Raw genomic sequence first — 60,948 nt, 5'->3', positions numbered from 1 at the left:
CTAACAGGATCGGGTGGTCAAGTTCGTTGACGTGATTGACACATGTTATCGGATCCCATCAGCGTAGATCGAGGCTCATGCTATCGATCACTGGATTGTTAACAGACTGCCGTCATATGGCCGGAATATTGCTGACTACGACGTTTAAACAACGTGCAAAATAAAACAGGTACCGTCAACAATCATAAGTCTCTTCAGAAGAGGGACGGTGGGGTAGTCTAGTGGGTAATGCGTTGGTTAGTCACCCCGAGGTTCCGGGTTCGATTCCACACATGGGTACAACATGTGAAACCCATTTCTGGTATCCGCCGTCGTGATGTTGGTGGATTATTGCTAAAAGTGGCTTAAAAACACACTCACTCACACGCCATTATGTAGATGGAATGTTGATGAGTCCGGTGTTAAACAGCATACAAACAAAGGGAAGCTTATCGGGACGATGTATCCTGTTGTGTAAACGGTCCTTTCACAGATGTCAGAAGCTGCAAATTATATTCCGACTCAACTTCGTGGAAATGTCACCATGTCATTTCTCTTAAACCAGTTCTCTTCCTGGTACACTCTTGCGGGACACCGTGCAACATGTGAGACTGGTTACTCGTTCACATTGAAAACACGTCTCATCGTTTCTGTACAAAACTGTCCACCGCTGGATAATTTCTAATGTAAATTAGTATCAGTGCTGTTAGACTAGTAGATGTTTCGACTTGAGCTGCAGTTAGTTTATTTTTTCCAATAACAGCTGGTAACCTCTCATTTTCAGATCCGCCAAGCTGACCAAGGGAGAGCTTTGTGAACTGAAACAGGATACTGCGGCGACCGACACTGCCATCAGCATGGATAACAAAGAGTCTAAACCTTGGTCGGGTACAGCTAAAGAGAATCCAGAGCCTAATGTACAATCAGCTCCACGTCCAGGGGTAGGTTCCCTGTGATAGTCAGTGAGTTTGGTTTTGCACCGCTTTAAGCAATATTCCAGCAATATCACGGCGGGGGGCTTCAGAAATGGGCTTCACATGTTGTGCCCGTGTGTGGAATCGAACCCGGGTTTTCGGCGTGGCGAGCGAACGCTTTACCCACTACGCTACCGCACCGCCTCTCATGTGATAGACATACGTGGAACTACTCAAATGACTGTCAGACTGTAAATTATTCCGTCCATATTCAGTCGTGGGACGGAGGGCAGCCAGTGGTTAAAGCGTCCGCTCGACAAACAGAGGATATCCGGGTTGTATTCTCACATGTTTACAATATGTGAAGCCCATGTCTCTTGTTCCTCACCAGTGGTATTGCTGGGATATTGCCAAAAAAGCGGCGTAAAACCACACTCACTTAATTATTAGTTATGAGCGTAGCTACAGATTACTACAGATTACTACAGATTACAACAGCTAGGCGGCAGTGAATAATGCATACTAATGTCAAACTATTTATAACTGTAATGTCAAACAACATTAGTTCCCTGAAAGGGGACATCATTGCTTTGTTTGCGTGTTGTTCAGTACCGCGCGCAGAGATATTCAGATAGCAGAAATAACCGAGTCTGTACTTGACGAACCAGTGATTGATACTGTGAACCCACATACCATGCCGTTGATGTGCGATAGCAAACCATAAAGTGATCACTGAGCCTAACCACGCGATCCAATAAGTCGCGTCCTAAGACAAACTCAGGTTGTTCGGGGTCCATCTCATCCTACCGGGTACCCTTTAGCAGAAGTGTATCCGCTGGGGTATTCTGTCCTTTTAAGCAGAGCCTCGTGTGTAAAAGCTGCAGAATATTTAGCATTTTAAGAAACCTGGAATATTGTATACTGACGTGTAAAATAAAGCACACGCCTGGGCCTGTATTTTCGAAACTCTCTTAACGCTAAGATAGTTGCAAGTGCCATACATTAACATTAACATACAGTTATGTTAACGTTAAGAGAGCTTCGAAAATACCGGTGCTGGTATTTAGGGGAAAGTTTCAGAGACGCCACAATCGCTGTATTGTCAAATTCCCGCAAGTATAAACTGTTGACTCAATCGTATGCATTTCATATGTTCAACAGAAACTCACCCCACGACTGCTGCTGGCGATATGTGGCGCCGCTATGGGCTCCCTGCAGTTCGGATATAACACCGGAGTTATCAACGCTCCTGAAGCTGTAGGTAAACCTTCACACATTAAAGGGGTGGTGGGATAGCCTAGTGGTTAAAGTTTTCGCTCGTCACGCCAAAGGCCCTGATTCCTTGTGCCCCGTGATATTGCTGGGATGTCGCTAAAAGCGAGATAACACGATACCTTTCTGTCATATGACTTGCCCTGCACCGTTCTTTGCATTTTGTGCGATATCTAAGTTTCCAGGCCTTTCCAGATGAAACTCACTCTGGTGCATGCCCAAAATATATGTATGACATCTTCCATTTATTCAGAGTGAGTGAGTTTAGTTTTACGCCACACTCAGCAATAATCCAGCAATAATGTGGCGGTCTGTAAATAATCGAATCTGGAGCAGTTAATCCAGTGATCACCAGCGTGAGCATCGATCTAAGCAATTGGAAACCGATGATGTGTGTTCACCAAGTCAGCGAGTGTCACTACACGATCCCGTTAGTCGCCTCTAAGCATGGGTTACTGAAGACCAATATTCTTACTCACTCACTCACATGTGCGGTACGTAGTCCAAGAGGTACCTGACCATGTAATACCTTGTCCGTGAATTACGTTGTCCAAGGGGTACCCGGGCCTTTATTTTGTACCGTCTATGTGACCCTTCTCAGTTAGGGGACATCTGATTGACAAGGTATGATACAAGGTTTGACACTGGAACCACTGTAGTTCGGTCACATTCATGCAAGTAAATGGGATAGATTTGATACTCTTCCTATCTTATTCGTTAGAAACTTGTCCGTGCTCTCATATAGCGAAGTAATTATTTCTCTCGCATATTTTAGTAAGTATTTTGTAGTAATACCATGTTTTTGTTATTTTCAGATGGTAAATTTATAGATAATAATTTTCCTTTATTATCTATAAGATCGTTGGTGAAACGGACCCCATTTACAAACCAATCGTTGTATATAAAATATGCTGATATTTCCAATTTTTATGTTCTCGTCACACCATATATGTTGTGCTAAAACGCCTATTATTTTTTTCTAATTTCCAGAGGGTGAAGGAGTTCATGAACGCTACATCCATAGCACGTGATGGTCATGAGATGGACGTGGACACTCAGACCAACCTGTTCGCGGTCTTAGTTGCAGCCTTTGCTATCGGCGGCGCCGTCGGGGGTCTGTTAGCGGGACTGTGGGCAGATTTCTTTGGCAGGTGGGTGCACTAATGTGTACAGGATTACTCATAAGGGTACGGAATAGAACTGATCTTCAGCAACCCATGCTTGCCATAAAAAGGTGACTATGCTTGTCGTAAGAGGCGACTAACGGGATCCCAGTCGCGGAGATCGATGCTAATGATGTTGATCACTGGATTGTCTGGTCCAGAGACGATTATTTACAGACCGCCGCCATATATCTGGAATATTGCTGAGCGAGGCGTAAAACTAAACTCACTCACATGTACGGTACGTAGTCCAGGAGGTACCTGACTATGCGGTACCTTGTCCATGAAGTGCGTTATCCGAGGAGTACCCGTTCAGTGAAGTACCTTATACCTTTGGATATCGTGTCCATGACTCACCATGTTCATAGGTTACATTGCCAATGCTGTTTCACTGTATTTGGGCATGTTGTCCACACGACGTACTTTCCCTAATATATGCGCTGTAATTGCGGCACCGCATCTATATGGCAACAGGAAGTACCCTCTCCTTGCGATTCTTTATCCATAAAGTTTTACGTGGCTTTTAAGAAGATTCCGATACCACGGCGGAAAATACCACAAATAGGCTTGAAACACAGCAGCCATGTGTGGGATTGAACCCATGCATTTACCTTGACGGACACGCACTCATTTACGCACGTCCACCACACCTATCCCAGGAGATTGATCCTGTGATTCTGATTTGTGACCCCAAATTATGTTCCTCGGTGTATGACGACTTTCAGAAAGAAGGGCTCCTTGATTAACGCCGTGATAGGAATTGGTGCTGCCGCTCTGTTGTACTTCGGCCGAATGGCTGCATCCTACGAGATGATCATTGTCGGGAGGCTGGTCGTGGGACTCAACTGTGGTTTGTATACCTCCATAGCGACATAAGTTTATGGATACAATGACATGAGCACCGCCAATGGGAAATGACATGGACACACCTTCTGTCCACCCATCTAATCTCCAGTCATATCACCATATCACCCACTATCTGTTTGTCTGTCTGTCTGTCCAGTGGCGTATTGCTTCTGTCCAGATGTATCAAGGCTCCAGATACTATCCGCACATACGCGTATGCGCGGATAAAAATACACCAAACGATAGGCAATAATTTAGAAAACGTAGCAGATAAGCACCATAGCAATGGTGCGCGGTTTTAGAATCATTTATAGAAATTCTTGTTTTATTGCTTATTGACCTGTTTGCACAAACGTAGCATCGTTGAGGTGCGTATGTGAAACGACACACGAGATTACTGATAAGTCCATTCAGTACTCTAAATGTGCTCTTAAGTTTTTTCAGTACTCCTGTACTGAAAAAAAAGAAGTACGTACTCCTGATGCTGAAAACCTATCTGGGGCTCTGCTGTCTATTGATCCATTAATGCATCTCACCTCTGTTGACATCATCCGTATGTCAAATCGTGATTAAATATTCAGAAAGTTGACTGAAGCGCTGTATTCTTTACATTTCGGGTAAGTACATGCGGGTACTCGGTTCCATTTTTTCCTACCGTCCAAGCCCCTCTCCAGCGACATCGTCCCTCTGTCCATATCTATGTATTCATCCATCTATCTGCACATATTATGTCCAGTGACATGGTGCTTTTGTCCACATTTTTCGAAACATCCATCCACTCGTCTACCATGTACCATCCACCCATCCATCAATTTGTCCAACATGCACCCCTCCACCCATTCATCCACTCCTCCATCATCCACCCATCCATCGACTCGTTCATCATCCACAACTCCACCCACCCATCCACTCGTTCATCATCCACCCATCCACTCGTTCATCATCCACCCTTCCACTCGTCCATCATCCACCCATCCACCCATCATCCACTCGTCCATCATCCACTCATCCACCCATCCATCCACCCATCCATCACTACCCACCCATCCACCCACTCGTCCATCATCCACCCATCCACCCATCCATCCACTCGTCCATCATCCACCCACACATGCACCCACCCATCCACTCGTCCATCATCCACCCACCATCCACTCGTCCATCATCCACCCACCCATCCACCAACCCATCATCCACCCACCCATCCATCCACTCGTCCATCATCCATCCATCCACCCATCCATCCACTCAATGCCGACAAAGTTATTAATTCATTAACCTGTGCTGTGGTGCCACCGTCCTTTCTCGCGCACATGGCTCTTCCTCTCTTTGCACTCATCCCTCGCAACAAATAGTGAACTGTGTAGATATTTAATGATAGTTTGTTAATCAACTTTACTACTTTTACTAAGTAAATTCACTGCGTAAATTAAACATCACCATTCGGCCCATAATCGAGCACATCCTCAATTCAAAGGTCTCTACACGGCTCTGGCACCCATCTATCTCAGCGAGATCGCCTCCGTCAACATCCGTGGAGCTCTTGGCGTGTTGCATCAGCTGTTTGTCGTTTCCGGTCTACTTATCTCGCAGATTCTCGGCTTTCCCGAGATATTCGGAAATAACCAGTCCTGGCACGTTCTTTTAGGTAAGTATACCACTGAGAGTTAAGAACGTGGAGCTCTTTGTGCATATCCATTAAATATTCAAGTTAACTGATAAATAAAAGTTTTTGAATTGAGTTAAATGTCGGAATTTTGCAGACGAATCAGCTTAATGGGTTTAAGAAGAAATGTCTCAAGATAAAGAAATTTTTTGTCGCTTTTACTAGATTACTATTTATATGCGTGTAACAACATATTTTGCTTCGTACTGCATCGGGACAGTTACTCCTGTGGAAGGAAATTGATATCAGTTAATAACTAAGAATACCCAAGATGTGACCCAAACCCCATATCAAGACAGCGTTCGTAGCACTATACTCACAGAACTTAATTAAGTACCCCTGCACTTTTGTAGTAATAGGTTCCTAACACGTTCTTAAAACTTCGTGTGACCACGATGTGATTTTTGTTTATAATTCTTATGATCCCTTGACTCATGAAAAAGACACAACCAACCGATTTGAAAATGTTGATTTTATGATGATAATTGACCATTTATAAAAACCGACTTATTTTCAAACAAAACAATGGCTGTACTGGCTGTATATGCCCCGAAATATTTAATGTTGAGTTCAAAATGTGAGTAAGTGAGTTACGTTTTACGCCGCACTCAGCAATATTCCAGCTACATGGCGGCAGTTTGTAAATAATCGAGTCTCAACCAGATAATCCAGTGATCAAAAACATGAGCATCGATCTAAATAATTAGAATATGATGACATGTGACAAACCACCAAACCTGACTGCTCGATCCCGTTAGTCGCCTCAAATGACCAACATGGTTTACTGAAGATCAATTCTAATACAGGGGCCCCTTTTACGAAGCAACCTGTACCAAGGTTAACCTTAACTCCCTATCTTTAACACAGCACTAAGGTTACCTTGGTGAATTACGATCGCCGTAGTGTTGAATGAATGAGGCCCTGATCTTCAAGGGTTGACAATATGAAGAAGTTGATATAGAAATATGGTTGTGTCAAGTAAGAAGTAACATAAACTGAATTTGACCAGGTGTGACGGCACTCCCGTGTGTGTTGCAACTGGTCATGATGCCCTTCTGCCCGGAGACACCTCGATATCTGCTCATCACAAAGGGCAAGGAACAGGATGCAAGAAAAGGTCTGTGAAATAATTACACTTCACATCTGGTTGGCTGGCTGGTAGGTTGGTTCCAATATTCCAGCGGTTTGTACAAAGTCGAGTCTGGACCAGACAACCCAGTGATTAACATCATGAGCATTAAACAAACTGAATGCAATTGGGACAGCATCATCCGAGACAGCATGCCTGACACCTGATCTCGTTAGTTGTTTGTTGCAACAAGCATGGTTTGTTAGAGATCAGTTCTCACCCAAATATTCACATCTATTCATTTCCTGCTTTCCTTGCTTACGCGGATGACGTCAACCGCGAGAAGGTTTTGGAAAGCAGTCAAAGACTCAAAAACAGTACACTTTTGCAAACACCCCAGACGCCTAGATGGACGTCAACTACTGCCCAGTTCCCCTTTCGAATTCGACACAGCGACTGTGTCCATCGGAGGGTAGCCTAGTGGTAAACGTGTTCGTTCGTCCCGCATTAGATCCGGGTTCGATTCCCTCACTGGTACAATGTGTTCCCTGGCGTTATGTAGCTGAAATATTGCTAAAACTAAACTCACTCATGTCTCGATCTAGATTACTGTATTCACAAAGGGGCATGCCTATCCGGGTCCCTGCTCCAGTCTGGACCTTTGATGGGTTTAAATTCCTTGAGCCCATATCACAGTCCTCCTTTAAACTCCTCTTATAGTTGAATATCAGGCAGGGCAACAATAAGTACCATCTTTTCACGTAGTTTTGGTGAGTGAGTTTAGTTTTACGCCGCACTCAGCAATATTCCAGCTATATGGCGGCGGTCTGTAAATAATCGACATCATTTTGGTATAATACCAAAATATATCGGTTCACACCCTGTCAACCACGCCGTATTAGTATCACTACTGATTCAGTAAAACGGGTTATGGACAGCGATAAGGAAATACTCAAAATGTGTGCGTGCGTGTGTGCGCGAGCGTGTTCGTGGGGGTGTTTCTCGTTTGCTGAATTGTACTAATTGTAACACGCATCTTAACTGGTGGGTGACTGAGTTTAGTTTGACATCGCACTGATCAATATTCCAGCAATATGTCGGCGGTCTGTAAGTAATGGAGTCTGGACCAGGAAATCCTGTCCTATTGAATGAGCCAACTATACGTGCCCTGTCCACCACACCACTGGGCTGGTGAACTAGCTTAGTGGTTCGTTCGTCACCCCGAAGGCCAGGGTTCGAGTCGCTGCGTGGATACAATATGTGAAGCCCATTTCTGGTGTCTCCGTGGTGATCTTGCAGGAACATTGCTAAAAGCGACGTAAAGCCATATTCACTCACTCAGAACATACCCGTGAAGGTCCCGGAGTAGAATAGGCCTTCGGCAACCCATGCTTGCCATAAAAGGCGACTATGTTTGTCCTAAGAGGCGACTAACGGGATCGGGTGGTCAGGCTTGCTGACTTGGTTGGCATATGTCGTCGGTTCCCAATTGCGCAGATCGATGCTCATGTTGTTGATCACTGGATTGTCTGGTCCAGACTCGATTATTTAGAGACCGCCGCCATATAGCTGTAATATTGCTGAGTGCAGCGTAAAACTTAACTCACTCACTCACTCACTCACTCACAACACCACTGACTTTATGGGAACAGAGCGAAAATACAATGCTAGAATGATTTTTGTTGCTAATATGTAATTGATTTTTGTTCACTTAGTGTTAGAGTCACTTCGGGGCAGTGCGGACGTGGAAGCGGAGATCGCAGAGATGAAGAAGGAGGTCGAGCAGGCCAAGAGTGACACAAAGGTCGGGACTGGTCATCGGAAAGACAAACTGACCAAATGAATAGCATTGAAAGTGATCAGATGTAACACATGTATACTTGGGACTCCTGGATTCGAAACCCCACTCTCAGAGTCAGGCATAGAATCGCCAAAACACAAAGTCTACCGCCTGGCCTGCTCACCCCCAGCGGCTTCCAGAATTGACTCTCAACGCGGCTGGGACTCAGTTTGTAGTGCAATCCCAAACATGAGATATGTTAAACTGAACAAAATCATCCAGTGCGTTCAATCCATAGCAACAAAGTAGAGGTAGCGGCGTTAACCAGTGGTTAAAGCGTTCGCTCGTCACGTCGAAGACTCGGTCTTTTTTCCACATGGGTACAATGTGTGCAGCCCATTTTTGGTATCGCCGACGCCATATTGGTAAACGATTCATGAACTTTTTTACTCACAAGTAACAAACTGAAGTTTTGTTTGTTCCTTAGTGTCACACGCAGCAATAATCCATCTATGTGACTGCGGTCTGTAAATTCTGAAGTTTGGACGAGACAATCCAGTGGTTAATGTTATGAGCATCGACTTACGTGTTTGGGATGGTATCACAATAAAGACAGGTCTCTATGGATTTCAACGGACAGCAAACAAAATGCGCATATATACCCATAAAGGTGATCAAAACGTTCTGATGTACATATGAGAGCCAAATATAATCCTCTTTTAGTAAGAAATCGTATTCACCAGGACCATGTCTCTATTGCAGATAAGCGCCATGATGTTTGTGCAGGAGCGATCTCTGCGCATGCCCCTAATCATTAGTATCGTCATGCACCTCTCGCAGCAACTCTCGGGCATAAATGTGGTAAGTCACGTGTCGCTGGCACTGTGCTCAATAGCACATGCTAGTTCTTGGCTAATAAACACCCAGTCGGGCCAGTAAATCTCTACAATCACTAGCCCGAATAAACAGTAAATGTCCATGGTCATTTTTTAAATATAACACTTTTTTCTAACAAATACAGTTAGTATTGTTAAATATATTAAATATATTAAAAATTAAAAATATTGTTATGTCTAATACAGTTTTAAATCACTCACGATTATGACCTGGTAGAAATGTTTATCATATTAGTAATAGCAGGTTAAAGAAGAAACCCGTGTCTACATTGAAAATCCGGGCTAGTGAATTATTCTGTAGCATGGTAACCATCAGGCATATCTGCAGTCGGTTTTATTAAAAAGCAGACCGATGAATGGCAATGTAACTCAAAAACGAAAAAGCGTAACATACGCAATGAAACGCTGATCATAAAATTATTCAAAACATCATACCAACTCTGTGAGGTCATCGAATTTTTTTTTACCTAATAATAAAACAAGTTGTTTAACAAACTATCACTAAAACATTGAAACAGTTCACTGATTATTACGAGGGAGGCGTGCAGAGAAAGGCACAGCCAGGTGTTCGAGAAACACGTGCACAATTGTCGAGAAGGTTATTTATTCATTAACCTGTGCTGTCTCCATGGTTTCTCGCACACCTGGCTGTCCCTTTCTCTGCATTCCTTCCTCGTAACAAATAGTGAACTGTGTCAACATTTTTAACGACAGTTTGTTAAAGAAACTTTTTTTATTTTATGAGGAAATATTCTCCAAAAGTCTCACAGAGTTGGTATGATGTTCTGATTATGATCAGCGTTTCATTGAGTATGTTATTTTATTGGTTTACCAGCTAGACTGCACGAGTCATATAAATCAATTTGTTTTTGTTTATGGCGTATGGTCTGAGAGGTGTTAAGTTCAAATTGCATGTGGTCAGTGATTGAAGCTGTGTTTTGCATATTGTCTTTAGCAGACAGGCAGGCAGACATATAGGTGTCAGTAAACCAGACATTGAGCTTTCTCTGTGACAGACACTGCTTACCACAATCAACAAGTTTTTTTATATAAGGAGTAAATTATTTGTGTACACAACCATGATTATACTACTGCTCACAACCTCATACTCCAGGCGAGCATACTGTTTCAAGCTCCGCGAATCTATTCACTGAGCATGCGTTATGAACGCAGCGGAGCACAGCTGTTGAAACCAGTTTTTCCCCCAGCGCTGGGGGAAATTTCGTGAATCGTTTAAACTCTGATTTAGCGGGCTTTTTTCATCGATTTTTTTTTTTCAACTTTGTAGGTTGAAATTGCACTTTTGGCGATTTGTTTCGGTAAATGCATACCGAAAGGTATCAGAATCTGCAAAGTTGTGTTTTACGTTGCTTGTGGCCTTTATATAGTTTTACAACTATTTCAGTCATCATCGAGTTTGTTTGAAATTCATTTAACTGTCTTTTCATACAATCATGGGTTGATAAGAACGTTCATGTATACACATGATAAAAAGTATCGCAACGCCTATGGCATTTAACCTCCACACAACCATTGAGAGTCACGTATTGTGTTTATAGTTATTTTGAATCTTCAGACGCAATATACATTAAGTTTTAGGTATACACAAGCTATGACCAAAGACGACCATCACGTCATGAGAAACTGTATAGTATAGGAAACGCTTCTTACATCCTCCAAAATACTTACAAAATTGATTAATTGTATTTTAGCAATAGGACCTCCTAAACTAACGTGTAAACATGTGGTGAGAACACAAAATGTAAATGAACAACGTCATATCGCTGACATTCTGGATACTGTTGTTGTGCCATATTTTGATGACCATCCTCTGAACACAAGTTAAGTGCTGGCGGACGACAATGACAGTTCGCTTCCTGCACCAGGAGTTGGGTGATTTTGTACCTCAGGAATCGGTGACTTCTCTAAGTCGGTCCACCTTGAATCTAGAGCTCTAACCTACAGAGCATGCGCGAGACATAAACAGAATTAGCATATCCTTTTGGGGGGACCCATCCCATGTGTCTACCCAACAGCTCTCTGTTACAGATCTTCTACTATTCCGGAAATCTCTTCAAAGGGGCGGGACTAGATGAATCCACCGCCACTCACGCCACGAGCGGGGTGGGAGCTATCATGGTTGTCATGACATTAGTGACGATTCCACTCATGGACCGAGTTGGTCGACGAACTCTGCATCTGATTGGTCTAGGCGGAATGGCCGTGTCTAGCATATTAATTACAGTGTGCCTCTCGCTTTTGGTGAGTAACATAGAATACACGTTTTCGTTTGTATTGCTCATTTTCGAAAATGAATATATTTTATTTGTCCTTTTGTTTTTCTCATTCATTCATTCACCCATTCATTTGTTCACTCTTTCACTCATTCACTCTTTCACTCATTCATTCATTTTTCACTCTTTCACTCATTCACACTTTCACTCATTCATTCATTTTTCACTCTTTCACTCATTCACTCTTTCACTCATTCATTCATTTACTTATTCATTCACTCTTTTACTTTTTCACTCATGGAACTCTGTGTAGGACAGTAGGTCATATCATGTTCATTTTGTACGTAATTTATTTTCTCTGTTATTGTTTATTTTTACTTCTCGCCCTTACATGCTAACATCATACCCCAAACTGATTCAGATGGACGGGTAAATTTATCTGTGAGTAAACAAATCTGTTTGGAAAGTGTGTAATAAGCAACAGTTAAGAAAGGGATATGCAAAGGAACAACAAGAAGTATTTACCTGGTCTCATTTTTAATATATTTCATCATAGTTATTTATTCTTTGCCTAGAAAACCGAAACCTAGTTAATACATAAAAAGAGGATTTATGATTATTGATCCTGATTATCGATCGCGTGGAAGCGTGATTCACTATCTTCTAATTAGGTTCAAAGTTTCGAAGACGAGAAGACTATATGACTTCTTCTTAAAGAACCTTTAGCCCTTTTAGCCACTGTCTATCAGGATCTAAGGTTACTGACGGTAATTAGGATGTTGGCGGTACATGACCGTTCCTGACTTTAACACCAAATTCGTTCTATCCTCCAATCTTCACTGCTTCATGTCTAGGTACCGTTCACCAGAAAATACGCTCCTTACAGTAACCGGGCACCTGATCGTAAATTTCCTGAGGCAGGACGTTGACCTATATCACAAATTGTAGTTTTATCGGGAGAATAACGAACTGATTGCCTTTGTATTTGATGCTTTGAAATCTTCTGTTTTTAAATGGTGGTAAAATGAAAACATATGTTTTTAAAGCCAAACTCTTTTGGACCGTGCACTTAAAATGGTAATGGATGCAAACTCGATCTCGTCACTATATTGCTGAAACAATGCCGATGTGACATAGAACCCAACTCAACTCAACCCAACCCAACCCAACCCAACCCAACTTTAAACTATGCAGAGATCTGAATGTGTTCGTTTGCAATGGTTCAATAGCTAAAGTAACTACATAGTCACAGATACATGTAAAGATACATTTTTCGATTTTTGTTCTCATTCGAAGTCTGTTTTCAGGTCTCGAAATACATGGCTTTGAATGACTCAGTGTATTCACAAGCCCACCCCTCTTTGTCATTTGTACTTAAGCGTCTTCACAAATCGAAAGAAGATAAAAAAAATATTACCCTAAGAGTTCTGGAGCGTTCATGAAGCAGGAAATGCCCCAGATTGTAAAAGTGCCCCATCAGTTTGAAAGTTTCAATGACGTCACATCTTAAAAGGTTTCAAATAATGAATATGAATTGTCAGCAGCTACTATTCACGTATGAAGATCAACGTCAATGAAACAGTAGAGCTGCATACAGAAGTTGACTTGAACGAGAGTGAATGGGTTTATCAATTATATCTCGCATTTAGTTAACTGGCGGTAGCATGGGGGGTGAGGAAATCAACACCAAACTGGATGAATATGAAAAAAACTTAACCCTTGTTTAATCACGCATGCCGATTTATTAGACAACAATATCAAAAGGTCAAACAAAGATGTGGGAAACACACAAACAATGAACACAAAGTTTATCAAGCTAAATCCGATAAAAACGGGTGAATTAACACACAAGCTCATTCAAGTAACTGAGTGAGTTTATATTTACATGTAAATATTTACTTGTAAACACCTACCATCAAAGAACAGTAATAGTACTAGGTTATCAATAACAGCTCTTAATTCATAACTCCACTTGTTCAGCTTGACCTGATCAAGTGAATACAGTGAATACTGTAACCGTGTCACAACTGGTTGGGTCTGTTATTGTGATGGGTGTACCATTGTCAGCTGATTGTCAACATGCCCGAACAGCCGAGACAAGGCCGCCGTATGACATTTCAGTGTCGAGACATCGTCAGCAATGTCCTAAGTTTCTCTGACCAATTCGCTACAGATGGTTTCCTATTCGGGGTTTTAGACAGCAAACAGCAGCAGTGAATCGAATTATGAAAACAGTTGACTTAACGTTGTAAAGTTAGCAAACCAAACTATATACCTTATTACTATAAAACAAAAATAATTTAAAAATTCTGTAACGAAACCATGTCTGCATGTTTCGAATAATAACATTCACTGCTACCCTATTTAATGAAGTTAGCGCGACCTGCTGTGTGTGCCATTTGACCTCCCGAGTTATGCATATGCAGATTAGCTCAGGTCAAGCTGAACAAGCTGTAGTGCCATATCATAAAAATAAATCACTAGAGACAACAACACATTATTCAACACAGGCTACATATAACCCTCAGCTGAAGATAAATCACCATACCAGGGACAATGGGAGCTTACGGTACTTGCGTGGGCCCTAGATGGATTTACATCAACTCTTCAACAGCTGATGACTGTGAGATTTAGCCACGTTTAAAATGACAAACAATGCTACATTTAAAACATCTGGTAAACTGAAATTTCCTTTGATTGTTTCGGTACTTAACACATCCTCTCCGGAGGGCAATAATCTTACAATACTTTACCCCCTTGAGCAAGCAGCCACTAACAATATCAGTGCTAGTCTACTCATTACAATACATCTATCTTCAAAACATACCAATCAACATCAGGTCATTTAAAATACCACGATAGAAACACTTAGGTACAATAAAAATATTCGTATTAGGGACCGTTCATAATTTCTGGCTGGGGGTGATGATGATTGCTTCTTGGTAAATATGTACATGTGAATGACACACAACCTCATTCCCTAAACTTTATGTAGACAAACCACCACCACCCAACAAAACAAAATGGATGACACCTCCCTAACATCATTATCATCACTCCCACAGACCCTCTTTAAGGCTGGGAACGTAAATACCGATTCAAATGACATGATGAATGTGATTGTTCCGAATGCTGATATATTATTAATTTGGCTAATAAAGACTGACAACAAATGAGTCATCAATGTGGGTCAGCTATATGTTTCCTTTTTAATTTAGTGTTATCTGACTGTGGTGCTTATACATATTTAAACGGCATTATAAGCTTCTCATGTGTGAGAAAAATGTGAGCCGTTAGACTAAAATATTTACGGACCTAAAACTATACTTAGCTGTTTGGGTAAACAATTTACTGGTATTCTCAACCACAGTCTTGATAACTGTCTTAATATAAATCAGAATATAAATCTAGTCCATACTGGATTTAGAGACAACGGCGACAAATTTCGAGACCGAAGAGACGAAATATTAATTTACCTTTCTGTATAAATTTTATGAACCTTGTTAACTTCATATGTGAAGTATTTAAGAGGCTGTCTAAATTTATTGTCACAATAAATTGTACTTTTAAACAAAAATGTGCATTTATTCCATTTGAATAATCATGTATGATTGTAAAACCGTTAAGTTATACACATGATGGTGTGATTTGATATGATAATTTCTCGCATCATACCGAGAATCTATATCATAAAAACGTCCTCGAAATGTCTTGTCCCCATGAGCTTAGCTTCACTTAAGGCACTAACTACATTATTTCAGAATAAGTGTAAACAGATCCTTTAAACAGTACGGAATATATTGCAACTCTAGTTTAGAACAGATGATTGAAGTAAATGGCTATATTTACACTATCGAATCTACACTTTAGACGGGTGGTATATAGTTGGAACACTAACGTGCCTGTCTCAGTTGTAGGTATCGTACAGTCCTGGTTTCGACCTACCTTCATCGACCCAGATTATCTTGATGTGAAGGCGACCCAGTAGTCTTAATGATCACTAGTTGAGGATGGTCGTGATCCCCATGGAAGGGAATGACGTTTGCCTGATGATGTATCCCACTGTGTAGACTGACGTTATCATGCTATTGGGTGTGTTCTCTATTCGTTGAACTGACGTTGTCGGACGTATTCTTTTTGTGGGTGGGACTGACGTCATCATGTTGTCGGATGTGTTCATTGTTGGATGGGTTCACTTTATCTTCGTGTTGGGCGGGTCCTCCGTTGATGCGACTAACGTCATAATGTTGTTGGGTGTGTTTAATGTTGGATGGGCTGACTTTATCACCATGTTGATCGGGGTCCTGCGTGGGTGGGACTGACATCATTACGTTGTTGGGTGTGTTCAATGTTGGATGGGCTGACTTTATCACCTTGTTGGTCGGGGTCCTGCGTGGGTGGGACTGACGTCATTACGTTGTTGGGTGTGTTCAATGTTGGATGGGCTGACTTTATCACCATGTTGATCGGGGGTCCTGCGTGGGTGGGACTGACGTTATTACGTTGTTGGGTGTGTTCAATGTTGGATGGGCTGACTTTATCACCATGTTGATCGGGGTCCTGCGTGGGTGGGACTGACGTCATTACGTTGTTGGGTGTGTTCAATGTTGGATGGGCTGACTTTATCACCATGTTGGTCGGGGGTCCTGCGTGGGTGGGACTGACGTCATTACGTTGTTGGGTGTGTTCAATGTTGGATGGGCTGACTTTATCACCATGTTGGTCGGGGGTCCTGCGTGGGTGGGACTGACGTCATTACGTTGTTGGGTGTGTTCAATGTTGGATGGGCTGACTTTATCACCTTGTTGGTCGGATTCTCCGGATGATGGAGTGACGTCATCACTTTGTGGAAAAATTCCCTACGAGGATGGATGTTTTTACGTTCTAGGGTCTCTTCCCGGTAGGTTTGACTGAACGTCACCTTGATGGGGCATGTCTTTGTTGCTTCTACCGAACGTGTCACGTTGGTATTTGCGTTCACTATTGCTTGCACTGAGGTTATCGGGTTGTTTGGCCTGTGTCTGTTGGCAGAAGTGACACCATTTGTGGATTGTTTTAAGTTCCATCTCCTACAGGACAAGATGGATTTGGTGGTCTCCCACAACGGCGTGTACAGAGACAGATAGAAGCACAATCGGAAAGAGTTGTACACACTGTACAGCATAAATGCGATTCGATTCAGCACTCTGAAAACTTGTTTTGCCTGCTCTGATTTTGCAGAAAAAAGGTAAGGAAGTTGAAAATATGTATATATTACAGCTTGAATCATGACCACTACAAAGGTCAGTCTCATCAATTTCATTTTCCTTCGTGTACCGGATATGTCTCTAAGAGTGTAATCTGGTTGCACTCTTTTTCTGTGATAGTTACGCTTCAACAGAAGCGTAATACTCCCTGTTATTATCAAACCAGTTTCAAGAAGGTACCCCACTGCCCTCCATCTTGTTCCAGCCTTGGGGTTGGGCAATAAAAAGAATATTTCACAGTCTAAATAGTCAAAAAAATCATACGACAGAGGTAAAAATCCCCACACAAAGCATAGTATCCAAATTGTTGCTGCAATGGTTGCACCTCTTTTGTGAGTAACGAGAGTCTTGTAGGATGTTCCCTTGCACACAGACAGATACAAATTGATGTTGATGGCAAAGAGAAAGAAAATGCTTGCTGACAAAGCTGTTTGCGTGAGCAGCTGTGCAGTTTCATGCCAGATGCTGCCTGGCGCCTTCGTCCTGGTATAGACAAGCACCATGGTGGACACATGCTGTATTAAAGATGCTACCTGTTCGTTCGTTAGAAAAAGTCCAGAGAAGCCTCTGAGTGATGGTGTCATCCTGATGATCACAAGGAGAAGGACTGTGTTGACCAAACTCAGTGATGCAGGAACATATATAAATTGAAAAACAGTGCAGCCCTCCATATCTCTAATAGATGACCCAACAAACAGGACCCAGACGTACTGACCATGCAGCAAAGGATATGACCAGTGGTAACAGGAACCCTCTCCGTTGACTTGTGACCGTGTCATGCTAGTTTGCATTGGAACATTCCTCCTAATGATTTCCGACGTGGACACAGGGCTGAAGAAACCGGTTTGATTTTCGCCATTTTGTGACAGCTGCGTGCCTAATAAGGACATGTGAAAGAATACATATGTCATTAGTCCATGTTTCGATAGGGCAGGTCCACTAATCATGTATGTCGGACTTGGAATATGACCTGGTCTGGTATTCATTGTGAGTAATCATGAGTGTATCGAATTCTACAAGTTTCTGGTTACCGGTATTGAACCAGGGTTAGAGGCATGGTCTGAGAACAGAAGACAGCAAAATATGCCGGTTGTCATAACATAATATGTTGGTGGTTGTCATAACATTTTATGTCTCTCTAACTCTTTTTACTTGGTTCATGCTACTTTTGCATAATAACGCTGTGAAAATCTACGTCCAAAGTTGGGTCTGTGGAATAAATTAGAAGTCATTGTCCACTAAGCTCCGTGGTTCTTTACGAACCCCTGAACGCAGTTCTATTGGCAAATAGTAGCAACCCTGCTCGGTAAATAATGCAGAATTTGATTTTACGACACACTCACCTTGGGGATAACTCGGGAATGAATGAATGAATGGATGAATATCGTTATTGCCGATATTTAGATTGGTCCGAAGATCATCAAAACATCATGGTTATATGACTATGTAACAGCATGCTCAACACACACATACACACACATACATATATAGATACATGTGCACACACAGACAATAGGGATATTTCCCCAAATATATACAGGCTATCAACATTCAGGTATTGGTTAGATTATTACCACACGTGATTGAGGATAATAGTAAAATACCGTGTTATTTCATCAGTATCATTGTTTTTGGCCCCAAGAAAGAATGCATGCATATCATGCTCATCTGTTATCTCTATTTTGATACATCTCTACATCAAGATTATCGATCAGAGTTGAGAAGAATACGTCTCTCTCTCTCTGAAACTAGATCTCCACAGTTTAGGATAACATGGCGACAGTAATCATAAGCAAAGGTATTACAGTTTTACATTCTTTTGATAGTGTGTTTCTGGATCCAATCTTTACTACACATTGCAATTCTTTTCTCAGTTCTGGATATATGAATGTCATGCTGTATAACACATGAGGCGAAAAGTGCTGTATGATAGTTTATATTTCCATAGTTCTTCCTCGTGGTTTCTTATTTTGTTTCATCTTTCTTCACTTATTTTTCCGCCGGGAATTATTCTCCTGAACAGATATAGTGAAATACATAGGTTATATTTCTTAGCTGGTGATAGCAGCACTCCACGTAAACTAAGTTCTTGCTTATCAAAGGCTCTATGGCGGCAGTCTGGAAATAACCGAGTCTTGACCAGACAATCCAGTGACCAACAGTATGAGCATCGATCTACGCAGTTTGGATACGATGATTTGTGTTTACGAAGTCAGTGAGTCTGACCGCCCGTTAGTGTCCTCTTACAACAAGCAAGGGTTACTGATGATCAGTTCGGATATAAACACCAGAAATGAGCTTCACACAATGTACCAATGTTGGGAATCGAACCCGGGTCTTCGGCGTGATGAGCCAACGCTTTAACCACTAGGGTACACCACCGCCCTTAATGAAGGAAGCGTATCATGTACGTATCAGCGTGTCGGCGGGTCACGTGACCTTCTGCTCAATGTTCGAATAGTCTCTGAATATGATCTGTTTGATTGGCATTTTAAAAGTTGATGGACTAAAAAGGAAAGCAAGATTCCGTGCTTTGTTGCTTTGAAAACGGTTTAAGAAGCTAACCCGAAACGTCGCATGATATAAATAAAGACGCTGTCATCCATTAAGTGCTATACTTTTCTAGTCTCTGAATACCCGTGAAGATTCGATTTGGAATTGCCCTCAGGTGTCCCCCATGCTTTCCACTGGAGGCGACTAATGGGACTGGGTGGTCAGACTCGCTGACTTGGTCAGTGCATGTCCTTATATCCCATTGGTGTAGATCGTTGGCCATGATGACAGTGGAGTGGTTAAAGCTCTTCACGTCTAAGAACCTGGTTCGATACCTCATATGATTTGTGAAGTCCATTCCTGGTGTCCCCTTCCGTGATATTGGGGGGATATTGTTAAAAGTGAATTTTAAAACGACAATTCACAACTCATGATGTCAGTCATCGGATTGTCAGGTTCAGACACCTTAGTTTACAGAACAACTTTGTTAAACAGATAAACAAGGAAACACAATTCACTGAAATTACCATTTATATTGAGTATAGTGTGTTATAAGCCGCTTCTTTTTTTCAGGACAGGGTTCAGTGGTTCAATGGTACCAGCGTCGCGATGGCCCTCATGTTTGTTGTGTTCTTCGCCTTAGGTCCAGGTGAGCATCTTCCAGTCACTCAAAATCCGGACGGTGGGGTAATTTAGTGGTTTAGTGCGGCTGAGTGCGGCGTAAAACTAAACTCGCTCACCCGATCCCGTTAGTATTAGAGCTGTCTGTTGGCACATAAATTGCATTGCAATGTATTGCGATCCAAGTACCCGTTTTGCGATACCTATTGCGATATATTGGGACCTTTAAAAGAGTCTTGACAGTGGGTGACACTAACGATTCATGCCAGTCATGTTTTCTACATTATAGGGTGAGTGGGTGCGTTTAGTTTTACGCCGCACTCAGCAATATTCCAGCTATATGGCGGCGGTCAGTAAATAATTGAGTCTGGACCAGACAATCCAGTGATCAACAACATGAGCATCGATCTGCGCAACTTGGAACCGATGACATGTGGTCAACCAAGTCAGCGAGTCTGACCACCCGATCCCGTTAGTCGCCTCTTACGACAAGCATAGTCGCCTTTTATGGCAAGCATGGGTTGCTGAAGGCCTGTTCAACCCCGGACCTTCATGTGTCTTCTACATTCTAAGTCCCTAAACATGCATGTTATGACTTTGATAAGAACCGTCTTATATTAGGTTACATGGATTCAATTTTACTTTTTCTACAGTTTATAGTGATAATTAATACACTATACCGTTTTGTCTTTGAATAACGAAGGACAAACGTTTGTTTTGAATGAAAGTACGTGTAGATTTTAATTTAACCCATAACGATAATCACACAAACTTAATATGATCTCTATCTAATATACCTATTCTCAGAATACACAACAGTATTGCATGCGTATTGTTTGAAAAGCGCATCGCGATATAGCGGTAATACAGTGCAGTCCTATTGTCTATTGAGCGTGCCAGTTGTTATTCTGAAAATCCAACTATTATATGAAACGAGGTGTGACGAGACAGAAAATTCACTATACGAAACGATACTTATTGCGATATCTTGGAACCATACGATTCCATTCGATGCATATCACGATATGCTTTCTTTAGTTAAATTCTCTATAATGTATATTTAGACAACAAGTAAGTGTGTAAATATTTTGACATATCCATCAATTTCTTGTGGCAATTAACAACTTTAACGATAAAGTATCACGATGGTCGATAATATGATATATCGTGGCAGCTTTAGTGAAGCACAATCCATACCATGATTAAACCACCCCCTAAAAGGGGTTCAGCATCGATCATCTCCCTGTGATATATCTCGCTACGACATCGCCAACAACGGCCACCTGTAACGTGTACAAACTAGCGACGTGCATGAGATCACTGAACCCTGTGATATGTCATCAAGCTACGGCTTCCTCGAAACCTGCACCACAACTGACTGACGTTCAGAACTTTGCCCATCTGTAATGAGAGACAACTGAGTTGAACAACCACCAACCAAAGTATGTATTTGTTGATTTTTGTTTCTAGGTTCCATACCCTGGTTGATCGTGGCTGAGTTGTTCTCTCAGGGTCCGAGATCATCCGCCATCAGTGTATCCGTCCTTGTCAACTGGGTCGCCAACTTCTGTGTTGGTTATGGCTTTCCCCACATGCAGGTTTGGTGTTTGTTTCTTTTTCCCATTTTCCTAAGTTAGCAATATCCCAGCTACTCGGCAGCGGAATGTTATTAATCGATTCTAGAACAGACAAACCGGTGATCAACAACATGAGCATCGATCTACTCAAGATCGAGAGAGTGAGTTTAGTTTTACGTGGTGCACAAAATATTCCACCTATTTGGTGGTCTGTAAATAATCGAGTCTAGACCAGATTTAGTGATCAACAACATGAGCATCGATCTACACAATTGAGATACGATAACATTTGTCAGCCAAGTCTGCGGGCCTGACCTTCCAATCATGTCAGTGGCCTCGAACCACTAGCATGGGTTACTGAAGACCAATTCTTACTTCACTGTTCGTTTGCTGGTCACACTGAAAGCAAACTCTCTGAGAACAACTCTTTAATTATACCTTTAGCATTTGTTGGCATTTGATAACAACAGTCAGTGGTGAGTCGGGGCGATAAGGTTTGTGGGTGTGTGCGTCATTTGTGAGCGCAAGCTTGAGAGAGTACGCTACTCAGTTGGATTTGACGCGTCTTGTTACAATATTAATATTCCAGCAATATCAGGGCGGTGGGGACCACAAATGGTCTTCACACATTGTACTTATGTGCGGAGTCGAACTCAGGCTGCGGCCTGGCGTGCAAATGCTGTAGCTACTAGGCTACACTTCCCTCCCAGTCCAGTTGAGAGTGGTTGACCACCAGTTCTAATATTGCCAAGCGTGATTTCCTTTGCGATAGCCAGCAGGACAGGTGTGACCCCCAGAACTGGAATTCAGTAGGTGGCTACACCTTCGTCGCAAATTTCTACATAATTCCTGTCTCTTGGTTTCATTTCCAGAAGGGTCTACTGAGCTACTCCTTCCTGCCCTTTACAGTACTGCTGGTGCTGTTCTGGATATTCGTGTTCATGTTCCTGCCAGAAACGAAAGGCAGAACAATCGAAGAAATCTCATCCATATGGCGAAAGGAGGGTGACAAAGAAGATCAGAGGCTCAAAGCAGAGAGCTATTTGGTTTCTTATCAAAAGAATCCCGGCAGCTTGTAAAGAAATGAAAAGCAGACATAGAGAGATTTCATCAAGTTGGAAACAAGGCAAGGAAAACGTTCATAGGAGAGCAGTTTGATTTCATAACCAAAGAACCCGTATGATCAAAAACTTGGAATCTTAAATACGCAAACAAAAAGCAGAAAAATCAGTAGGTTTCATCAAAGTGGAAGCAATCAGAGCTAGAAGAAAACCCTCTCCATTGGAGACCTGTTTGGTTTCATACACAAATACTGATACCACATGATCAAAAACAAGAAGTTTTTATCACGATGTAAACAAACGTCCCCATAGGAGCGTCTTTTGGTATGATTAAAAACATGAATTCTCAAATGGCGCAACAAAAAGCAGTATAATCAGTAGGTTTCATTAAAATGGAATCAGTGTAGAACCAGAGGACAAGCGTCCACAAAGAGAGTCATTTGGTTTCATGCACAAATAATACTGATGCCGTAGGATCAAATCCATTAGCAATAAAGTTTGAAATAAGGAAACGAAAAACAGAAGAATCAGTTAGGCTTTATCAAGATGGAAACAATCAGAGCTCGACGAAAAATTTCTCTATTTCAGAGCATTTTGGTTTCGTTCATAAATTTTTGTTGTATGATCAAAAACAGGACGTCAAAGACAATATGTTTAATATCACGATTCCAAAGAAATGGACGCTCATGTCTTCATTTACGATAAACAGTGATTTTATGAATGTTTCCGTCACCAATGGCATGGATTACGAGAAACGTCACTCAATGTAGAAAATGTTTGCTTAATGGTGACATATTTCTTTTTAAAAAGAAATGACTTTTGTTTCGGTGCAATACCTTCACATATGTAGTTGGATCGCGCTGCCATACAAGATGAACGTTTGTGTCCCTTGCCAGAAGCTTCAACAATATGTGAGATAAGTGAGATAAACCTCTTGTAGCGTTTATATGCAATGGCAAATGGCACGGCTTTCTTCATTATGTAATTAACCCACAAACAACTGAAACCTTTATACAATTTGTTTGTTTGTTTGTTTGACGGTTAACACCGAACTTCATCTTTATTACGGCGGTCTGTTATACTTGAGTGAGATGGTGGGGTAGCCTCGTGGTAAAGCGATCGCTCGTTACGCCAAAGACCCGGGTTCGATTCCCGACATGGGTACAATGCGTGAAGCCCATTTCTGGTATATATATATTCATAAATGGCAGGGGATATTCCATTTTGCGAGCATACCACTAGCCATGCCAATGCATATGAGAAAAAGTAATATGGAGCCATACAAGTGAAACATTTACCAAGTAATGGAATAAATTATCACGTTTTCCCATAATCTTTCTTCATCATCTGTTTCCTCCTTGGCTTCATCATTTGCATTTTATCGATATTGTAACTCCAGTATCCCTTACCCTTTTTAATGGTATACACACACTCACTTGAGTCCAGTGATCAACAGCATGAGTATACACTCAGCTGGGTTACGATTACCTGTATCAACCAGTTTAGCAAGTCTGACCATCCAATCGTGTTACAGCAAGCATGGGTAACTGTAAATGGCGTTCTATCAGTCACAACGATCACGATTCCCAAATTGCCAAGATAGGTCAAAGTAACCCTATATTCACCCAAAGGTTTATTCTGTCATACAGAACTTGAAATATATATCCATGAAAACCCCATGCAAGTTTAGAATATGTGCAAAGTTTAGATTACAGCAGTTTCAAAAACTGAAGATTATCTCTGAGGTCTTTTCCATTATATAGATTATTATTATCACTTAGGATCTGTTTGTTTCTGTAAAATGTGTTATGTCAGTGACTAGATGTTAGTCTGCGACACTTGACATCAATTATGTCGTGTAATAATTTGACGTCCACGCAGCCCCACCAGTGTTGGGAGTAGCTAAGTGGTTAAAGCGTTGGCTCGTCACGCCGAAGTCGGGGTTCGATTCTCCACATAGGTGCAATGCGTTAAGCCCATTTCTGGTGTTCCCTTCCATGATATTACTAGAATATTACTAAATTAAACTCACTTCGTCACTCCACCCGGGCTACCGATTTCCAAAATAAATGTGTATGGTGTGGGAGGGGGTTGTGTTATACTTGGAATTTACATAGAAACGGGTCTTTCTGTACATTTCAGAGATAACATCAGACTGAAAAGTTATTCTGATATATCATACTAACATGTTGTCAGGTAAATATCTTACTGGTATGCTGCCAGGTAAACATCATATTAATATGTTACCAGGTAAATATCATACTAATATGTTGCCAGGAAAATATTATGTAGTATGTTATGCATTACGTATCATTTCTACATGAAAATTCTTTTGATTTTACTTTGTATCTGTTGACTCTGTTGATAAGTGTGATTGAGTTAGTTAGAATGATTTACGGAAAGACTATTGCCTGTATCACTCCTTAAGGTTCATTCTGTTCAAATCATATCACCAGAAAATTTATTAGTCATCTGATAAGAATGAGTTTTAACATGCTGTTGTTTTTTCATAATTGTAACTGAACATTCTGAAAGACATATAGTTGTAAATTCAACAAGAAGACAAAGTCATTAGTATCCCATGCAGCGGCATAATACTCTTCATGAATATGTCTTCTAATTATGATTACAGTGTGTCAGTGTTTTGGTGTGCATATAGCAGAGTGTAAGGAGAGTATTGTAATGTTTTACAGTTCTGATCTGGAAAAGAAAAGAATACTACCACCAAATTCAGTCGAGGTCGAACTTGTTGCCATGGAAACTCAAACTTGTTTTATTTACAAATTCTAAAGTACCAAAAAGAACCACTATACCACTAAGCACATCAATGTGTCAAGAAGGATAGTTGACGGCTCCGGAAAGGGTACAACCATCAATTTTAGTCAAAGGCAAACTTGTCATGGAAACCGCCAAAAATAAAATTCACATACTGGTTTAATCCCAAAAAAGCACATCTAGGGATCATGGTGAAAATGGCGAGCATGTGTACCAAGCTTGATAAAGCTAAAATTTGGGCTATCTGCTCCGGACAAACTGACATCCTCAAGGCCACAGCCTAAGTCATGGACACCGCAAAAAATATAATTCACGAGGTTCTTGAGAACCATTTAGAAGTCGGTGTTCTAATATACGACAAAATGTTATGGATGTCAACGTCTTCTTTATTGTTTTCACGACGTTTCTGGGCTATTCCTTGCCTATGGAATACTGTAAGGGACATTCTTGCGATCTCGCAATGTCCCTTACAGCATTCCATACTTGCCCCTTCGTTAAGTGGATGCCAACTGACAGTTTAACAGGACTATACTAGTAGTGTATATGAAGCCAGAGTGATGATTTTAAGCATGTATATACAATTATAACACAGAAAAGATGAAAAAAGAATTTTTAAAAAATACAAAAGCTAGTATGGTGTTGTTACAATGGATTAAGCAACAGAAGGCAACATTTTGTTGTGTAACATAATGCATGTCTTGATCGGCACATCTAAGGACCATGCTGGACATGTACCAAGACTTTGATGAAGCTAGCATGTATAGTTTGGAAAATCTGCTTCGGACAGGATGACGTCCTCATAGTTACAGCCTAAGTCATGTTTCCTTGGAAACCGGAAAAAAACCAACAAAATTCATATTTGGGTCTAACCCCCAAAAAGCACATCTAGGTATCATACGAATAATTTACGAGATCTGCTTCGGACAAAACATTGCGGACGTCAGGACGCACAGACCGAACTCCTGTCTATATCCCTCATTTTCGATGTTGCGGGGGTAATTAACCGGTTTTAGCCGGTCACGCCTGGAATATATGTTAGAAGGCAATATGAAAGTTGGAGCAGGACACAGACATTGTATGAGCTGTTTCATAGATTACAGTCACAGTTCATTAGAACGACTGGCCATGGTCAAGCTGCCTCTCAAAGATGAACTTGGTTGGTTGCCTTGTTTTTTAACGCCGCATCTGCAATATTCCAGCAATAGGGCGGTGGTCTGTAAGTACTCGAGTCTGACCCCGCATTCCTGTGATCAACAGCATGATCATCGATATACGCAAATGCGATAGGATGACCTGTGTCAACCAAGTAAACGAGTCTGACCTCATGATCCCGGTAGTCGCTTCTTACGACAAGCATGGGTTGTTGAAAACCCAAACAGTGATCAATATCATGCTCATCATTCTACGCAATAAAGGACAGTTTCACAACATGTTAACCCTGACATGGTTTTAAACATATTTTAGTCTTGAGAATCGTATTCGGTACAATTTATACAATTCATAGTATTTCCATATATATTATTTACAACCTTCCTACTAAATGGACACACAAGAACAGAAAGAGGGTAACAGTGGAATAATTCCAATAAATATAAGAATACTTTTGATTGACAAGTGTATGTTTGAACAATTTTAGATATGTATTGATCTATGCGAACAGTCAGACCATCATTGCCATTCATTTGTGGCTCATAATTCATATTCATGTTGGAGACACTGCGTAAACTGTACATAAATATTTTCACTAACATTTTCACAAGAACAACTGCAGTTATCTTTTTACATATAAGGATGATATTAGTATTTCAGGTTTAAAATCAACGTACAGAGGAGCAAACCTATGATTATAACAACATTAAATATAAAAGAATTCAATGACACGCTTTTCCCCACTTCAACTGGATATTCATTCCCATTTTAATTGCTGATTTAAAAATACGAAAATTTGACCTTGTGAAAGAAATCGTAGCCACAAACTGGGTATTATTATGTCTAAAAGCGACGTCCAAAATTGCGTGTCCCAACCATGTTTCAATATCATAACAGCGACTTGTGACTTTTAACGTAACTCTCAAAAGTCTGCTTAAATTTCACGAACGTTTAAGAAGCAGCTGTGCTTTTAACATTTAGTGTGACCAAGTTAAGAAAAAAAGTCAAACTTAATGCCATAATACAATATATCTATACATAATTAGATAGACTATTTTGAATATTTAAGATAGGCCACAGCATTAATCTCAATTTCTGGCTCGTCACTCAATATCTTTGCTGATAAAAGGACAGAATGGATACGAGGGGACACTATTACAATGATAGTATCTGGGAAAGGGACAACTAACAGGACAAATGAGTGAGTGAGAATGGTTTAATGTCCCTTTTCTCAATATTCCAGCAATATCATGGCAGGGGACACCAAAGTTGCATGAAAATGCATGATTTTTTACTGTTAACATAGAGAAAATGGAGAAAGTTAAACAATACATTTTATCAAGCAAGAAATTAGAAACTGTGGAAAAATGCACTAAACTATGGTAATTTAATTTGATCACGGCATTTGAGGTAATATAAGACCAGTTTCTCTTATTATCCAATAGAGCTAAGCAAACGCATTTAACGTGTGAGATGTTAACATCCATTGTAATCGTGAGGATCCGGGTTAGAACTGGTGAAGATCCGGGTTAGAACTGGTGAAGATCCGGGTTAGAACTGGTGAAGATCCGGGTTAGAACTGGTCTTCAGCAACTAATGCTTATCGACAGAGGTCACACACGGCATTGGGTGGTCAAGCTCGCTGACTTGGTTGACACACGTCATCATATCCAAGTGATCCAGTGAGGTTGAACACTGGGTTGTCTGGTTCAGACTTAATAATCTCGCACCTCTGCTAAGTGAGTTGTCCTCCAGGATTCGTCACAAATCAACCAACTAATTAATGTCTGTATATGGGCTGGCATCAAATTAGGTTCTTCTGTGGTAAGTTAAGATCCCTCCGACTGTAGGATGGCCTCAAGATCCGTTGTTTTCTTATCAAGATCTTTCGAAATCTTCTCCATTTCATTGGCCTTTGAACGGATTTGCACAGCAACAGCAGAGGGCCTTCTTTCAATTAATTCCACAGCATTTGAAATCAACTTGTACACGTCTAAAGGTACTAGAAGGGCAGACAGGAACACTCCTACAGTCTTTGTTATCTGCAGTCCATTTAAAACGATGTCGTCCATAACATCGAAAACAGTTAGCAGCAATGCGCGATGTGCTACAGTCCACATAGATGTTAGAACAACCATCTCTTTCTCGTTCATTTCCTTTCGAAGGTTTTTGCAAACATCCTCGAATGTCGATAAAAGTTTTTTGGCTTCTTGGATATTTTTCCTTGTCTTTGCTCCCACAACAAGTGACGTTGCTACTTCACCTACACCCCCTCCAACACCTACAGCAGCACCAATCAGTACAATGGGCATCCCAGCGGGGCCAAGCATGAAGCCTGATATTGACAGAGCTGATCCTATGAGTCCCGTACCTGCACAAATCACTTTCGATAGTCGGGTGTTTTGCTCAAGTTCATCTACATCTGCTGCAATTTCCCTCAGTCTTTTGCACATTTTCTTGGAAAGGTTGTTGCATTCTGTGAATGTGCTGATGAGATTCTGTATGTCACCTCTGCAACATATAGAAAAGCAACAAGGGAAATGTAAACTGTATCTACTTCTGTTACTTCTTATTTGCCTTGGTTCATGTTGTCAAACTAGTTTCTGTCTGTCTGAGATTAGTTTGGGATCATTTTGGAAAATCTTCATGAAAGGTCTACCCATCTGCTGTTTGTTTTGGTTCATGTTATCAAGTCTGTATCGAGGGGGTGTCTGGATATCAGTCTGAATATATAACCATTTCAAAACTGATGCTCTTGAACACGTGAGTATCATATTCACAAAATGCATTTCGTTGCTGTCAATTATATCTTCTGCTTCATGAAGAATTTTACTTTGAAATTAGCAAATCACAGCTTCAGCAGATTTCCTTACAAGTGATATATATTTTGAGTAATCAGTTTATATCTTTTGTGCCAACATCTCATCCTCTGTTCACCGGGATGGTGGGGTAGCATAGTGGTGAACGCATTCGATCGTCACCCCGAAGACCCGGGTTCGATTCCCTACATGAGTACAATGTGTGAACTCGTTTTCTGTTGTCCCCCGCTGTGGTGTTACTTGACTATTGCTGAAAGCGCAGTAAAATCTGAACAAAAGATAGATGTATTGTATGATATATAGCGTCTGCATGTTGCTCTTAATTTGACGTATTCCTTATGACATCCCCAAGAATTCATGTAAACGCTCAGAATATCATTTCCTAAATAGACGGATTAGTAAAAAGAACCTTGTAACTTCTCCAGCACATCATTGATGGCACATGAAAGTAACACTCACCCCGGATGCTCGCTCTTGGCTCAACATACTCCTATGGCGCTGATTAGATTCTCAAACTTTTGGCTTCTTATTTGAAACATGTCAGGAATGCATACTGACTTTGCATGCTTTTCGAGTTCTGTTACTTGTGTAGAGAAAGCCTCCCTCGGGGAGATGTCTGTGAGTGATACAACTTCCGTGAGAAAAATGAAATTGTCTTTTGTGTAAAGTCGAACTGCATCAGTCAGGTCTCGGCCAAGTTGGCAGTGAGAATGTCCACAGAAGGTTTACTTACACCGTGGACGGTTAACACAAATCCGAACCTCCGCGGAACCAAAATGACAGCTTCACAGAAAATTTCAGGCGGAAGACTAGCGTCGTTATGAAGCTTTAACGCAGCTCGCATGGAGTCTTCAACGTATGCAAAACACGGTACTGTCGACCCATCGTCATTTTCTTCACTGAGTTCTGATGCTCGATTAATCAATATTTTTGCAACTTCTGCTTTTCTTCTGCTCAGACTTTTCTTAGGTTCCGTAGGTTTCCCTAAAGCAGCAACAAAACAAAATAAGCAAGCACAAAACTGAAGTTACAAACTGAAACGTATTTATATGAAATGATTATTATATGTGGGACGTTGCAAATAAGCAGTAATCTAGTAATCTGCATGCTTTGACTACATAATATAAGAAATCATACTTTCTCTCCGACAGTTTAGAGTTACTTACAATCGTAGAGCCTTCCTGTATCATCTGAAATTATATCATCAGACAACTTTGACGGTCGTTAATACACACACACACACACACACACACACACACACACACACATATATATATATATATAAATGAAATGTGCCTACACATGATATTGTTTATCAACTAATACATATTCCATGTCACCAATTTTACATATTCATAATGATATATACTCATGCTTTGTCCACTGACATTAATTCATGCAAGAGAGTCACTAAGCACAAGTGAGAACAATAGGTCAGCGATATGTTTGGTTTGGTTGTTGTTCAACGCCGCACTCAGCAATATTCCACCTATATTCCAGCGGCATTTTTCCACAGTTTCTAATAACGAAGTGGAAGCACAGTTTATTGCAGCTGACGGGAGATTGATCCAGGCTTTTATAGTTGACGGAATAAATGAAAAGGCTAAATATTTTAGTCTTGTATCGGGCACAGCATAATTTTCAGCATTAGGTAAGTTACAATGAGAACAATTCATTAAAGACAGACGCGGCGATATTATGTTTAATCGTCTAAAATAAGCTTAATTTACGCTTTTTCTTTCTCTCTGATAACAAGTCCCAACCAGTCTCATTATAAAGAACTCTACTCGGTGTGCATTTGAGTAGACCAGTTACTATACGAGCTGCCTCAAGCTGTAGTCTCTCCAACTTGTTCGAATCTTCAACCAGACATCCATTTTCCATACCTAACATGCATATTCAAAACATTCTTGAAAACGTTTTCCTATTCAATATGTGTTTAAATTTTCTTAAGGCACCAGTCATTTTAGAGTTTTTTCCACAATATTTCCGATATGATAAGACCAACTGCCATTTGAAGAAAAAGTCAATCCCAAATGTGTGTGAAGGTCTACAGTAGCTATACTAACTCCATCAAATTTTGTTTAGTTGACTGTGACTTTCTCGTATATATCTAAAGCTGCATCTATGCTGCTGTCTAATTTGCTCCAAAAATCTATTTTGTTACTCTCTGGTCTGTAAACGGTACATAATATTAATAATTTTTTATGAAGAAATGTTTTTATCCAAACTGATTCATAACTGACTCAAAAAGTCGCTTAAAATATAGCTGTGCGCGACTGTATTATTCGTTTAAAAAAGATTCCAGTAAAATGACGGTATTACCTCTCTTATGTTTTCTGGTCATTCCACCAAACCACTCTTCTGGACAGATTTGTCTAAGTTGGCCATTGCGTACTTTCTATGATACAGGTCCAGTTGGGACATAAAACAATAGTCCATTCATTGGAGCAATGGAGCATTCCAAGATAATTTCACCAAACCTATTGTAAGTCTCAGAGATGCTACAGTTGGATAAATCAGAAGGAATAAACTCCCCACTATAGTTGCAAAACAGTGTCGAGTTGATAAAGAATACCTTCAGTTGCCGAATGACCCGTGTATCCACAAAACCTTGGGGAATGCCTTCAAGCTCGATTTTCTTTGATTTGTGTCGTTCAAATGATTTTTCCTTTTCTCCAACTCCGAGAAAATATGACCCGCCTTCAGGAAGTTTTGCAAACGCTGTCAAGTACTCACGTAGCCCAAGGTCCTTCCAAATGTAAAGTGCCGTTTTTTCGGGATTATTCTTCAGTTCTTCTTCAAGAAATGATGGTGGTTTGAACCGTTTGAATTGTATTTCGCGGCTTTCCTTTGAGAAGCGTGTTCCACGTATCTTTGGACGCTTCCTCCTCGCTTGGGGCTTTGAGATCAAGATCTCTGTCACAACCTCGGCGGGAGCTTCTGGATCCTGTCATCTAGAGCAACGCATGTGTTCAGTTCTTGTGTTACGAACCTGGAGCTACCATTTACACAAAAAAGAACATATTCCCTATACCTCCTGTCTAATTCTCCCAACGACACAGTTTCAAACGCATTGGAATAAAGCTGGCCTCGTTCTAACAAGGAATTCAATTTTTCGGCCACCATTTCATCCAGGTAGCCCAGGTAGACATCGTCCTGTGACAGACCGTCAATGTGAATAAGTATTGAACCTCCATGTGAATTCATCAAGGCTGAAGCATATTTTGCAAGAGTCCCACACATTGCAAGTCGTTTGGCCTTTCTCAGGTTTCTCCCAGACCTGTCTGTGGGAGGATTAATGAAACTTACATCCCATTGTAATTTGAAATAGCATGTGTGAGGGAAACTTCTTCCCTCGATGACAGGCTCTCCGGCATGAATTCTTCGCCGGAGAAGTTCACATTTGTCACATTGCTCATCATCTGTGAGGAAGAAAGGTTATTCCCATATTAGTATGAGTGAGTGAGTGAGTTTAGTTTTACGCCGCACCCAGCAATATTCCAGCTATGTGGCGGCGGTCTGTAAATAATCGAGTCTGGACCAGACAATCCAGTGATCCAACATGAACATCGATCTACACAATTGGGAACCGATGACATGTGTCAACCAAGTCAGCGAACCTGATTACCCGATCCCGTTAGTCGCCTCTTACGACAAGCATAGTCCCTTCTATGGCAAGCATGGGTTGCTGAAGGCCTATTCTACCCCAGGACCTTATATAGTTCATACCGTATCCAACCTTTCCACATCCTCTAGATACTTCAACATATTTTCAAAATATAAAGTTTCTTTGGTTATTTCCTGAGTCACCCGACGGAACATTGTGGTCAATATCGCTCACTTGGTTGGTGCATGCCATCTTGTCCCAACTGCATAGAGGGGCGGTGGGGTAGCCAAGTGGTTAAAGTGTTCGCTCGTCACGCCGAAGACCCGCTTTCGATTCCCCACATGGGTACAATATGTGAAGCCCATTTTCTGGTGTCCCCCGCCGTGATATTGCTGGAATATTTCTAAAAACTGCAACACTGAAAATTACCTTGGTCATTAAATCCACCTTGTGCACTCGACATGTCTGGACAGTGTCCTTCAGCCATCTGAGAACCCATATGAGAAACTGTAAAAATATAGATATGTGGGGAAAGGGGTATCGTCATAAGACTTTACTAAATGTGTTAAGATTCTTTCGGGCCTAGCTGTGAGAAGTGGATAAGAACCTTTTCAAACATATGAAATCAAGTGTACTTGTACATGGATATCCTGGCACCTTTTTTCCTATAGACAGAGGATGCCGTCAAGGACATCGTGTATCACCATGCAGTTTTATCTTATGCACAAAAATTATGGTTATACTTTCTCCGATCGGTAGAATTTTGAAATCACTATTACTTTCAAAATCAAACCATCTATTTCCTCAAATCAGTCACCCCCCAGATGATAAAATAAATAAATTTATTGTTATTTATTATTGAATTATTATTAACAATTTTTTCTTGAAAATCGTGTATATAACTACAGAAAAACACAAAGAAAAGAAAAAAAGACATTAAACTGAAATGATATGTTAAACCTATGTATGTGGTTTAGTTAAATATCTAACAAGGTAACGAGGCAAAGTCTATAAACAATGCAATGCACACGCTTTTCTTATGAATACTAGTAATCAATCCTACTGCAGGGGAATATATTATGAAGAACTACAAGAAATATATCAAGTCAAAACAAATATCTTGTATTTATTAATTAATTTATCATGGTATCAAATCTTCCACAAAGACAAATCATTTTTATTCCAAAACACAACAGTTTTCTCCAGTATAACCATTCACTATATTCAAACGTAGTTTCAACTGAAAAGAAGAGTCACAGGTTCCAAAACGTTTTACTTGTTTTTTACTAGACCCTACAAAAAGTGACGAAAGCATACTGAAACATGAGTCTCATTAACCTATTCATACAATGACCTTCCTTTTCAGACGAGCCGAATTTCCTCTGTGAAAATGAAAATACACATCACAAACAGCTCTGAAAGTCCAAGTCCTTGTTTCATAAGAAAATAGTATTTACAAGTGAAATTTAAATTCGAACTTTATTAACACCGTATTTCTACATTTTGGGGCGAGGGTTAGGCAACATACCTTAACTCAGAAATCAGAGACTGCCCCTGTTTTATGAGACCGTAAATGATTCACAATGAATCTGCTTGACTGGTTACACCTGTTATGTGGGTTTTTTGCGCTTATTCGGTGTAGTTCTGTAACGCACAATGAAATTGACCGAGGAAGGTTTCTAGCGGCATGACCTCGTTTTGATATTCCCACGATTTCCTGGTTTTCGTTTGTCAGAGCTCGCTGTACGTCAGAACACGTTGTACGACTTTTTGCAAGGATTAGAGGGGACAGAGTGTTGCAATATACAACTGCTTCGACTTGTCAAATCATACTGATTAATCTTTTTGTATCCAGATATATGAGTTAGTCTACAAATTCTGGACTAATTATTGCATACGTTCCGCAATAAACAGGAAACAACACTGTTATGTAATCAATGTTTTGACTTGATTTGAAAAACAGTACGTTAATAACGCACTGTTACGAGATGTTTTCCTTTGTGTTACGAGAGTGTATTTTCTTTAATTTGTATTGTTGTTGATTAAGTGATATTTATTATGGGTCACATTCGTATCAAGATAATAGCATTTTAGCAGCACGCCTTTTAAGGTAGCACTTTAACGTTGCCTCCCTTTAGACCTCTTTTGTATATGAGAATGTGTTTTGACTGTTGGTAAACACAAGGCCGAAGGAGAAAGTTCTAAGTTAATGACGATGTGGTGGCAAAGTGCTCGAACGTTTAAGAATCAGTGCAAGTCTTGAGCAAACGGGGGCATCCGACAGGCGTTACAGGTAGTGTCTGAATTCGACAGCGTGACCGGCATCCTGGAAAATCAGCCAGTGGATTCCATGCTGATGATCCAAGTCTACCTCAGTAAACCATCTCCACACAAAGTAGATATTGTGAAAGGAATCAAACTCCAGAGGGCTAAACAGCATCAATATCATGCTTGCTCTATTTACGGGAGGGTGAAGGTCGATTCCAACACCAGTCTGCAAAGAGTCACCGTTACCATGGGAATTCAGTCTGCCTGGTGAAGAAAGCACCTCGTATGTCACACATTTGAAAGGCAACATGTAAGAGCAGGTGACACTGACAGATTTTAAAGAGCCCAAATTGTTTCTCAACATGACCCTCGCCTTATATCTCATTAAATAAAAATGACCGCGCCTTATATCTCATTAAACAAAAATGGTACTGTTACCGAAATTAGGAACAACGGTATCTTGTCCGAGTCTTTCATTCCGAATTCTAGTCTGAAAACTACCAATACCAGGTCACATGGGCAACATGTTAGTGTCATACGTGGATTCAGATTTAATTTGTTCAACTTGCCCGCTTACGTGTTAGATCTTCCAGTTGTTACGAATTCATACTCTACACTCGTCATAGATGTGCTTCTCGGAGGAAACCCTCCGAGAGGTTCAGAACAGCACCTTTTATCTGAGGTGACAATACAACACATTGGGAATGCTTAGACGTGTCCCGACGTTGTCATATCGTCACACGAATGCCATACAAATGGGGTTGGCCACCTACCTTGGTAAGCATAGATTGGGTTCGTGTATATATGAATCTCCCTCTTAACCTCTCACGTATTTTCCTAAACAATAATCTACAGCTTATAAGCCTCAAATATACTGTCCACAAATTAAATGAAGCACAATTTTAAAAATCATTAGTATGTGTATATATATATATATGTGTGTGTGTGTGTGTGTGTGTGTGTGTGTGTGTGTGTGTGTGTGTGTGTGTGTGTGTGTGTGTGTGTGTGTGTGTGTGTGTGTGTGTGTGTGTGTGTGTGTGTGTGTGTGTGTGTGTGTGTGTGTGTGTACATATACATACACATGCATGCAGTTAGGATGGGACTGTACCCAATCGTAGAACACTGGCAACTTCAGACGGATTTCGTTTTAGACAGTTATGTGACATAAAACGTCAACTATCACAAGATAGCGACATACAGGCAGCATTATATAAGAAATATACAGATCTTTCAATTTCGTGGGCGGTCTTGACACCACCCTTATGGCGACAAAATTGGGATTAGGGGCGGTAGGTGTTGGGTTGTTGACTACCATCGTAGACGTACCATATTTCCGTAGACGACCATATTTCCACAGCACACGGACAGTAAAATGTCAGAGGAACAGTTTCGTTTAGTACTCTCTGAACTCGAAAAATATCACAAAAGGAAAGAAGAGATTCAAACCAAGTCTCGTAAAAGCACTGCCATCAGCGAAGACGAGAAACAAATACATAGAACAAGGGATACAAGCTCAACGAGCCTTCATTACGAAAACCAAAGAAATCATAGAAGCTTCACATTAATTTGTTTCGCTGAGATCTACACAATCGAGTGACCAGGAAATGTTAGTTTGCAGTCATAGTGACCAGGAAGTTGGTGTGGTAGCAAAACTTGGTACACACTCTAGCGGAAAGAGATAAGGGCCTGATAAAACGCCTCACTGTTAATTTTGAACTGTTTGAAACATAGGTATCGGATCGTACACTTCAGCCAGCCTGTGTGAACCAAACAATTCTAATTTTGCACCTTGCTGGTGGGTTTTCCCAGTGGTATTGTCTTAGGATGTAACTCCGTACTGTGTGTATATATTATGTACTGTGTGTATATACTCTGTACCGTCTGTGTGTGTATTCGGTACTGTGTGAGTATACTCTGTACTGTGTGTATGTACTCTGTACTATGTGTATATATACTGTGTACTGTGGTTATATACTCTGTACTGTGGGTATATACTCTGTACTGTGTCTATATGCCCTGTAGTGTGTGTGTGTATGCTCAGTACTGTCTTTGTGTGTATTCTGCATTGTGTGTATATATCCTGTACTGTGTGTATTTATTCTCTACTGTGTGTATCTACTCTGTACTGTCTGTGCATATATTCTGTACTGTCTGTGTATATATTCTGTACTGTGCGTATATACTCTGCACTGTGTGTATATACTGTGCACTATGTATATATTCTGCAGTGTGTGTATATACTCTGTACTGTGTGTATATACTCTGCACTGTGTGCATATACTGTGCACTATGTATACAGTGTTCCCAGAAATTATTGAGAAAATCTTTGTTTGTTTTTTCTAATGATGCTAAGATTGGAAAAAGGACTTTCACTATGCACTAAGCATACTAAATAAGGGAGACAACTCTTGAAGGCTTAGAAGGCAGCTCATTACGTCAAGAGTTATCTCCCTTGTCTGAGCAGACGGCTTCCTGTGTTGACATGGCAGAATTTACAGCAAGAGAGAAAAGAAAGATCATTCTAGATGATTTTGAAAGGGGTGAGGCTGATGCTAAAGTGTTAGCTTGTAGACATGGTATTCCTCTGTCTACAGTATACAGAACTTTGAAGAATATTCAAACAGGAACCGGGATAGAGCACAAAGCAGGGGCAGGTCGGCCTAGGAAATTCAGTGTTGTGGATCGCCGAAGACTTGGGCAGATTGTGAGTAGGGGCAAATTGAAAAGTGTTGAGAACATCAGAAATGAAATGATTAGCAGAGGAAGTCCTCAGGTATGCAATGAAACAGTTAGGCAGGAATTACAGAGACTTAATTGGGTGAAAAAACGTGGCATTCCCTCGATGAAAGATGCACGAAAGGAAAAACGTTTAAACTGGTGTCGGGCTCATGAAAATCAAGATTGGGATAATGTTTTCTTTTCGGATGAAAGTTCTGTTTGGCTTTTCCCTAATTGTGTGAAAATTTGGACCAAAGATACTGTCAAACCTATCTACCAGCGACCAAAACATAGTCCGAAGTTTCACATGTGGGGTGGCATGTCGGCTCGCGGAGTGACGCCATTGTGTGTTTTCACGGGAAACTTGACAAAAGAAAGATACGTTGACATTCTAAATGGTCACCCTCTTCCGACAGCACAAACATTGTATGAAGATGATTGGATTTTCCAGCATGATAATGACCCAAAACACACTGCGCGCTACACAAAACAGTGGTTGTCGGACGAAAATGTTCAAGGTTTAGACTGGCCCAGTTACAGCCCAGACCTAAACCCAATTCAGAATGTGTGGGTAGTCATGAAGGACAGAATAAACCCAAAGGGACTGAGAAATATTGAAGATATGAAGGCCGAGGTGGTCCAATATTGGGATACCCTGTCACACGATTACCTACAAACTTTGATGGGTAGTGTGCCTAGGCGTATTCAGGCATGCATTGCTGAGCGAGGAGGTCTAACAAAGTACTAAAACAAGACTGAGACTGTAAAAGGATGATGTTTTAACATGTTTATGGAAGTAAAACGCCAGAAGTTAATAAACGTAATGAGTTACATGACGCAACATGATTCTCAATAATTTCTGGGAATACTATATATTCTGCAGTGTGTGTATATACTCTGTACTCTGCGTATATACTCTGCACTGTGTGCATATACTGTGCACTATGTATATATTCTGCAGTGTGTGTATATACTCTGTACTGTGTGTATATACTCTGTACAGTCTGTGTATATATTCTTTGCTGTATGTATGTACTATGTCCTGTTTGTGTTTATGCTCTTTACGGGGTCCCCATGCTACAATCATCCTACCACCAACCTAGAAACACACCTACCTTGCTTGGCATTCAGCAGTCCTTCTCCACAACGGGAAACTCTGATCGGGAAGCTCAAATGCACAGTTTACCTTACCCGTGTCATGTTTCAAGTTATATTTATTGTTCAACGTTTCGCTAGTATTCAAGCTGGGTCACGGCGACAAAGTCAGCGGCCGGAAGTCGCGGTGGCTGATCGAGCTAGGCGGCTGACTTTGTGTGCTGAAACTGACAGACTGAATTTGCACCGATTTCCTACCGATCCAGTCATCCCCGAAAAGTTGATGAGTTTGTTTGCAATCAACAGACACCATAGCATTTCTCAATCACCTGATGAAGGAGTAAGCATTAACTCCGAAACGTTGTGTTCTCTCATAAAGAAGTTGATATCCATAAAAATCTTCATTCTAATGTCTCTCTAACACAACGTGTATTCATGCATTTACTTACGTAAGTTTCAAAATACTCAAAGTACATTCAAACTTCACATAGCTTTTAACTGTAGCATATGTGCATTTTTAATGTTCGGCTAGATGTATATGAATTGTAACAGCAAGTCCCCAAGGTGATCTACCTTCAGTTGCTAGCAATCTATAGCCCATTTGTATACTGTCTAGCCCGCATTTGAATTCACATTTTAGAGATAGATGCTAGTTTTACCTCTAAACTACTGTGATATTCTAGTTGATTTTGTTGTCCGTCGTTGACAGGTTTTATAATGTACACATATTTATGGTGGATTTACAGCTTGTTTTATTCACAATGTGACTGAAATATCGCCGATGAGACTTTTAACACACTCTCTCACTCTCACTCTCTCACTCTCTCACTCTCACTCTCACTCATGTTACTTGAAGTAGTGAGTGAGTGAGTTTAGTTTTACGCCGCTTTTAGCAATATTCCAGCGATATCACGGCGGGGGACACCAGAAAATGGGCCTCACACATTGTACCCATGTGGGGAATCGAACCCGGGTCTTCGGCGTGACGAGCGAACGCTTTAACCACTAGGCTACCCCACCGCCCCTGTTACTTGAAGTAACGTTTTGATACCAAGGACAAAGTAAGAAGATAAAGACTAGGCAGTTGATATACTGACCTTCTCATGTGATTCTACCCGTGAAGGTCCGGGTTAGAACAGGTCTTCAGCAACTCATGCTTGCCACAAAAGGCGACTCTGGTGAATGAGGGTCGTCTCATTGGTCAAGTTTTCAAGTGTGCTGCTGTTGTTCTGTTGTCATAGCAACAGGTGTCATCAGATCGTTGTCAGGCACAGGATATCTCACGGACACTACGAATGGAGTGGTGCCCTCCTGGTTTGAACAACTACCTCATCTAGTCTCACCTGACATGACAGTGCCTCCAGTGACTGTTGCTGCAGTATGGTTTTAAGCCGCTTTTAGCAATATTCCAGTAATATGTCACGGCAGGGGGACACCAGAAATGGGCTTCACACATATGGGGAATCGAACCCGGGTCTTCTGCGTGACGAGCGAATGCTTCAACGACTGGGCTATGCCTTCGCCCCGAGTGTTACTGGAGACTGGAGATGAGAGACTTAGGGCCTGCACACGAGGATCTCTGAGATCTGGAGGCCAGCTGTTTTCTCCTGCATGCGCGCAACGAAGACAGACACAACTCGTTGCCGTTCTGGACAGAAAAGCTGTCTGTGAGGGTACATCCGTAAATGACTGTATGGAGGGGGTTTCACAGTACGAAGCAGATGTTGGGAATGGATGCAGGGAGTTATTAAGTGTCATCGGGGCCGTCAAATTATAACGTCTCGCGCTTCCGGTGTACATCATCCATCAGTGAGTGACTTTACTTTTACGCCGCACCCAGCGATATGGTGGCGGTCTGTAAAGTCTGGTGTCTGATGTCGAGGCTGGACCAGACCGTCTAGTGATCAAAAGCATGAGCATCGATCTGCGCAATGGGAAACCGACGACGTGTGTCCACCAGGTCAGTGGGCCTGTCCACCTGGTCCCGTTAGTCGCGGTTTGCGACAAGCATGGGTTGTTGAAGACATATTCTACCACGGATCTTCACGGATCAGCATCTATAGGTGACTGACTGTCGAAGACGATACTTTCTTTATCATGCTATTGAGGGGTTTGGCCTGAACCATATTGATTTTTGGTACTACTGGCAAACAAGGATAAGTTGGACGAGAGCAGAGGACGCGTTTACAAGACGTAGGCGGTGCGTGACAATAAGCAAACCCCTTTGGCTTATGAAAGGGAGAGCAGATGTGGGTAAGTGCACGTGGAGCACATGACGATGAAATTGATTCAGCCATGCGCTTCACCCACCCCACTACACTTGATCTCGGACAACCTAGGTCACATTCGCTCACAATGGCAAACGCCAGTGGGCGGCACTCACACCCGCTAATACGGGTCAATTGTTAGGTAGGTACTCAACTTATCCTTGTTTGCCAGTAAACTACTCACCTATGCCATGATGTGTGTCTGTGTGTGATGTGTACAACCCTCCAGTAAGCCGCCCAGGTTTAGAGGTTGGCTGAGGCTCGGCCATGCTTCTAGTGTTATTATGTGGGTTGGTGGCCACAGACTGATTTTGTTTCCACGACACATATTGAAAAGAATTGGTGGATCAGCTGGATAAGCAGAGGTACCACCAATACACATAGTAAAGCATCTGCATCGAGATAAATTCGTCTCCCTTTTATCATGATTTTTTAACAGATGTGATCCATATGTAAGATATGTGGCGGTGGGGTAGCCTAGTGGTTAAAGCGTTCGCTCGTCACGCCGAAGACTGATTCGATTCCCCACATGGGTACAATGTGTGAGGCCCATTTTCTGGTGTCCCCCGCCGTAATATCGCTGGAATATTGCTAAAGGAGGCGTAAAACCAAACTCACTCACTCACTCACTCACTCACTGAAAGATATGACTACAGCAATAATCCAGTAATATCACGACACCAGAATGGGGCCCATGTTGAAAATCGAACTCGTGGTCTTGGCCCAAATGTTCTTAAGCTTAGCAGTCTACCCTACTGCCCCTATTATCAATATGCATATAATGTTGATATGGATGATAATAATGATGTAAATATAATGTAGCAGTAATACTTTTCACATATTACATTTTGACTTGCGTTTGAGCATCGATCTGCTCAATTGGAAACCGATGACATGTGTCAACCAAGTCAACGAGCCTGACCACCCGATCCCGTTAGTCGCCTCTTACGACAAGCATAGTCACCTTTTGTGGCAAGAATGGGTTTCTGAAGGCCTGTTCTACCCCGGATCTTCATGGGTCTGACATAGATTAAGTATTCGTCACACGTATGAACACATGCATTGTTGTCATTATCAGCATTGAGGGAGTCATGTCAGTGCCTGGTGACACAAGGGAGTGTTCATGTCAGTACCTGTTGACACAAGGGAGCGTTCATGTCAGTACCTGATGACACAAGGGAGCGTTCATGTCAATACCTGGTGACACAAGGGAGCGTTCATGTCAGTACCTGGTGACACAAGGGAGCGTTCATGTCAGTGCCTGGTGACACAAGGGAGCGTTCATGTCAGTGCCTGGTGACACAAGGGAGCGTTCATGTCAGTACCTGGTGACACCAGGGAGCGTTCATGTCAGTACCTGGTGACACAAGGGAGCGTTCATGTCAGTACCTGGTGACACAAGGGAGCGTTCATGTCAGTACCTGGTGACACAAGGGAGCGTTCATGTCAGTACCTGGTGACACCAGGGAGCGTTCATGTCAGTGCCTGGTGACACCAGGGAGCGTTCATGTCAGTGCCTGGTGACACCAGGGAGCGTTCATGTCAGTGCCTGGTGACACCAGGGAGCGTTCATGTCAGTACCTGGTGACACCAGGGAGCGTTCATGTCAGTACCTGGTGACACCAGGGAGCGTTCATGTCAGTACCTGGTGACACCAGGGAGCGTTCATGTCAGTACCTGGTGACACCAGGGAGTGTTCATGTCAGTACCTGATGACACAAGGGAGCGTTCATGTCAGTACCTGGTGACACCGGGGAGCGTTCATGTCAGTACCTGGTGACACAAGGGAGCGTTCATGTCAATACCTGGTGACACCAGGGAGCGTTCATGTCAGTACCTGGTGACACAAGGGAGCGTTCATGTCAGTACCTGGTGACACAAGGGAGCGTTCATGTCAGTACCTGGTGACACAAGGGAGCGTTCATGTCAGTACCTGGCCACACCTCCCCCTGCAGCAATCACTGTTCGACAACGCCTCGGAATGGATAGCACAAGGCCCTCCTGCAACGCGTGGGCAACGTTTGAGAGTGATGGTGACTTTTATGGACGAGCCGGTCAAATAAGTCGATTTGGTTTATACTCACATATATCGGAATGCGTTTGCTCACAATACACACATAATAAGCCGTTAACAGAACATAATTGACGATGGCTGTCAAAAAATATCAAAATGTATTTCTGAAAACGCCTTTGTGTTTCTTCCACGCTTTTTTTTATTTTTTATTTTTAAATTTTTTTATTATTTATTTATTTATCATATATATTTTTAAAAGTTTTTTTTTCATATTTTGTTTGTTTTTGTGGAAGAGTATGTAATTTTTGGTCGGGTCAGTTATCGATTATGTTCCGTCATTCGTCATGTATCAATGTGATTTAGACATTAGCAACGAACACCAAGCCATCTTCACGACGTGTTTAGAAAGATATTTTGAGATAATAGAAATTTTCAAATTCTCATTCTAAACAGCAGTTCAAATTGTTAGGACGAAAAGTACCTCTTTGTAGTCACACATTTTTTTCATAGAAAATGAGTGAATCTTTTAGAGGACATATATCATGATATGCAATTAACTTTTCCTAATAAATAGTTTCTCCGAGACCTGAGACGATGTCCCCCTAGAATTCTTATTAACGTTATAGGGGGCAACCAATTCCATAGTAATGACGTATATAAGATTTAGGTTTCCCCGTAAAACGGATGGATTGATGAGACGTTCCTGGGCATCAATTCACGTAAATGTCTCCGAAAGAACATTTCTCATGAAATCCAGACAAATGTCCCACCTGCTAATACCTATTCGTCCAATCTAGTCAAGGCGGTAAATGATAAACTCACATCCGTGATGATTGGGCTGACCAACAACGTGGACCTCTCGAAGCGCAGTTGTGTCATGAATATGAGATTCGCCCTGATTGTTATTTTTTGGTTTATCGACACCATACTCATGTTCGTCGGCTTTATAGAGTCATAAACGCTTCTCTTATTTAAATTGTAAGTAAATACTAATGGATATATTGCCCAGAAAAGGAAGAGCTGATTGATTGATTGATTGATTGATTGATTGATTGATTGATTGATTGATTGATTGATTGATTGATTGATTGATTGATTGATTGATTGATTGATTGATTGATTGTCCGTCCAAACCATTACCATTCTGCAATGGACAGACCTTGTACCGGTTAGGACAAAATTATTTGTATTTTGAAAAGTTAATCAGCAATATTTGAAATATAACAAATATTACTTTAAGAGTTAAGAGGGGATTTTACCGTTAAAAGAGTTTTGATGTATCATAAAAAAACAGTCTCTATAAACGGTTTGGACAAATAACAGTAACGGTCTGGAGAGAGAGAGACGGATTTTTTCAGCTATGTGTATATAACTGAACTGGGTCTGGTACAGGCATTCCGGTGATCAAAATCATGGTCGATTTACACAAATGCGATACTTTGAGTTGTGTCACCGAAGTCGAACCTGGCCACCCGACCCCGATAGTAGTACGTCGCACTCTGCAATATTCCAGCCTTATGACGACGGTCTGTAAAATGATCGAGTCTTGTCCAGACCATCTAGTGATTGACATAATGAGCATCGATCCAGCAAATGGGAAACGATGACATGCAATTGCAACAACACAGCTAGTGAGTCTGACCTTGTGAGTCGACCCTTACGACATGTACGAGTTGCTGAAGGCCAATCCTCGTGGGTACACTGTATAAATACTTTTGTCAGTTGCACTGGTGACATGTCATTGTTGAGATTGTTTCCCACGTGTCGCTCATTAAACCTTTTGAAGGTTTTGCTGGTCCTTAACTTTTGTAACTACTCGTGTCATTCCGGCAAGCCTGATGGCGTCTCGTATCCCTATTACGGCGATGTTTAAGACTGGGTCTTGTCTCAGCGCAAACGGACTTGGAAATGAAAAGAGTCTGGTGCCTTTCCAAACTCTGCATTTCCAAACGTGGTTCCAAGAATATCCGACATCCCGTGCTCAAAACAGCAATACGGCCATTCCCTTTGCCAATACTGTTGAAAGTTGTTCATTACTTAGCTCAAAGTTTATGTTTGAATTGTCCTTGGTATAGTTTAGTAAAGTTTCAAAGTTCAACGGTTCCGCCATTTTCATGATTTGAAATGTGTTTTACTACGCGCGATTTGATTGGTTTGCCACGATTCTTGGCAATGATGGCGCACAAGAGGGGTACGAGTCTTCTTGTAGGTCACGGAAAGAGACGAGGAGTTACGAATGGGTCCTTAAGTGTTTTCACTTTAATCAAACAATTTCCGAACACGACATATGGACCTTGTTTGAAAGAATATGCTCGGTTGTTGATGTTGTTGTTGTTGTTGTTGTCGTACTGGTAGTTGTGTTTGTCACTGGTGTTGTTCTCGGTGTTATCGTCATTGTTGTTGTTGATGATGTTGTCGTGGTTTGTGTCGTCTTTATTGTTTTTGTTGCTGGAAATATCACTCGTGTTAATTCCTTGTTAGTCGACACGCATTATGTGTCTGAGTCAAACTAATGAACAGCCTCAGAATCATTTTTGAAATGTCCCCTCCATATGTCTACCATGAAACAGGTTGAAAGCTTTGCTGTGAGGCCTTCGATGAACCTTGAACAAACATCAGAGCAAGCCGTGTGAACCTCTGTGAGATGTCACGAAAGAGTTGTGACATGTAGCCACAAGGGTGAAATTCATTTATCATCCAAAGTCATTCTTCATTAGTTTTCAATGAAAGATGTACATCTCTCAATACTGTCTTACCATTAACCCTGCAGTGCAGCGGTGTCATAGCATTTTGACGTCATCAAACTCATGACGTCATAGCATTCTCAGGCATCATACCAAATCTACTGTCGTAGGAGATATCGTATGATCTGCGATATCTCCTGTGGAACACAATTGTGCATGATTAAGATATATACAAAGTTGAAATATCTAATGGTGTGGCGGAACTGAACTTCTGAGAATGTAAACGCCTACCAAATACCTTGAGGACTTCTGTATCTATGTAGTGAGAATAGTTTTTAGTCTCTTAACAATGCAGTACTGGATCAATTCAACACTATACAATCAATGCTATAATGGACAATCAATATTCTATTGTACATCCATACAATACTGGACAATCTGTGCAATACTGGACAATCTGAGCAATACTGGACAATCTGTGCAATACTGGACCAATGTTTGCAATACTTTGCCACTTAGCCATCGGCGCCTGCCGCCGACTGCCGAGTTTTAAAATCTACAAGCTCTGAATGAGACCTGCTGGGGCATTTTGTTAAATTCAAACCAATAAATACAACACAAACTACACTGTATACAGTTTCACATTGTTTCTAACTAAGCCTAGACCGACACAACGTCAACCCGCGCTGGGACTCTGGTCCGGCGGCCATTGCGAAGACTGTACTGGACAATCAATACAATGCAGAATAATCAATACACCACCGGACAATCAGTGCTATACTGGACAATCAATACAACATTTGATACCCAATACAACGTTGGACATTCAATACAATACTTGACAATCAATGCAATACTGGACAATCAACACAATACTGGACCATCAATGCAATACTGAGCAACCAAGGCAATGCTGGACATGCAATACAATGCTGGACATTAAATATAATGCTGGACAATCAATACTATACTGGACGATCAATACAATTCTGAACAATCAATAAAACACTGAACAATCAATACAACGCTGAACAGTCAATACAACAGCGGGCATTCAATTCAACACTGGAAAATCAATACAATATTAGACAACCAATACATTTCTTAACAATCAATACAATACTTGCCAATCAATACAATAACTAACATTCAATGCAATACTGGACAATCAATAAAATACTTGACAATCAATGCAATGCTGGTCTATATGGTGGCGGTCTGGATGAGACAATCCAGCGATGCACCTCATGCACAGCGACCTGCGCAACTGGGAACCGACGACATTTGTCAACAAGTTTGCGCGCCTGACCACCCGACCCCGTTAGTCGCCTCTCACAACAAGCATGGGGTAGTGAAGATCAATAGTCTAACCCAGATCCTTGGAACACTGGACTGTCAATACAATACCGGAGGTAGCCTGTGGGTAGAGTGTTGTTTCGTCATGCCGAACGCCCAGGTCCGATTCCCCACATGGTACAATATTATGAAACCGATTTCTGGCGTCATAAGCGTGATATTGCTGGAATATTGCTAAAAGCGGGGGAAAACATACTCACTCACTCACTGTTTACACACTACAGCCCCATAGCTTGATTTTTGATGCGCGGGGCGTTAAACAATATACAGATGGTTCAGCGGTGGCAGTGATCATCAAATCGTGTTCCTTACCCTCTTTATTGAAAAAAAATATCCCGAAAAAAATATCACGGCGTTGTGTTCGAATGCGGACTGCGTGACTTAATAAAACAGTGATTTAGGGAGAAACGATAGAATGTGTCACATTAAAATGCGTTGTTTTTAAGCATGATGGTCGATTCCTATTGTGTTCACGGGTGTACTACACGTGTCATTATAGATCTGTAGATCAATATATCGATACACATTTTCCTGCCATGTAATATTCATGCCCAGTTGTATCACTGGCGCACATGGATTATCCTTGAGCCCGCTTTAATTCGCACAAACGCCGATTTTTGAGACGAGCTCGAGTCGCTGATGTCATATCTGGTATCTTGACAAATTACTTGTCTATGTGGCATTAGAACCCGCTTTTATTCCACACGTCTAAGGGGCTTATAGTGTTTTTTTTCACACACGCTCACTCGCGCACACGCGCGCACAAAAACTGATTTTTGACACGAGTCGTTGATGTCGAACCTGGTATCTTGATAGATTATTTGTATATATGGTGGGTGGGGGTGGGGGGTGGGGGGGTGGGGGGGACATCAGACATGGGCTTCACACATTGTACGGGGGAATTGAACTCAGGTCTTCGGCGTTACGAGCGAACGCTTTCACCACTCCACCGCCCAGGCTGGTGTTATGAACAAGAAATTTATTTAGGAAACTATTTCCTTAAGCTATGTAGCTTAATGGTTAAAGCGTTCCCTCGTCAAACCGATGGTCTGGCTTCGACTCCCCTTAACTTAGGGTTTAATGTGAGAGGTCCATTTCTGGTGTACCTAATGATGTTCCTGGAATATTGCTAAAAGCGGCGTAAAACTACACACACTCACTCATTAAGAACCGTGCGGCCTATCCGTGAAGATCAAACTTAACTTGTATCTTAAATTCAACTTGTATCATGAAATTATTTTATTTATTACAAAATTCAGCCTGCATTATAAAATTCAGCTTGTACTGTGAAAATCAACCTGTATTTTAACATTCAATCTGTATTACGATATTCAGTTTGTAACTTGTTGCTGTGTTGCGTTGACAGCTGAAAGCGGAGAGATGTCCACACTCTTTGTCTATTATGGAACCCGTGAAGGTCCAGGTTAGAATTGATCTTCCGCAGCCCATGCTCGTAATAAGCGGTTAACGGGATCGGGTGCTCAGGCTCACTGACTTTTTATCCCAGTTGCGTGGGTCCACCTAGCCAGTCAGGCAGCCAGCCAGTCAGGCAGTCAGGCAGTCAATCAGTCAGTCAGTCAGTCAGTCAGTCAGTCAGTCAGCGAGTCTGTCGTACAGACCCTGAAGTTCATTTCAGAGACTAGCTGTTAGTCTATCAGTCAGTCAGTCAGTCAGTCAATCAGTCAGTCAGTCAGTCAGTCAGTCTATTCTGGACTCCGCTGATCCGCGTTAGAATTGGTCTGCAGTAATCTTGTCGTGGTATCTAACGGGACCTGGGTCTCCTTTCACGAAGCAAACTTGACTAAGGTTAATCTTAACTCTCATTAATCAACATTGTGCTGAGGTTACCTTGGTGACTTACAATCATCTGATTGCTTTGTGAAAGGAGGCCCTGGGGGTCAGGCTCAGTTGACGCATATCATATTCCATTTGCGTAGATTGATGTTCATGCTGTTGATCACTTTAGTATCTACCTCAGTAGCCTTTTTTCAGTTTTTTTTTCACTATTTGTACATCTCCTGGACCACATCAATATCAATTTCAACCTTATGATGTACTGTCTTAAATGTCTTCCCAATAATGTGCACCCATTTTCCCCCCAAAAGCTGTATTCGTCCATGGAAGCGAGGGATAGCATTCTTCCGGTGATTTAGAGAGTGTAGGACCCGAGATCCCGGAATCTTGCCTCAAGCAAATCGCACCCATTGAAACATTTTGCTATTGACAGTTTTTTCTATTGAGAAAAACAAATACAAAAAAAAGATAAAAAACAGATAATATTTGTGAGGAAAATGTGTGAAAAGAATATCTACTTAGCATCCTTTCATATACTCATTCAGTCGTCAACTTATTCAAACGACGCGATTTTTCCCCTTGACACTGATGGATGCCTTTTTCGCGCACCTGCCGGTAAATATGTACCAGGGAACAAATTGATCGAACACCGGTGGCATACATCACGAAAGATTATTTGATAGCAGTAGAGAAATAATCCTTCACATTTCAGAAAACCCATAAATCGGTTATTCTATAACTGTCCTAAAACCAAATCCATTTGCACGAAACAATTGCCTATTTGAACCATTTTGTTTTTGTCCGTGTTCTAAGGGGCAGTATTTTGTTGCTGTTTTTAAAAACAATCAAGTCAGAAATCGTCGACTGAAACGAAATAAGAGTCGTCGCCGAATCATATGAGGTTGCAGGAAGGAGTGTGATACGCATCATCAAAACAAGGCCGGTCTGAGTCTATCTGTGAGTACAGTTGTCTCTTTGTTCGCAGGAAATGTGTAAAATCCTTCCAACAACAGACAAATTTACTGTCAGTCCCACACGTGAACAGCGTCAAAACGTCCGCGTTCGTGTCATTTTGACAGGGACACCGGTCTCTAAAATCAGTGTCATTTTGATTGGTTGTTGACACCCGTGACACATTCGTACCGAGTCTTTGATTGGATAGAATGTGTCTAAGGCAAAGGCTGGTGTTTATTCCGCGAACTTCAATACAAAACCAGCACAAAAAGGATACATATTATGCTTTTTTTTATAAATTGCAGGAAAGTAAAATACTAGTTGGGAAATAAATTAATAGACTAAACCTTTTTCTGTCTGTGATTTAAATTTGAACTGAGTGAATCAGGTTTCACATACACTTTTGTCTTGAAGGTTTTTTAAGTTAATTATTATTGAAACTTCTGAAAACAGTTGACAAAATGAACTGTGCATCCCCCACATTCACCCCCACCCCCACCCCACCCCCCCTCACACACACAAACAACACACACACCCATGTAGAGCCCCACCCACCTCCACTCCCAACCCCACCTCTAGGCTGGAAGGATTGTAGGCATTTCCAAACTGATGCATGTTGATCTGTACTTCAATTTCAAATTAATGTTCCTTGTAAGAGGCAAGTATTGGGATAAGTGGAGTGGTTAATGCCCTGTGATCATACTCGGTTGATTATAACGACAATCACTTGATTGTCTGGTCCACATTTGATGATTTCCGGACGTCACTGTCAGACAGGTGATATGTTGCTGAGTGCGACATTCAAACATCAGACTGTCTTATGATCAATCAGGCCATTGTACCCATTCAGAGTATTAAACCCTGACGAAACAAACGCCTTGGTCTCTTGGCTACCCCACTTCCCACATGCTGATGAGGAATGTCATTTTGGTCATGTGGACAAGGTGCCCAACCTTGCATCAGGTCCTTCTTTGAATTCAAGTCAAATTTTGGCTTAAAAGTTCATTTGTGCGAAAGTGGATGCCTTTGATTTTCAGATGTATTTTCATGGACAGAAATATTTTACATTTGATTTTCAGGTACATTTTTCATGAACAAAAGTCCCTTGTTGATTTTCAGGTACATTTTTCATGAACAAAAGTCCCTTGTTGATTTTCAGGTACATTTTTCATGAACAAAACTACTCATCATTTATTATCAGGTGTGTTTATCATGAACAAACTTAATTACTCTTGGGATATTATAGTCTGTTTCACAATCCCTGAACCACATTATATTCCCTACTGCCAAGTTCTCTCTGCAATGCTAAAGCCCTAAATGAAGCAAGTCAAGATTTCCCCAGGTTCAGGTCTAAATCTCTGGTCTCCCTGGGGCTCCTTTTCAATTTAAATGCATTAGTTTTTTACTAACAAAATTATATATATTCAGAGACTAAGCCTTATTCTTGGGACATTATGGCAAACTATGTTATGTGACATATGCTGTGAGTGTATCGTCATGTCACAGTCTGTGTGTGAAATCATATTTATTAGAATAGACAACAGCAGCGCAAGTCTCTAACGAAGACTGAGACACTGATGTTGTTAGTATACAGTGGAAGCTGTTTAATCTGGCACTAACTGGAACTGAAAAAATATCTGTTTCAGTTTTAGCCAGATTGTAGAGCTAATGATAAATGTACAAGCTTCAGAAGTGACTTAGATTTTATGCCATTGTTGACAATTTGCTGGATTAGACAGATGCTGGTTTTGACAGCTGATGTTGTTAGTATACAGTGGAAGCCGTTTAATCTGGCACTAACTGGAACTGAAAAAATATCCGTTATAGTTTTTGCCATATTGTAGAGCTGATGATAAATGTACAAGCCTCAGAAGTGACTTAGATTTTATGCCACTGTTGACAATTTGCTGGATTAGACAGATGCTGGTTTTGACAGTTTCAGCTGTACTATTATTGTACAGTATGATGCAGTAAACATGAATTCAGGTAAGACTAATTCAGCCAAAATTTTAAAATTGATGTGGATGTCTACATCCCACCTGGTGCTGGCGTGTGGCCATAATCTTGAAAATGACCACTCTTGTTAATGTTATGCAGCCATAGTTAATTGGGGAGATTGTGCTTTCACAGGCTGAAACAATTTGTACATATGGTGGATTCATTACTTATGGCCCTCAGTACACTAACTGTCTTTTCTCAAATGGAATCTTCCCCTTTTTATTCTTTGTTAACATTCAGAAATCAGCAATGATCCATTATATTAAGATAACTTAGAGCTTCCCTTTCCTGGCCCTATTATTCTCGAAACGTTCGTAGTCCTGAGAATTCTTAACTTTGATCGTAGCCAACGTGTTAAGAATGAGCTTAAGAAGTTCGTAGGGCTACAAACGTTTCGAGAATAGCTAGCCTGGTATTTTAACGCTTTGCACATAGGAATGTCAATACCAGTCTTTAATAAATTAAAACATCTCTCTGTTCCATAGACGTCGCTAATTGATTTTGTAGACACAGTGTTAAATTGTGTATGGTGTAGTCTATTTTGTTTTGACTAGTTTAATTCAAATATAATGGGCCTGCTGATTTTATTCAGAGCCGGTAGTTTTTAAAGCCCGCAGGCAGCAGCAGGCCCTGATGCCCAACTGGCAAATTATAGTATTGCAAACACCGAACACCATTATCTACTAATAAATGTCACAATACAGCACTGTAGGACCGCTACAGTTGACTGCATAGTGATCGGTTGTCAGGTAAACAGTGTCGAACTAGTAGAGACTGGTGCAGCCATTGTTCCATCTGTCCATCACTGCAATGAACTGTGACGAATCAGTCGATTGAAACAATAGGTTTATGGTTCTGTGGTTTCACAATAAAGTAATCTTGTAAGCATTTAATGACTCACAGGGATTCACCATGAATCCTGTATCTGAGGGTCCCTAGGATTTATATTCTAAATTTCACCGATCCAGGGGCTCCTTTCATGATGCAACCTTTACTAAAGTTAACATTAACTGTCATCCTTTAACACTGCACTAAGGTTACCTAAGTGACTTACGATCACCTTTATCAAAGGAGGCCCTGGACTACAACATTTTCACCTTTATCAAAGGAGGCTCTGGACTACAACATTTTCACCTTTATCAAAGGAGGCTCTGGACTACAAAATGCTGGTCCCAGACTTTTAAATATTCTTGTTAACACTATGTTGCCGTATTTGTGTAGTTCACTTACTGTTATTGTGTTGTGTATCGTCAGGGGCGGCGGGATAGCCTAGTGGTTAAAGCATCCGCTCGTCACGCCGAAGACCTGGGTTGGATTCCCCACATGGGTACAATGTGTGAAGACCTTTTTCTGGTGTCCCCTGCCGTGATATTGCTGGAATATTGCTAAAAGCAGCGTAAAATGTAAACTCAATCAATCCGTCATAATCATCACATTGTTTCAATAATTAAATTGCAAATAATACCATAACCCAGCTAGTAGCAGACTCAGTGACAACTTATGGATATTTGATCAAAATTTTTACAAAATGTATTTAGACTTTTTCTGCATCCATGTGGACCTGCTAATAAATTTCATTGCGTCTATTGTCTATTTATATCTCTATAGTATGTAAGAACTGTAAATCTCCACATTCAGTATCACCTTTGTGAAGGACAACCACTGAATACCAACCCTGCTTCCACCAAGAACCTCATCCATGTGTCTGTTCAATTCTGGAAACTGCTTTGTACTTTCAATTTGGAAAAAAACACATTTATTGCATGTAATTTACAACTATAGTCCTTGTACAGGCAATCTCCTCTACAACCATTGATTATTGCAGTCCTTTCTTTTCCCGATCTGACCTAATTTCCATATAGATTATTAGCTGTATGGAACACCCTATCCTTCAGAAACCATTATCAGTGATACTAATTGCCTACTACCGTCTACATTATGATAATTTCCCCAGGTGATCAGTGGTAGTTATTTGCAGATCAATAGTGATAAAGTACTCATGATAACACACTGGGTGGGGGAATAATATTGCTTATTTACCTCTGAATCTTTAGAAAATGTTTATATCCACTGCCAGTATAAATAGTAATAATAATGTTAGGTTATGTTAATTTTTGTTTCAACACGCTAACAATCGCTTGCAGCAAGGGTGTTGGTGTAAATCTTGCGAGGATACGATGCTATTTCTTGTAGTGAGTGAATGAATTTAGTTTTATTGCACTTTTAGCAATATTCCAGCAATATCACGGTGGGGTACACCAGAAATTGGCTTCACACATGGAACCAGTGCATGGAATCAACTTGGGTCTTCGGCTTGATGAGCGAACGTCTTTACTACCAGGCTACCCAGGCACTGTGCCATGTCCAACCGCTCCAAAACTCTGCAGGGGTGCTGTGTGACCTGATGGTTAGAAGACTGACTTGTCACTTGAAAGTCCTGGGTTTTTATTCCCGACGTGGGTACAATGCCAGCATGGAGCCCAGTTCTGATGTCCTCCTGCGTAGAATCAAACATGAGTGACTTCAACTACTAGACTACAACACCATTCTGAATTACATTTAGAAGAGGGGTAGTGTATGTTTTTCATGCATCCCAATAGGAACACATATAACATGTAAACCTGCCTTTATAATTTTCAATCTGCCATGTCAAAGTAATCTTTTGAAATATTTTTTGGGAAAATTCTTGATGAAATTTAAGAAGAAATTATTGACTCAACACTTCATAGGAGAAAGAGGTATATCAGGGAGCATGGTAATCGCTCTGTAATTTCTTTTGACTTGGGTGAAGGTCGTTTCATACGGAGTCGAGTTTGATGCTGACTTTAGCATGATGAGCAAACACTTTAACCACTGGGCTACCCACCACCTTCATATCACACATGCTAGAAAATATGATTTATGAAGGCACCATCATTACTTTTCATTTTGGGTGTGGGTGTTCCTGGAGGAATGCATGCACAAAATCCCCTAAGTCTTGTCTGAAATATTTAGTTTTGAAGGTCTGTTTTTAACACAGAATATGTTCAAAGTGTGTATTTATTTTGCAAATGATGATCAGAATATTTTGCATTCATACTCGTCGTTATCAGATTTTTATGATGGCAAAGTAATACTGATTTATTACTTTTCATGTTTGCTCTCATTCACTGACACACACTTCGCCATTTTGCATGTACACAGAACCCCCAGGGTCTAGTGGATTGCTTTTGGTTGAGAGTCAATCAAATAACATGCTGCACTGAATTCATGCTCTCAGTTTCCAATACTATACAATATGTATCTTCAATTTCATTAAATCTATTTTTAGCAGTTACCTGTTTGAAGAATGCCCTTTTAGTAAAGTTTTGAGTCTACTCAACTCTTGTAGAGACAGTTAACATCGTTTTGAGTCTGCTTAGAACTGGTCAAGATCTTTCTTCATTCAGTTTGAAAAATCTGTTTTGAGCTCTGCCTTTTTGAAGAATGCTCTTTTAGTAAAGTTTTGAGTCTACTCAACTCTTGTAGAGACAGTTAGCATCGTTTTGAGTCTGCTTAAAACTGGTCCAGACCTTTTATCTTTAATTTGAAAAAAATCTATTTTTAGCTGCTACCTATTTGAAGAATGCCCTTTGCAATTATCAAACCACTCTGTTTCAAGGAACTGCTAACAACCATCCAGAACACTGCAGGGTAAAACATGTTTGTGGACAGCAGTCTGGCTGGTGTTTATGGGTAGTAAAATAGGATTCTGAACATTTTATAAGGAAGGAAAGACTATGTTCATTTCCTAGTATCAACCATGTTGAAGGAAGACCAGTTTTCATCTGTCAAGGACCAAGTATAAGCTTTCTCTCCAACAATTTGTCCACCTAGAACTTGATTACCCAGTGTCATTTAGAAAGTTGTCAAATGTAACCTATGGTATTTGGCAATTAGGTGCCTGACTCTGAGGGTGTTGATTCGAATCCCAGATGGGACTCAACCCAACAAGAGTGCTAGAATCAGTACTTTACTAAGAAAGTGTAATCCCAAATACATCTATAACACAGGTATCAGCTGGAAGAATTTTCGCTCAGAATTTTTTAAAGAACTGATTTACAGACTGTATCTATTCCAATGTGGATGAAGCTCATCACTACTTATATCATTACCTGCCTTCGGTCATCACTACTTATATCATTACCTGCCTTCGGTCATCACTACTTATATCATTACCTGCCTTCGGTCATCACTACTTATATCATTACCTGCCTTCGGTCATCACTTCTTATATCATTACCTGCCTTCGGTCATCACTACTTGTATCATTACCTGCCTTCGGTCATCACTACTTGTATCATTACCTGCCTTCGGTCATCACTACTTGTATCATTACCTGCCTTCGGTCATCACTACTTATGTCATTACCTGCCTTCGGTCATCACTACTTATATCATTACCTGCCTTCGGTCATCACTACTTATGTCATTACCTGCCTTCGGTCATCACTACTTATATCATTACCTGCCTTCGGTCATCACTACTTATATCATTACCTGCCTTCGGTCATCACTACTTGTATCATTACCTGCCTTCGGTCATCACTACTTATATCATTACCTGCCTTCGGTCATCACTACTTATATCATTACCTGCCTTCGGTCATCACTACTTGTTTCATTACCTGCCTTCGGTCATCACTACTTATATCATTACCTGCCTTCGGTCATCACTACTTATGTCATTACCTGCCTTCGGTCATCACTTCTTATATCATTACCTGCCTTCGGTCATCACTACTTATATCATTACCTGCCTTCGGTCATCACTACTTGTATCATTACCTGCCTTCGGTCATCACTTCTTATATCATTACCTGCCTTCGGTCATCACTACTTATATCATTACCTGCCTTCGGTCATCACTACTTGTATCATTACCTGCCTTCGGTCATCACTACTTGTATCATTACCTGCCTTCGGTCATCACTACTTGTATCATTACCTGCCTTCGGTCATCACTACTTATATCATTACCTGCCTTCGGTCATCACTACTTATATCATTACCTGCCTTCGGTCATCACTACTTATATCATTACCTGCCTTCGGTCATCACTACTTGTATCATTACCTGCCTTCGGTCATCACTTCTTATATCATTACCTGCCTTCGGTCATCACTACTTGTATCATTACCTGCCTTCGGTCATCACTACTTATATCATTACCTGCCTTCGGTCATCACTACTTATATCATTACCTGCCTTCGGTCATCACTACTTGTATCATTACCTGCCTTCGGTCATCACTACTTGTATCATTACCTGCCTTCGGTCATCACTACTTGTATCATTACCTGCCTTCGGTCATCACTACTTATGTCATTACCTGCCTTCGGTCATCACTACTTATATCATTACCTGCCTTCGGTCATCACTACTTATGTCATTACCTGCCTTCGGTCATCACTACTTATATCATTACCTGCCATCGGTCATCACTACTTATATCATTACCTGCCTTCGGTCATCACTACTTGTTTCATTACCTGCCTTCGGTCATCACTACTTATATCATTACCTGCCTTCGGTCATCACTACTTATGTCATTACCTGCCTTCGGTCATCACTTCTTATATCATTACCTGCCTTCGGTCATCACTACTTATATCATTACCTGCCTTCGGTCATCACTACTTGTATCATTACCTGCCTTCGGTCATCACTTCTTATATCATTACCTGCCTTCGGTCATCACTACTTATATCATTACCTGCCTTCGGTCATCACTACTTGTATCATTACCTGCCTTCGGTCATCACTACTTGTATCATTACCTGCCTTCGGTCATCACTACTTGTATCATTACCTGCCTTCGGTCATCACTACTTATATCATTACCTGCCTTCGGTCATCACTACTTATGTCATTACCTGCCTTCGGTCATCACTACTTGTATCATTACCTGCCTTCGGTCATCACTTCTTATATCATTACCTGCCTTCGGTCATCACTACTTGTATCATTACCTGCCTTCGGTCATCACTACTTATATCATTACCTGCCTTCGGTCATCACTACTTATATCATTACCTGCCTTCGGTCATCACTACTTGTATCATTACCTGCCTTTGGTCATCACTACTTGTATCATTACCTGCCTTCGGTCATCACTACTTATATCATTACCTGCCTTCGGTCATCACTACTTGTTTCATTACCTGCCTTCGGTCATCACTACTTATATCATTACCTGCCTTCGGTCATCACTTCTTATATCATTACCTGCCTTCGGTCATAACTACTTGTATCATTACCTGCCTTCGGTCATCACTACTTGTATCATTACCTGCCTTCGGTCATCACTACTTGTATCATTACCTGCCTTCGGTCATCACTACTTGTTTCATTACCTGCCTTCGGTCATCACTACTTATATCATTACCTGCCTTCGGTCATCACTACTTGTATCATTACCTGCCTTCGGTCATCACTACTTGTATCATTACCTGCCTTCGGTCATCACTACTTGTTTCATTACCTGCCTTCGGTCATCACTACTTGTTTCATTACCTGCCTTCGGTCATCACTACTTATATCATTACCTGCCTTCGGTCATCACTTCTTATATCATTACCTGCCTTCGGTCATCACTACTTGTATCATTACCTGCCTTCGGTCATCACTACTTGTATCATTACCTGCCTTCGGTCATCACTACTTGTATCATTACCTGCCTTCGGTCATCACTACTTGTATCATTACCTGCCTTCGGTCATCACTACTTGTATCATTACCTGCCTTCGGTCATCACTTCTTGTATCATTACCTGCCTTCGGTCATCACTACTTATATCATTACCTGCCTTCGGTCATCACTACTTATGTCATTACCTGCCTTCGGTCATCACTTCTTATATCATTACCTGCCTTCGGTCATCACTACTTATATCATTACCTGCCTTCGGTCATCACTACTTGTATCATTACCTGCCTTCGGTCATCACTTCTTATATCATTACCTGCCTTCGGTCATCACTACTTATATCATTACCTGCCTTCGGTCATCACTACTTGTATCATTACCTGCCTTCGGTCATCACTACTTGTATCATTACCTGCCTTCGGTCATCACTACTTGTATCATTACCTGCCTTCGGTCATCACTACTTATATCATTACCTGCCTTCGGTCATCACTACTTATGTCATTACCTGCCTTCGGTCATCACTACTTGTATCATTACCTGCCTTCGGTCATCACTTCTTATATCATTACCTGCCTTCGGTCATCACTACTTGTATCATTACCTGCCTTCGGTCATCACTACTTATATCATTACCTGCCTTCGGTCATCACTACTTATATCATTACCTGCCTTCGGTCATCACTACTTGTATCATTACCTGCCTTCGGTCATCACTACTTGTATCATTACCTGCCTTCGGTCATCACTACTTATATCATTACCTGCCTTCGGTCATCACTACTTGTATCATTACCTGCCTTCGGTCATCACTACTTGTATCATTACCTGCCTTCGGTCATCACTACTTGTTTCATTACCTGCCTTCGGTCATCACTACTTGTTTCATTACCTGCCTTCGGTCATCACTACTTGTTTCATTACCTGCCTTCGGTCATCACTTCTTATATCATTACCTGCCTTCGGTCATCACTACTTGTATCATTACCTGCCTTCGGTCATCACTACTTGTATCATTACCTGCCTTCGGTCATCACTACTTGTATCATTACCTGCCTTCGGTCATCACTACTTGTATCATTACCTGCCTTCGGTCATCACTACTTGTATCATTACCTGCCTTCGGTCATCACTACTTGTATCATTACCTGCCTTCGGTCATCACTACTTGTTTCATTACCTGCCTTCGGTCATCACTACTTGTTTCATTACCTGCCTTCGGTCATCACTACTTATATCATTACCTGCCTTCGGTCATCACTTCTTATATCATTACCTGCCTTCGGTCATCACTACTTGTATCATTACCTGCCTTCGGTCATCACTACTTGTATCATTACCTGCCTTCGGTCATCACTACTTGTATCATTACCTGCCTTCGGTCATCACTACTTGTATCATTACCTGCCTTCGGTCATCACTACTTGTATCATTACCTGCCTTCGGTCATCACTACTTGTATCATTACCTGCTTTCGGTCATCACTACTTGTTTCATTACCTGCCTTCGGTCATCACTACTTGTATCATTACCTGCCTTCGGTCATCACTACTTATATCATTACCTGCCTTCGGTCATCACTACTTATATCATTACCTGCCTTTGGTCTAATAACATTTTCATTTTTTCAAATTACTTGAATACCAGAAGCACCAAACTAATATTTCAAGACATGGTATGAATAACTATTAACTTCTTTTTTTCTTTGTGAACGTTTATAAAAACACTTTCAGTAGATCAAAACAGGGTTGATGGGAAGTAACTGTTTTTGGCGTCAAATATAGTGATGCATTTACACCACTTTTAGCAATATTCCAGCAATATCACAGTGGGACTCACTAGAAATGGGCTTCACACACTACACCCATTAGAGTCATCAAACTTGGGTCCGTGGTGTGACTGTTATTAGTTATTGTTGTTCCTGGATATTTATATAGCTCACATATCCACATGACTAGTGCTTGC

General features: G+C 41.1%; 1 protein-coding gene and 1 pseudogene across 2 annotated transcripts; one reads left to right on the top strand and one right to left on the bottom strand.

The window, feature by feature from the left end:
• Positions 1 to 537: 537 nt before the first annotated feature.
• On the top strand, positions 538 to 23,834 carry LOC137259867 (solute carrier family 2, facilitated glucose transporter member 1-like). Of its 2 annotated transcripts, none has more exons than XM_067797500.1 (13): positions 538 to 584; positions 764 to 920; positions 2,055 to 2,150; positions 3,156 to 3,316; positions 4,054 to 4,178; positions 5,652 to 5,822; positions 6,850 to 6,957; positions 8,625 to 8,713; positions 9,452 to 9,550; positions 11,635 to 11,847; positions 20,132 to 20,207; positions 21,650 to 21,777; positions 22,629 to 23,834. In XM_067797500.1, exons 2-13 carry the CDS (start codon positions 837 to 839, stop codon positions 22,833 to 22,835), a joined length of 1,557 nt encoding a protein of 518 aa, XP_067653601.1. In that variant the 5' UTR covers positions 538 to 584; positions 764 to 836; the 3' UTR covers positions 22,836 to 23,834. The 2 variants fall into 2 exon arrangements, with proteins under 2 accessions (XP_067653601.1, XP_067653602.1); XM_067797501.1 differs by lacking the exon at positions 538 to 584 and adding an exon at positions 590 to 665.
• A 4,736-nt stretch (positions 23,835 to 28,570) lies between these two features.
• LOC137259472 (uncharacterized) lies at positions 28,571 to 33,657 on the bottom strand (annotated as a pseudogene).
• Between the last annotated feature and the right edge of the window lie 27,291 nt (positions 33,658 to 60,948).

The sequence above is a fragment of the Haliotis asinina genome, chromosome 13, assembly GCF_037392515.1.
Source record: "Haliotis asinina isolate JCU_RB_2024 chromosome 13, JCU_Hal_asi_v2, whole genome shotgun sequence".
Taxonomy (NCBI): domain Eukaryota; kingdom Metazoa; phylum Mollusca; class Gastropoda; order Lepetellida; family Haliotidae; genus Haliotis; species Haliotis asinina.
This window is presented reverse-complemented; position numbering and strand designations above follow the sequence as displayed.

Excerpts from the sequence above, each read along its gene's own strand:
- LOC137259867 (XM_067797500.1), top strand. The coding sequence starts at position 837 with ATGGATAACAAAGAGTCTAAACCTTGGTCGGGTACAGCTAAAGAGAAT. Across the intron at positions 2,151-3,155 it reads TTATCAACGCTCCTGAAGCT|AGGGTGAAGGAGTTCATGAA; the intron begins GTAGGTAAACCT and ends TCTAATTTCCAG. Across the intron at positions 6,958-8,624 it reads GGAACAGGATGCAAGAAAAG|TGTTAGAGTCACTTCGGGGC; the intron begins GTCTGTGAAATA and ends TTGTTCACTTAG.